The sequence below is a fragment of the Melospiza melodia genome, chromosome 3 (assembly GCF_035770615.1).
Source record: "Melospiza melodia melodia isolate bMelMel2 chromosome 3, bMelMel2.pri, whole genome shotgun sequence".
Classification (NCBI taxonomy): domain Eukaryota; kingdom Metazoa; phylum Chordata; class Aves; order Passeriformes; family Passerellidae; genus Melospiza; species Melospiza melodia.
The window spans coordinates 32,021,854-32,093,942 of NC_086196.1; the positions used below are offsets into that span (position 1 = coordinate 32,021,854).

General features: G+C 39.4%; 1 protein-coding gene across 1 annotated transcript; it reads left to right on the forward strand.

Annotated features, from left to right (window-relative positions):
* The first annotated feature begins 4,414 nt into the window (after positions 1–4,414).
* On the forward strand, positions 4,415–56,388 carry TMEM200A (transmembrane protein 200A). The gene is made up of 2 exons (XM_063151165.1): positions 4,415–4,619; positions 53,218–56,388. The coding sequence occupies exon 2, from the start codon at positions 53,234–53,236 to the stop codon at positions 54,707–54,709; it is 1,476 nt and encodes a 491-aa protein (XP_063007235.1). The 5' UTR covers positions 4,415–4,619; positions 53,218–53,233; the 3' UTR covers positions 54,710–56,388.
* The last annotated feature ends 15,701 nt before the right edge of the window (positions 56,389–72,089 follow it).

The window sequence follows — 72,089 nt, forward strand, 5'->3', positions numbered from 1 at the left end:
TATGACTGAATTTTGGTTACTAGCTTCTATGTCCTGAGTACATGGAGCAGGCTTGATATTTAATACTTAAGAAACTGTTTCAGGCTTTGATTGCTTAAGCATTTTCTCATATACAGATTAAAGAATTTAGATTTTGTACTTTTAGAGGCAGAAATCAGTCATTAAGGCAGAGTTCTCTTTACAGCTGTTTATTATTTATTGACTAACAAATAATTTATTACCACAAATAAATTCTTGACACTCATTCACTGCTTATAAAGACCATATTCTTGTCAATTACACTAAAAAAACTGAGTATGAACAAATCTATTAGAAAAATGATGATTTGAAGATTTCTTTTATGTCTTAATAAGAATTAAAGAGATAACAGATGTAGACTTTCTTTTTGCATATATATGGAAGAAAAGGTATGTAAGATAACAGTATCACAGTACAATCCACAGTAAGTCTTAGCAAAAATAAAATCTTATGGTGTCATTTATTCTCACTATAGTGGTCTGGACATGACCACATCTCCTTACCTCTAGTGGGGATCCTTTCAATCTTCAGTTTCTTTCATGTTCCCAATTCAGGATTCAGGATATTTCACACAGGACAGTTAAGTGTAACAATTTCTTGCAAAATTCGAAAGAGAAATGGATCTGGATCTTAGAAAAATATTTTCTCCCAAGCTGAAAAATGCCAGCTTTCTCTTTAATTGGATTAAATTTATGGAAGACACACAGTTTAATCCACCCACTGCCTTGCTTATTACAGTACATTAATGGGTTTTCATAGCATGAACCAAAAGGTGTAGGTTGGAAGGGAAATTAGTATAATACTGTTGACATCCCAAATTTAAAATAAAAATATTCCATGCCTTTCAAAGGGAGAATCTCACTCATAAAATTACTGATTCTTGCTATAATCCCAGAAGTTACCACTTTCATAATTAATGTACTAAAATGTTTGTTTTACTGACTGCTAGCAATATCAGTGTTGACATTTAATGCCTGAAATATTGGTCTTAACATTGTTTGACTCTCCAGAGATGTGCAGATGACTGAGATGTGGAGAGCCTCGGAGCCTTATTCTCTCCTTTCCTTTCTACTGCAGAACAGGTGCAAATTCCTTAAATCAATAGCTTTAAGGTCAGTATAAAACTGTTGTATTTAGGAGAAGGAGCAGATACTACCCATCTTTAAGAATGCACTGGTAGAATTTTAGAAGGCTCCAGGCAACACAGGCAAGTAGCAAATCTGAACTTCATCCGCTTGCAAAACACATCTTCCAAATGTCTGTCACTAGGGTGGGCAGCTCCTGTACTATAATCCACAGAATCTCCCACAAAATGTGTTGCTCACACTAATATAAATTAATACATTTTTCTACATGTAACTTATGGATCATGTAAAAACCCAACAATTATGTGGTTCACTGACAGTGAGTTTTGCAAATACAGCAAAGGCAAGGGGACGTCTACCCTAGAGATGCTTCTCACCTAGTAACAGTACTGAAGTTAGTCCTCCAACCGATTCCTTCTGTCCCCAAAAACCACATTCTGTCACTTGCACTGTTTGAGACAGTGCCCATCCATAAATTATCTGAGGATTTATGAGGATGGTTTCTTCATTGCAACTAGTTTGAGGCTAGCTGTTGGGAACTGTGCTGTTGATAAAATGGGGATGCATTAATAAGCCAAGCAGTGCTCATCTAAGAGCCAAGGCCTTTTCTGCTTCTCACTCCAATCCACCAGTGGGGAGCTGGGGGGTGCACAAGAAGTTGGGAGGGGACTGGATAGCTGGAGTAGCTGACCCCAACTGATCACATGGATATCCCATAGTGTATGGAATCATGCTCAGCATATAGAGCTGGAGGAAAGAGAAAGAGGGGCATGTTTGGAGTGATGCCATTTGTCTTTCCAAGTCACTGCTATGTGTGATGGAGCCCTGCTCTCCTGGAGATGGCTGAACACCTGCCTGCCCATGGGAAGTGGAGAACGAATTCCTTGTTTAGCTTTGCTTGCATAGGTGGCTTTCGCTTTACCTATTAAATGTCTTTATTTCAGCCCATGAGTTTCCTCACTCTTCCTCTTCTGATTCTCTCTGCCATCCCACCAGGGGAGAACAAGTGAGTGGCTGTGTTGCGTTTAGTTGCCAGCTGGGGTTAAACCACGTCAAGGAGGAAGGTACAGTGATATTCGACCAAGTCCACTATTGCAGGGAAAAGAAAGGTCAGTAGCAAGAACTGAACAATATTTTTGCCTTTTAGATTTAAAAGCTCTGGCCCTTCCAGAGACAGTACAAGAGCAGTGCCGAAACCAGCAGTGGTTCATGTCACATTCCTGGTCAACGTTTCATCATCTACTGACAGCACAGGAGTGTAAAGTTTCCCTGTGTATTCCATATTGACATTTTCCATAAATTCCAAAGAAAACTTCTGGTTTTTTTTACTAGTAGAAATATTACATCTACTTGGGATTTGGTGGACATCCTTTCATCCATTGCCTCTGTGACACACAGCTGGGTCTTTCAAAATTTGACATCTCTGAAATACCCAACTGCCTGCAGACCTGTCCTCTCAGTAGTTGATGTGAAATACACTACATCACACACAAACCAAATTACAGATCCAGCAATAGTTGAATGAACAGAGAGAAATCTGACACTTGAAAGTGATTCTTCACTTGTTGAAACAAAACATGCCAAACAGCTGAAATGCAATGTTTCAAACTTCGGAGGAATAGTACCCGTCTCTTTGCTAGTCTGGAATAGCTGGTGTGTGTGCGTTTCCTTGCTACAATAAGGCGACGATGGAGGATGTACTTAATGCAGAAACCACTGCAGCCACCAGGATTATAATCTTTATAAAGCATACACTGAGAATAAACAACACACTGTACAACCACAAAGCAACTGTAGTCACTTATAATTGGAAGTATTATTTCAGGATGGATGGCAGTTCCTAAGTGTTTTCCTTGAGGAAAACACTTCCTGATAAAAAATTAGATATGATTACACCAAGTTCAGTATTTTCCTTTTTTGGGGAGATGCATTAGGTAGAATTCTGGTAAACTGAATAAAAGGAAACAGCAACACTTAAGTCCAATCAACTTTACAAAATTAAATAAAACCTGCTATCAATGCAAACCAAGTGCAGAGTTGTTTTTACTTTCCCCCCCAAAAGACATGTTTGACTTATAAATGTGGAGCTCCCATGCAGTCTGGAGTCCTTTCTGCTCCCAAGCGCTTCTGCTGCATTACCTCACCCGACTGGAAGGTGCGAGCACCAGGTAGATCACCTTTGCAGTCCCTGGCTGTACACGAGGGTTGGGCGGTCGGCACCAAAAGAAACTCCCCAAAATAAGCATAAAAATGAAAAGCTGAATCACAAAATGTAATTGCACACGAGGTAAAGAGCCCCCACATTGCGGTGAATCACTCTGCGCTCCCACGGTTTCCGTCCGGCTCTCACACGGGGTCAGGGAAGGCGAGCACCCGGCCCCACACACGGAGGGTCCCCGCTGCGCTCTGCACCCTCAGGACAGACGGACCCCGCAGGGAAAGGCCGATTCCCGCCCCAGACGACGCCGTGACCGGCACCCCCGCGCTCTCCTCCCGCGCCGCCGCCCCCGGTGACTCCTCCCTCCTCCCTCACGGCCGCGGCCCCGGAGCCCGGCGGGGCGGAACCGGGCGCGATACAAATCCGCCGCTCCGGCGGGGCTGCGGGCAGAGCAGCGCGGGAGGTCCCGCAGAGGAGGCGCTCCGGCCGGCTGCTCCCGGCAGGAGCGGGGCGCGGCTGCCTGCGCTCCCCCTCGGGGAGCCGGCAAACTTCCCCGGGGGCGGGCGGGAGAGAAGGAGCCGCGTCCCGGTCCAGCAGCTCAGTCCGCCCCTTTCCGCGGCTGCCGTCCTGTCCCGGCGCTGCTTGCGGCCAGACTTGCCTAGCGCCCGCGGGGCTGGTCCGGGCTGCCTCCCGTCGCCGCGACCGGCGAGCGGGCTGCCCGCCTCCGCCTCGTCCCGTGGGGAGCGGAGAGAAACCAGGGGGCCGTTTCCATAGAGATGGGGCCGGAGTGAAACTTTGCTGCGGGCGGCAGGCGAGGGCCGAACCCGGGCGGCGCTGAGCTGGGCGGCTGAGAGCGGGGTCCGTCCCCTTCCACCTCCCCCGCAGCGCCGCCGGGGGCGAGCGCCGCCCGGGCACCCTGCAGAGGAGCCGGGAAAGTTTTGCTCCGCGGAGCCGCCACCCGCCCACGCCCCCCTGGGCGGCTGCTTGGCGGCCGTTCCCCCGCGGCGGCTCCCGCGGAGCGCTGCTATGGCACCCGCCCGTCGCCGCGGGGCGAGCAGGGGGAGGCCGCCTCCGGCTGGCCCTGCGCTGGCGGCGGGGGGGTGCCCAGCCCCCGGGCGGCGGGCGTCCTCCTCCGGCCGGCACTGACCGCCCCGGCCCCGCTCCTGCCTGCTCGCCATGCCTGCCCCCGCCCGCCTCCCGCCGAGCACGGTGCCGGGGAAGGGCGAGGGGAGCCGCCGCCCTGTCACTCCCTGAGCCAGCCACCGCCTCACCGGAGAAGCCCCGTGTCTGACGGGCTCGGCGCAGCTCCGCTGCTCGCTGCGCCGGGAGGGCTGCGGGCACCTCGCACCTCCCCACAGGTAAGCGGCGAGGCGAGGGGGGTGTGAGTCTGGTCGGGGTCTACCCCTCGTCTCCGAACTTCAGCCCGCCCGGAGCCGTCACCTCTCCTCGGGAGTGCAGGGGCTGCGCCCTGCGCCTTCCTGCCGGCGGTGCGGGGGGACGCGCCCCTGCCCTCGGCGGTGAGGGGCAGAGGGAGCGGCGCCGGTGGGTGGTTCGGTGGGTTTTTCCCTGCCAGAAATGGACTTTCTGCCTCCCGAACGGAGCGGGCTGGCGTGCCGGCGGCCGCCGCGCTCCGCGCAGCTGCTACACACCCTCTTTTGTCTGAGCTGGGTCCGAAATACTTTAGTGCTGCCGTCGCCTGCCCCGCCGGTCGGGATCCCGGCTCGGCGCTGCCCCGCCGCGGGCTGCCCCCGGGCTGAGCCCCCGTGCCCCTCCCCACCCGGCGAGTTGCCCCACTGCCTTTATTTTCACGGGAGCTGGGCTTTCCTTAACCTTTGTTTGCGGGGAAAATGGTGGTGTGCTGGTTATCTGAATGGATGAGACAGATGGGGATGACAAGGGGGTTGCCTTATTCCCTTGCGTGCGAATGTAACTCAGTGCTAAATAAAACGCTCACCGGGTAGACATAATCTTACTGGTGAGGCAGACTTTGAAACAAAAGTGCTGCGAACAGCTCGGGTACATGGCAGATATTCCTGATATCCTACTAACATAAACATTAGTTAGTGTTTGCGCTTGAATTCAATACATGAGCAGCTGTTGCGCCGATCTGGAATTGCAGTAGCTGTATCTACTTGACGCTTAATAGTCTTTTGTACGAAGTAGTTATGAAAAATAATACGGGTTTTATTGTTCAAAGGCGAAAGTACCCAGACAAAAGTATTCCTTTAGTGTTGCATTCTGTGTAACGTGAACTACAAAATAACCTGTAGCGATGTAGTGGACTTGCACTTCATAATGCTCTTAGGACATGAGGACTCTATTGCTCAATAAAATTCTGTCAGCAAAGGTTTCTCTGGCTTTTCTTGATGCTAGATCAATACACTAGCAACTACTCTGTTATTTTTCTCTAAGTAGGTGGTGCATACAATACATACAATGGTGTGATGGAGACCCAGTGTCCAGATAGGAAGAAGCAGTGGTTTTTTTTTTTTCCCTCCCTTTCTTATAGTAGTTTTGGTGCTGCCTTGTAGAAAGTGTGAAAAAAACCCCCAACATTTACACTGGAAAAATGTTATTTCCATTGTATGTAACTGAAGTTCCGTAATGATGAAGCTAAAGGGTCATTCAGGTTTGGAATGGTTTAGTGTACTTTTGTTGCCAGGAAATGTACTTCTAGATAAATACTTGTTAGAAGACAATTTTAAGGTAATTTTTGGTAATTCAAAACATGAGTTGCAATTAGGTGTTTTGTCCTGAAAATAGAAAAACACACTCATGGATAAAGATATGAGGTACTTAACTAGTAATTTGGGAAGTAAAATCATATATAATTTATATTTTGTTGGCATAGAAACATTTTATTTGTTGCTCCTTGGTTGGATTGCAACAATGATCCAGATGAAAATTGGACTACTGATGCAGTCGTTCAGCACAGTAGAATTATTTTGTTTGATGTACAAAAATGTTTTGCTCAATATAACCTCACTGGAATTCATTTTTATTGAAGCTTTGTAATCAGATTATAAAAAGTGGGCTGTTGGAATCTAATCCTGTGAAGTACGGACTAAGCAAGCCCTGCTCTGACAAAGCACTGAAAAGTTTGCTCACTCTCAAGCAGGTATGCAGTTCCAGCTTCGTCCCTAATGATCACCCAAGGTCTGAGTTTGTTGCATGTGGCAGCAGGTCCTGGTAGCTTCCGTGAAACTCTTCATTGTCCTAACTGCACTGCTGGACCTTCCCTGGACCAAGCCCTCTCTGCGTGTTCTGCCTCTACTTCCCTGAATGCTGGATCTACAACACAAAATACCGGTGCTGTGTGCAGGTGCTCACCTCAGCCACATCTCATGGGTTGTTTATTCTCTGTTGGCTATCATCTCTCAGGGGCGAAAGGGGAAAATACAAAGTGAAAATTGGTTAAGGAGTGAAGTACATCAATGCAACAGCAGGAGGAGACTGCTACTTCTTGTGTTTTGTTCAGTAGATTTTAGGAGCCAGAAGTCTGAAGTGCTGAAAAATCAGTGAAACTCCCACTAAAATTACTGAAACCAGACAGAGTTATGATATAAAATGTATTAAGCTTGTTGTCATGAATAGTTACTCATTTTTATAAAATTAACGATAGGGTCCTCAGTCTTGTCTGTAATAGTGGTAGAGATTGTAGTAGAAGGGGAACTTTGTGTCCTAGCTAGTGATGATGCTTCAGTTTGATTTGGTGCCACTGCTCTTTATAAACAACAGATCAGTTACTTGTAATCTCTATGTTTGATCTCATGATACTGGAACAAAGAGGCAGTTACAAATTAGAGTTGGAGAGTTATGTAGGAAGATGTGAAACATAAAGACATAGGTGTCTTATGCCAGTTTAGACATCTTAAGGTGTTTCAGACCTCTGTATGAGGCTGGTAAACAGAGTCTAAGGAGAGCACCTCTGGAAAGGCAGCTGACAGCCCTGTAGAATGCTATTATTTGTATTGCAGGTCCATGGTAAAAGCCTTTAAGAAGAGCAATCTATTCTCAGAAATCTTGTAAAAAATTCTGATGCTGCCTTATGATGGATATGGGAAGAAATCCCTTGCTGTCAGGATTTAGGGAGGTCCATTCTCAGGTGCCTATTTATCAGTAGAATCTTTTTATTGCTTCCTGTGCTTCTGTCTGTCTGAGTAACTCAAAGGTGCTAATAAATAGTTGAGGAGTAAAAAATCTTTTTAGAGGAGTTGCATATACTCTCCAAACCTACTAGAAGTAAATGGAAATTGCAAGTAGTGCTTGAGTTTGTGCTGTAGTTTTAGTTAGCACATTAGTTGTACAACAAAAACACTGTAAGGAAAAGTTTCTGGTTTTCTTCTTTAGTGGGTAAAGCATAAGAACCTACTTACCCAGGGATTGTGTGGGTTAAGTGGACTGTTGACTGCATGGAAGGGTGAAATGCTGACAACATAATTGAATTAAACTACTGAGCAGATGTTTTAAACTGCTGTTGCTCTGCCCACTAGTTTTACTAGCTCCTCAGTGTCCACTCTTTGTGGGGTATGAGAATAAGCACTGTTCTAAATTTTCATGCTGAGGCTTCAGTCTAGCTCTAAACCAAGATGTTACTCTATTCCATCATTACCTATTTCCACATCAGACAATTCAGTATGAGGTGAATATATATATATATGTAACTGTTCTTCAAATAGGTGAATCTTGCCAGAGGGAGCCCAAGTGACCTGATGACAGAACTTAGTACTGAAATGCTGATATTATATTGATCTCTTAGTGTAAATGAAATTACATTTTCCTTACTGAACTTTCCTACATGATCAGGGATTTTAAACTACATGATTCATAGATGCCTTTTAAAAATCAAGTTTTTCCTTTTTTTTGCACAGCTAACCAAATGGGATGGATAACCTGTAGTACAGAGCTACTTGAAGCCTTTTATCTGCAGCAGGAGCAGAACATTCTTGTGGTGGTTTTAAAATTATTCTATGTCCTGAAGACCTGAGAAGGAAGGATGTTTATCCTCAGTCATTTCCTATATCCATCAGTGTTTCTAGTTGGGGAAAGTTATTATTCCTTTTTCTGCATGTTTTAGTACCTAAAAAAGTGTGACAGCGAGGTGCAAAGCCACCTAACCAAAACTAGGCATCTGAGGAGCATTGCAAAGAGATGTAATGATACAGCAGAGATTTTCAGGAAAAACAGACTTGTGGAAAATAAAGCAATAAACTACCTTTTTGTGTATAAAGATTCTGAAAGGTCTTATGGGAAATGTAAATGGTTTTCAGTTTACTATCTTGTCTTACTATATCAACATCTTATCATTTATATACTACTGGAATTGTTCCTTCTGTTGGAAGTCTGGCCATTTTCCTCCAATTGAAATAAGTAGAAATGAAGGAGATATTTCTCTAAATTGTCTTCTGATTTTTCCTCATTGAGCTGAATGATGAAGCTCTTACTGAATCAGGAAAAACAAGATTTTGTCACTTTAATGGAGAATGCTTTAGATGCACTCAATAATAATCTCAAGAGATGTAAAATATAGCATAGGTGACTTTTCATAGGAACTAAAGATGAAGAAACAAAGAGGGAGAATCCCTTTTTATATGAGTTTGTTTTTTCTAGTTGGTGTTTCACAGATACAGTTGGGCTGAGCATCCCAGTGTTGTGGTTTTAAAACGCATCGATGAAAAGTGATGAAATTTGAGTCACTTGAAACTACATTCATGCTGACTGTGAAATGGGAAGGACATTTTTGACAAAGCATTGGTACAGTTGGATGCTAATAGCCTACCATTTCTGACAATTGGTTAGTTTCACTAAATTCTTTAAGTAGTAGAGGTTTGGGCTTTGATACCTATAAATCTGTAGCATTAGCTCAGAGAGTGAATGTGATATCAAACCAAGTTTTTTAGAGCTTTTCAATAGTAGTCATACTTCTTTTTTCTAATAAAGGGAAAATTCCAAAAGTAATTTTCTGTTGATTTAAACTACCATAAAAGCACATTAATTAGAAGCCTGTGATAAATGTCACTTAGATTGTTGAATTTGGTGTCATAGTGGTCACAGTAATAAAGAGTTTTTTCACATTCTCCATCTGAATGTGTCTGAATAAATCGCTCTGCTTATCTGTAATCAGTTGCACATTGTTGAAGAATGTGTTTCTATCTAGTTAATTTTACCACTTCCATTTTGTTATGTATTAAATGAGGAAAAAGTGCTATTATATGTCCATCCATCTGGTGTAAAATTGTTGCTCAAAATCCTGACGTTTTCTTTCCTTTGGGTAATTCAAAGTAACAAAGGCATATCACATTTTATGTGACGTACGTGTGAGATGTGCAACTTCATTCCTTCATAAGGAGGGATGGAAGCAGCCTTGTGTGTTGGGACAGCATTTCACTGCAGCAAACAAGCCTTCCCAAGGGCTGTTCCTTGGATCACACAGGCTGTACATAACAGCTGCTCTAGCTGCTGTCTTTTGCATGATCTTGTGCTAGACAGACTTGGTGCCTAAGGTGTGAGGCAGCCCTTTGATTGGAAAAAGGGACACACTCTGCAAGTGTGCTTTCTTGACGTGGATGTCGTGGTGGGATCAACGGAATAAACCTGATACAGCTTGAGATTTGGCAGAGGTCTGCTTCTTGCTATAAATTATTGTGTATTTAACAGTTGGCCTGTTTCACCTGAGGTGTGACTTATTTTTGTAGGAAGAAGTTAGATGACAGAAAACAGACCAAAAAGACCCAAGGAAGAAAGCAGGAGCAGGAGAATGGAAGCGGGAGCAAAGAGCAAAACACAAAATGGAAATATTGAAGATAGGAAAAATATGAAGGAAGACAAAGGATGAGATACAGTAAATTCCTAAAGAGAAATTATGCCACATGCAGTGTTATAAATGGAAAGAAACTCGAATAATGGAGATTAGAATAAAAGTAAGAATAAAATATGTGGTGGTACTTCTTTTTTTAAGCATCTCATGGAAAATCAGACTGGAAAATGGAGAAATTAATTCTTGTCTCACTGAGATGCATTTTAAATGAACTGTCTTTGTTGGGTAGTAGGTAAACTGTTCTGCAGAAATGATGTTAAACACTTCTTCCAGAAGATACGCTGTAAGTAAATCAGTTCAGACATAAGAAAGGAAAGGGAGCTAAGAAGGATAGTTTGCTTACAAAGATAGAAACTGCATTTTAAAATGCTTGAAAGTTAGGTGAACTGTTGTTTTCATTTCCAAGCAGACTAATACTCTAAACTCCAAGTTATCATCATGTTGATCTAGGTAATTTGTCATTATCTCTCAGAAGACCAGTGACCACACTAAGCACATGAGAACATCCTTCAAATGCTGGATAATTAACTGGTATTTATTGTGAATACTTAGCTACCCTACTTGCACAGATTTTTCTTTTTGATATGTTTTGGCTGTATCTGTGTCAAGAAACTAATTAAACCAAGACATGTTTTGAGGTCAGCTACAGTGGTCTGGCTCAGTGTGGGTGTTAAACTGTCTTTCAGATGGTCATGTCCAAATTAACTGTTTAGAAAGAGCTTCTGCACTGAACCAGTGCCTGAGAGTGTGCTGGCTGACCTTGACCACAAATGTCCCTGGCATCCTTGTGGTAGTGTGAAAGAGACATGGTGGGTCCCTGAGCCCATGCCTAGGGACACCAGCCAGCACGAGATCCACTACTTGACAGAATGTTTTTCCATCTCAGCCGGAACTATCTTACTACAATGATCCCAATGTGCACAGATTTTAAATAGAAATAGTGTGCTGAAAGCTATAATTGGAAGACACTGTCTGCTTTAATTATGTTAAAAGAAATCTGATGTCACTTTGCTATCACACTAGTAACTTCAGTAATATGGAGAATGGAATTTGGAGCACTGCTTGGATACGCAGAATTTGTGGACGTAGTGGAACAACATACTGGGACACCAAGAGGGTGGCCACCTTGTGGCAAAGAAGGCCAACAGAATCTTGGGATGCATTAGGAAGAGCACTGCCAGCAGGACAAGGGCGGCCACAAGGGGGAATGAAACTAGGATGATCATGAAGTACGTGAATGAGGCTAGTTGGCCAGTGATGATGAGTAGGTGTTCTAGTGGCTGGCTGCCTGCTCAGGTTAGAACGAGGACGTTAGCAGCTACTCAGCTCTGGTGAGGCCTAGTGGGGAGTTCTGGGCTCCTCAGTACGGGAGAGACATGGAGCCCCTGGAGCATGTCCAGCTGTGAGGATGGCTGGGGGACTGGAGCATCTCTCTTTTGAAAAAAGGCTGAGGTCGCTGGGCCTGTTCAGCCTTGAGAAGAGGTGACTGGGAGGGGTCCTCATCAATGTGTATGAATATCTGAAGGGTGGTGGCAAGAGGATGGAACCAGGCTCTGCTTGGTGCTGCAAACCGCTAGGGTGAGAGGCAGTGGACAGAAACTGATGCACGGGAAATTCCAGCTGAATACGAGAAAGAATTACTTTACTGTGTGCTGGAGTGGATTGCCTGGAGAGGGTGTGGAGTCTCCCTCACTAGAGATACTGAAGAACTGTCTGGACACGATCCTATGCCATGTTCTCCTGCTTGAGAAAGGAGGTTGTACCAGATGACCTACTGTGGTCACTTCCAACTTGATGATACTGTGACCATATTCCCAAATGGATTACAAGAGATTGCCAAACAAGCACAAAACTTACAAAATAAACATCTTGCTGTCAGTTTCTTAATGTCACATTTATTTACCTGGTAATAATAGTCTGTACAAAACTGGCTAGCAGATATTAATAATAAACATCCAGAGGCCTAACATACTCTTCTTGGAAAGTCCTATCTTGCCTATTAATACAGTGTATAGACTTTAGAGCAGTAGAATCACTTTGCATTAATTCAGTGCCAAAGTGCTTTCCCCAAACCCTTCCTATGACCCCTACAAAGTATTTGCTTTGCTCTTTGCCAGGAAGACATTTCTTCTCAAATTACTTTGCAGACACCTATTCTGAATTTATTGCCATTCTTTTGCTAATTCAATATTGTTCTCCTAGGACGTGGCCTCATTAACTGGTGCCCACGGTGGAATATCTGCATACATTGCTGGAACATAGTTCAATAGACTATATTATATTAGAAAGACACGGGTCCAATCCAAGCCTGCAACCAGTATGCATACCAATTAAATTACATGCAGAAGCGTTTACTGATTAAGGACAAGCGGTGCTGTGATTTGCAGAGTGCCAGTTTGTAATGTTTTTATTGTTATACTGGCTGTACAGTTGAAATGGTAATGAAAAGAGGTTATCGCTGAGACCATAGTTCTTTTTTATTTAAGTTCTTAATCTTGTGAACATTTAAATTCAGGTGGATTGTTGGTTGGTTCGTTGATTGGTTGGTTGGTTGGTTTTAACCTGTGAAATTCGGAGATTATGACTAGATGGCATTACATATATTACATAATTTCTATAAAAAATGTACCATTATCAGAGAATCAGATTTAGTCTATGAGAGGCTGGGCCCAGATGAAGTAGAATAGCTTTCTGGTAATGTTTTGTTGTGCAGCTTTTATAGCATGCTGTGTGATTATAGCTTAGTAAAAAATTCTCCACTGAAAGAGTTGTCATGCATTGGAACAGGCTGCCAGGGGAAGTGGTTGAGTCACCATTCCTGGAGGTACTTAAAAAGCATGTTAATGTGTCATGTAGAAACATGGTCTAGTGGTGGACTTGGAAATCAGCGCTAAGGTAATGGTTGGACTCACAATCTCTGCAGTCTTCTCCAGTCTAAATGATTCTATGACTTCATGACATGTGACCATCGTAGCTTTTCCTACTTTCTCCAAAGAATTTTGGGAGTACCTAATCTTTGCTTTTACAACCATTTTTATCAGTGTGCATGTTACCAAGTATTTACCTCATTTTAAGGAAGGCAAACTCCAAAGGAAGAACATGGAGCTGAAAGTAATCTGTGAGCTTTAGTCTCTGCAGTCCTTCCTTCCAGAGTTTAGATCTGGACTCGGGAAAACTCTTTATCTGTTTTATAAAATATTCTAATTGTTACTAGCCAAAGTGTTATTGTGAGTAGGATTTGTCATCTTAGTTTTCAGGTTTGTGCTTACGAGGTAATTTTCAGCTGAGAATATCGGGTGCTTGGGAAATGGTCTAACACATTTCTTAAAACTCCTTAAAAAGCCAAGATCAGTGTCACCCTCAGGTTAAATATGGCTTTGTTAAACCTTGTGACTGAAGAGATGAGCTTCAGAATTCAATTCTGAGCTTTTTTCCTAATGTAGTTATTCTCACAGTTGAAGAAGCATTTACTGGGGAAATGAGGAGGAAAAAGAAGAAGGAAAATACAAAAGGTCTGCTGCAGCAGACTATGAATTCAGATGGGGAAAGTGAGAGAGTCTGGTTAAACCAGCCTGAAATTCAGAAGGCCCCTGGAGAGGGTGCTGATGTTATGGAAATTTGGATTGGAAGACTTTTCTGATGACTCATGTGCTCTGAAATTAGTTGAGAATGTTGCCCTTCCAACAGTAAGGCTGTGCTTGGGAATACCCATATTTCCAAAAGCATATGGCTGAAAGTCTTCTAGAGCTCAGAGGCTTGTGGTTTCTAAGGTTAGACCTAAAGCTTGGATGTCTGAGTAATGTTCATCATGTGGGTTCTTTGATTGCTGTGTATTAGTAGTCTCATTGTTGTGCTTAATCACCTACATTTGATTCACTTACAGGCATTCAGTAGCTGTGTGCTGTAGCAGAAAACTCAAACAAACTGGCACAGTTTATTATACTTTGGTAAAAAATTGTAGGTAAACAACTGTAGGTGAATTTTATTCCTTTACAATTGCAGGACCATGAATATAATGGTACTAGGAAGGCAGAATGTAGATAGATGGATAGGTCAGTAGTACAGCAACAACCACAAACATCAATTATTCTATAGCGACAAGACTATAATTTTTGCAAATAATATACTTAGGTAGTAGGGAGGCTCTTATTTGAGTGACTGGAAGAAGTGGGTCTTATGTAGTGTGGCTAGAAGTATGTGTGGCATTAATATCATAACACTGCTTTCCTTCATGTCTTTCAGTAAATCCACAAGGAATTATGAGGCCAGGTGTTTGCATTTACCAAGACTGGCAATTTAGAAGAGAAAAAACATGGTAGGAATAATGCTTAGGTCTTCAGCAGTGACAGCAGAGGCTTTGTCAGAGCAGAAGGGCCTTAGAAAGGGGTCTGATCTGTTATGCCTGCTGTTCTCCAGAGGTTTGTAGCTTTAGAACTCTTTGCAAACACTCAACTTAAAACTTCTCTTTAACAACTGCATTGCTCTGAAAGATTGTCCTTAGCATGGTCATATATGGTCATATGCATGTTTGTACTGCTTCTTATCTTCCTTTTCACCTTGTTTCTGCCTTTTAGACTGTGAGGTACTGTGGCTGATGTGCTGTGGGTAGTGCATCCTGGGATGTGTTCCAGCCATGCTCCAGCGTACACACGCTGATTCACAGTATGGAAGGTAGACAGAGGGTCTGCAGGATCAGAGCTTGCTAAGACAAGCATGAGGTTTTCAAGATTTTTTATTTAGATCTTGAGGCACTTTGTTTTTTCAAAAGCTGAGATTTTGAGCACGTAATCACGTGGAGGTACTGGCCAGGTTTCTACAATTCCTGTGCCTAAAATTTCATCTTGATAGGAAATCACCTTCTCAGACAGCACCATCAATGAGAGGATGAGACAGAAAATGTCAGCTGATCTTACTGTACACATTTCTTACTGTTTTAGATACTGTGAGGTTTTCCTTAAAAATGGAGGTCAAAACAATAGAAATGGCTGAAAAAGTGTTTAAAATTACTTTCACGTATGTCACATGTAAAACCATGTGGCTGTGATTTAACAAGCTCATTGTGTGCAAAAGCTAGGGGATGACTATTGCTGAGCATAACTTGCTTTAAACAGATTTTTCAGAAGGATTATCAGTCATTATGATCAGACTGTAAAAACAGAAAATATGAGCTGCAGCAGAGATCTGAAAAACAGACAGAAAAATGATCCTGGATTCCATCAAAACCCAAAAGATTATACAACTTCATGTTACAGCTTTGGGAGAATGATAAAATTGAAGTTGATGAATGGCTTCTGTTAATAATTTTGTATTTGGCTTGTGTTTCAGTTTTCAGGATACTTTATTGTCAAACTTTTTTATTGCTCATTCTTGATATGGATTTTGTTTGTTTTTACAGAGACAGACTGCATATTTATAGTGCAGTAACTCTCCACATTCTGTCTGGATAGCTCTTGAAGAAGGAGCATGGAAAAAGCATGGCTGTGTAGACAAGATAGTATTGCATTATTTGAATGATTGTCTGAATCTAATATGGCTCTTCTGGCTGACATGATAGTAATTTCTGTTTTCCTCAAGCAAACCTGCCTTTTCCATGTATGAGTGTGTATGTATGTTTGTGTGTGGGTGTGTGTATATATATCTATCTATATCTACATATCTATCTATATCTGTATCTTGGGAGAAGACTGGGGAATTTCTGCAAGTATTGCTCCTCTCTTCATTAAAAAAAATAAAACCAGGTAGTGGATTTGCTTCATATGGAGCCCTATAGGCCCTACTTTTTTTTGTTTGCTTCAAAGAATAATTGAAGAAGCGCCTTAATGCTGTAGCCCTACTTTATGATGTGAACACAAGCCACTCCTTTATTGTATTGATGTAAACAAGATAACCAGAGTGTGGTAAAACATGTAACAATCTCCTGGACATGGTGTTAGGTGTAAGGTGTGTGAAACAGTACTTTAAATCCTTCAGATTTTTTTGTGTCCATGCAAATCTTTCTCCTCTCTTTGTAGTGTAGGAGATCCATCCTATTTTAATTTGCTTCACTTCTCCTCTTTTGCTTTTTCCTGCTTCAGAGCAGCAAATGCTTCAGGAATCAAATGGTAATTCAGCTTTGCTTATATCTAAGGTGCATAGGGTGCATATATCTAGGAGCTGCATACTGAACTACTGAATTACTCCTTCAAAGCTAAATTTTAGAGTTGTATAAATTAAACAGGTCAGCAAAGATGCAAGAATTTGGATTCCCTGCTATTGGTATATTTTGTATCAGCATAAATCCTCAATTTTAATGAAAGTTTTAATATATATCATAAAACTGGTGGAGAGTTAGATATTACTGATTGAGTATTGGATACTGACAGTCAAAAATGGTCTTTTCCTGCTGTGAGCTGAGGAACACTAAAAAGATTGAATTATTCTTGTTTGGTTACTGTTGCTCTGGTAGTGTCTTGAGATCCTGGCTATGTGAAGTCATAGGCAGATTTCTTATGTATTTCAAAAAGGTTAGGATGTCATTCAATATGTTAGGTAGTCTTGAGTCTAGTGCTGGTTCCTACATGGCCCAAAAATGTCAAAAATATTTTCTGTGAATTATGCCTTTATTACACGAGCGAGCCAAAACAGCTCTCAGCAGCTAGAAGTGTTTTAGTTCAAAGCCATGACAATCAATTTTTGCTAATAAGCTGCCATCCTGGGAAACCCCTAAAGCCTTCCAGAATGTGCTTTCTGCAAAGATGACACTCTTGTTTATCTAAGCCATGATAAGGTGATATTTTTGTGTTGTTATTGTCTTAATGTCCCTGAACAAATGCTTTTATCAGCTGGATTTTAAAATGTCTCTGTTCAAAATTTCTAAATGATACGAGTAACATGCCTGAAGTAGAATGAACTTTGGAAGTTCAGATATGGAAGGAGAGATTTTTTTTTCATCTAGTTTCTTTTATTATAATAGAATATTATGAACCACATGATAGGTTAATTAAGTTAATCAAGATATTAAGAAGATGTGTAGTTTTCTTATTAGTGATATTCAAACTCTTAATGGCAACATAATGGGGAAGATGTCTCTTCTAGTGCAGAAGAAACACTTTCTAGAAAACTTTCAGAAATGTCTTAACACAGGAAAGGAATACTTTCTGTGGCCAGTAAATTTCAGGACATCACATTTTCATTCCTCCCCCCAAAAAAGACCATTCATGAAAACCCATATATCTCATTTCAAAAATAGTAGTAAAATTCAGTAACCTTTACATATCTATGTGCTTTAGCAGTTAAGATTTGCATTATAGGAAGGGTTATACAGATGGGTTGAGAACTTGCTTTCTTCCTTAGGATTCTGCAACCCCATTTCCTGGGGTTGGAAATGCTAATTTTCTGTGATCTCACTTGCTGCTTTGTATGACATAAGGTTGTGGGAGTAAGAGGTCTATGCCTAATAAAGTTCTTCTCAGAATACACTCTGATAGCTATTGGCTGCATTTTGGGGAAAAGCTATTAAGTTCTTTCATCTACTCAGCAGTATTCATTGATCCAGAAAAAAACCCTTCCTCCGAGGTTCACATGTGAAAAGAAGCGACTGAGTGTGCACGCTTCCATTGACACACAGTCACTGGGGACTGAACTGCCAGGCTGAGATCTTCATTTGCTCTGCCACAGGTCAGAGTTCCAGCAGCTGCCAAGGCAAATTTGTGCTTGCTGTGAATATTGGTGTTCGTGATTCATTAGGCTTAAAGTGTCTTGTATGGGAAGGGATAAGAGCAGCCAGTTGCTAAAGTGGTGTAAAAGCTGTTGCATTCCTGTGCTGGACGGTTTGTACTGCTGCTGTAATTGAAATATCAGTATTCAAAATAGTCTGTAGTGTATTTCTGAGCTGTTTCACTCACAGAGTTGTACACCTGAAATTTATGCAACAGTATCTACAAATAATGTATTCAGATTGCAGTTGTGACAGGCAAATCTTGTCAATGAGGGGTTTGTTCCTGGCTTTGCCAGAGTTGGTCTGTGACATTGGACAGCTTGTCTGACCCTGCCTTCCCAGAAATGCACAGGAACCTTGTTCCCATGTTATTTTCATCCCTTTGGAGAATATGATCTTTAATGTGTTTTCCTTCAGTTTGCCTGGCTGCAAAATAGAGATATTTCTGTAGGAAGTATGCCATTCTTACACACCCATGAGGATTTTTTGAGACATTTGAATGACAGGTGCTATGCAATATCAAATCAGTATTACATACCGTGAGTGGAAAGAGCCCTGTGAATGTTGGTACCTGAGCAGAGTCATTAATCCAAAAAGACATCATGCACCAAAATGTATTGGAAATCAAAATATTGAAACTGCAAATAAAATAACAATTGAAATTGGAAACATTTCTAACAGTGAAAAGAATGAATTTAAGTATCTTCTAAGAGCCAAGTTGTGTCTATTAAAATCAAGACTATCTTTCTGAAATAAGTAAATCGTGGAGGAGTTACAGACTTGATACAGAAATCAGAACTGAATATCCTTGCTTATGTATGCAGAAGAAAATGATCTTTTCTGGCCTAAAATATCCATGCATATACATATTTTTTTTTGGCCGAACAGTCAGTCATAAGTTTGTGGCTAAACAGTGCTTTTCTCTAGAGGGATTTAAATTCCATCAAACATATTATTATGAACTGTTTAATGTAAGCTTGTTATATAGACAAACATAATGGCTCAGCTGTTTACTCTAGGCAGCTCTCTCCAACTGTATGGATAAACACATGTTGGAGATACTGCAGTTCTCCAGCATGCACTTCCTATAAAGTTTATTTTGCACACGCTCAACATAGTGAATGAAACAAATGTCTAAGTAGAAGCAAAATTCTGCAGACACTTCATGCCTCTAATGCATTTTTTGTGTTTGGCAGAAGTAGGATTAGTGTTGGTAAGCTTGTCAAACAAAATTCAGTACCTTTGGTGATGCCTAAGCTAATATGGCATGGGACATGATGTCTACTGGATGTATGATTCAGATATTTCCATACAGGATGGGATAATTGACACAAACCTTGTAAGTACAGGGGCAGCTGTCATACCATGAGTTGTAAGGAGCAAGGTTTATTGTACAATTTGACATACAAGCAGTTTGGTAATATTCTTCATCATTTGACTTGAATTGTGTGTCTTACATGACATACATGGCTAAATAATTTCAGCCTTTTCAGAACTCTTCTCAGTTGAAAAAGCAGTCTTTCTTTTGTCTTCCTTTGCAGTTTATAGGAAAATCAATGTGAATTGCATATGTGATCTAACTTTGGAGCTAGTGGTGGAGGTTTTTTCAGCCTACATTATTCCATACTTCTGTGGTTTAAGAATATGTGATTTTGGTTTATATGCATGTAAGAATGAGTCTGAATGCTTGGGGCCAGGTAGTTGGACAGGGATAGATAGATAGATAGATAGATAGATAGATAGATAGATAGATAGATAGATAGATAGATAGATAGATAGATGGATGATGGAGTTTGAGCCATTTTAGATGTGAAGCAGTCTGTAGACACCTTTACTGACTGTGGAGGTGAGGTTCACTGTCTGTCTTAACACTTCTGTGAAGGTTGTGACTTCTGCCCTGTTAAATTCCCTGCCTGAGTTCTTGGTTGTGCATTGGCTCAGCAGTTCATCAGGAAAGCATAAGCCTTACTTCTGGGAATTGAAGGAAAAATAGCTGAAAGTTTGACATTCCTTTTTTTTTTTTGTCTTAAAATATCTTGTTTGTGGAATATAATTTTTTTCATTACTAGTGTTGCCTAATATTGCAGGAAGTTAATCTGGGCTACCTTTCGAATATATTTTTGACAGATGGAACATTATGTGTGACCTTGGTATTAATTCTGTGACCTGGCTTGACTTCTGACTGTCTGGAGACATCTGCCAGTAAGAGGCAATAATTAACTGCTTGTGTTGTTTAGAAAATGGTGCTGGTCAGAAAAACAGTTGGTTGCTAGTGCTGGAGCCGTTGTGTGACTAATTGCCAGACTAACTTAGAATGGAATAAATCTGTGATTAAATATTTAAGGATATATTTTATCATCACAGTATTTAGTGACAGAGCTTTTGGGTGGCAAGGTCCTGTATTTCCATGAGATTCTGGGGACAAGTCTGACATGGGAAGACAGGGAGACCACTCTCTCTGCTATGGGGCTAAATGAGAAGTTTGCCCTGGAGGGGAGGGTGGCACATGCAGGACAGTCAGCAAGGATGCTCTTCCTTTCCCTGGGAATATTGCCCTTTTTGCTGGCTAGCACCTTGGATATCTCCGTTGCTGGAAGGACACCCAGAAGGAAGAAGTGTCACTGTAAAACTGCCTTTTCTCTTTACAGGCAACTCCTGTTGGTTGAGTCTCAGTTACTCTTGTCTACTCTTAAACCTCCAGTGTCAGATTTGGAGATTCTGGCCAAGGAACTGATGAGGCTAGATCATTAGGACATTGTGACATTTGTGTTTTGTTCTTGGTGAGGTGTTGGACTGTGCCCCACTGGTGGACCTGAAAGAAGGAAGGTTGGACATGCCAGTTTTTCCCAAACAGAAATAAAATAGATGACAACACGGTCTAGCTAACTGTGAATGAAATATGATTTTTAAACACACTTAATCCCTCTAGTATGTCATGCAAATGCTATCTCAAATTAACAGTCTAAGGAGAGAATCTATATTTTATAAGCAAAATAATGCTTTGGCTGTTTTAACAAAGAAGGTAAAAATTACCAAACACAGTGTTGGTGAAGAAATTGGTTTAACTTGTTTACAGGATAAATAACAAATTGGAAAAGTTTGCACTAGCACCTACTGAGAATACTGTGGAGAATTACTGTATTGCTTGTGTATTTGCAAGGTTAGACCAAATTGTGGGTAAGATTTCTCACTTTATTCGCATGTTAAAGCAACCCATGATATGGTGGTCTCAAAGAATCATTAAGAGTTTGACTGTTAATTTCAGTGGAACCAGAATTTCATATGCATAATTTAATAACATAAATATCTTGTTTGTTTTAAAATTCTCATTTGCTAGCCAAAACTCTTGAATTTCAACAAATCCTTTGTGTTTGCAGAGTCTAGAACTAGGCTCAAAAGTCTGATTTTCATTATGTAATATGAGTAAACTTTGTTATTGCCCAGATTCTTAGCTTAATATGATTGTGCAGTTCTTCCTGACTTACTATTTTTTACAAGAAAAATAATTTATATGAGAAGGATTGATGGAATATTATGCGAAACATTCAGAATTATCCCCATTCTTAAAAATGGTATCTTGGTTAATAATGGAGGACTGAGGTGTTAATCTGCAAAATCTGTGTTGCATAAAAAAAGGTTTTGTGATATATTTTTCTTTAAATGGTATTTTACAATTTTACACAGAATAGATCATTATTCTGTTTGTGTGTATCCTGTTCTTTCATGTTACTGTAGAGCCTGATCAGATCACAGAACTCATGTCCCAGTTATACCAACAATCAGCCTAGAATTTATATGTATGTAAGAAGTTTCAGATTTTCAAATAAGCAGTTAAAAATATGAATGTCACTGTTGCTGTATATTTTCCCTTAATCTCATTTAGCAGTCAAGCTAAATGCAGTCAGTTTTTGGTGAAGTTTTCACAAAAACATCAGATGCGTTTTCATAAAAGACCTAAGCAAAATTACAAAGAAGAATTTACAAAAAAATAACCAAGTAACTGGGTAATTTGGCATTTCAAATGGACTTTGGAAGAGGAACCTATTTTCTTGCAATGGTGCAGAATACAGTGTATCACCAGAAAGAAGAGAGGCTGGGCCATTTAGAATTCTTGTGGTAGGTGACAGAATCAGCTGGAACTGCTGGACTAGGTTCTGTCAAGCCATTCATTCTTGTATGCAGTTTTATGCATTATAAATTGCAGACTCAGATAATTTTTTTACAGCAAAATATTTGGAAATAATGTCGGTGTACAGCTACCTAGTTAGTTCTAAATTTCATCTTTCCTGCAAACCAAAGGTGTCCGTGCAGAGTGAGGTACAAGGAAAATACTGAAGAAGCTCAGTATCTTTGGTGGATAACCTTGAAAAATTTTAGTAGGGAAAATACAAGAATTACCAAAGAATGACAGATTTTCATAACTGTTTCTTCATTATAATGCTTATGGAAAGAGAGGTGAGTCATACTCTGGATCCATTTTTTTTTTCGGAGAGCAATGGGAGGTTTCATTAGGCTCAGTTTGACTTTTAACTGCAAAAGCCCTTCATCTGGAGTATATCTGACTGCAGTGATCATTAGCAATGATTGCATTTTAAATTGAGATGCTAATGGCAGAGGAAGTGGGAGATTTTACAGAAAGGACATCAAGCAGCCTTAATGTTGAAAGCAGACATGAAAGTTTTTCATTGTGATTTAAGGATTTATATTACAGCACATAATTTAAATATTTTGACAGTTGTATACTCTAGTCCATCATTTGTCTGTTAGTGAATGACAAGTCTTTGCAGTCAGAAATATTTTGACTCCATACACTTCCCCAAAATCTAATGGAAATGATTTGTTGTCAAATCATTACAAAATAGTAAGTGGTCTGCAGTGGACCTTTCATAAAGATCTTCCCCTAGAACTGTGCATCTCGTGTTCCAATTAATCGTGTGTTCATTAGAAATTGGTCTCTGTCAGCTACACACACAAAGTTATGCTAGAAGATAACTCTGGATGAATGTGGAGAAAAAGAAGCACTGGCTCTCAAAATGTGAGGACAGGCATGAGGACTAATTTTCTCTTGTACTTTCTCTAGGATGCAGGATCCTCAGACAAACGACAGTCCTTGGTACCAGTGCCTGGAGGGCAGGGCTGTTGGTTTGCATGAGAGCCCTTCAGCTAATAAGGAGCTGTTCAACACAAAGCTGATTGTATCTGCACATTGCAGTGTCAGAGATATTGTTGGCTGCTTAACCAGCACCATGCCATCTGGGGAAAACAGCACCTCTGCAAAAAGAAATAGAAAAGTGCTGCTGCATCCAAGGCAGCAGAATGTGCTTCTCTGCTTTCACGGCCCAAGCAAGCACCATTGCACGGTGCTTTGTTTTGGATTTTGTTGGCTGTAGCTCAGAGTTCAGTTTACTGCACTTGTTTACATGGTCTTAGTATGCCCAGTAGCTGCAATTCTGGCTGATCATAAAAGGGAAAGACTCTTTATGGTCTGCACAAAAGTTCCTGAGTGTCTTTTCAAAGGCTGGACAACAGAGAATATCCAGTGATTGTTGTAAAAGTGCTGTTAATGTTGTAAAAGCAAATACTTAATAATACGTGCTGAATTTATCTGTAAACGGCTTTGTTTTATCTGAAAGTAATAATTTAGTCACTTTTTATTTGCTGAAGGCTCCGCATGCACTGAACAGGTACAAGTGCACTATCCATTAGTACACGTATACTGAACAATACATTTTATTTCTTTCTACTTCTGTAAAACCTATGCACTGTACATTTACATCATACATTAATGAACTTTAAAAGAAGTTCAGCTTCTAGACCAAAAATCTGTCCAGTGCTGTGCTGAGTAAAGCTCCTATGGCCTTGGAACAAATGAATGACTTAGGAAATAAAAGATGAAGGGAAGTATAGAGGGCTAAGGAAATCAGTGAGAATCTAAAGTAAGTTAGTATTTTCATGCAATCCTTATTCTCCCTGTAATGTAGTCTTGTCTTAGTTGGTTCCATTTTTTTTTTCATGTGGTCTGCTTTATGCTGAACGCACATAGTGGACTTCAGTCCTTGCTGTGTCATAAGGTTGCTTTGGATAAAGCCTTTATTGTCACTCTGGAACAGTTTTTGAAGGAAGATCAGGCAATGGTAGGCATTATCTATAAATGTCAGAATATCATTCTGATAGTCAGCATCTTACAGTGCCTTTGATAAAACATTGAGTTTTCCTGGATCCTCTAGGGAAGTGAGGAAGTAACCACCCCTGTTTCTCTGATGTGAACACATATGGTAACATACTGAAAAGTTATCTACCACTGAGAGAGCAGGCTTTGTTTCAAGAGAACACTGGGAGCAAGCCAAAATAAGCTTTTAGAGTACAGAAGCATATGACAGGCCTAGATTAAAAGATATTCAGAGAAAATATTTTTCTCTGGTCATACCATACTTAACTGCACTCAGCTTGCTGAGCATGAAAATACGCTGCTGAATGCACCTTTCAATTAATTTTAATATGAAAAACTCCTCAGGATAGTTGATGCATCATAATAGAAAATTAAAATCTGGGGGAAATTCAGGGGAGTGAGGGTAATATTGCATTTGCTGGAAGCATATACACAGATGTGCCTGCAGGAAAGGAGAGGCAACATCTGTGTTCTCTACAGTCACCAGTTAGGCGAGGCAAAGGCAATTTTCTAATTGAATTTACTAGGAAAATAAGAAGTATATACAGGCAAGGAAAATCAGTACACTGAAGGTATAACAGGGGCAGGCACTGATCTCTTCTCTCTGGTGTCCAGTGACAGGACCTGAGGGAATGGCCTGAACTTGTGTCAGGGGAGGTATAGGTTGGATATCAGGAAAAGGTTCTTCACCCTGAGGATGATTTGGGATGATAGCGGGCTGCCTGGGGAAGTGGTCACAGCACCAGCCTGACAGAGCTCAAGAAGCACTTGGACAGTGCTCTCAGGCACTCGGTGTGACTGTTGGGGATGGTCCTCTGCAGGGCCAGGAGCTGGACTCAGTGATCCTTGTGGGTGCCTTCCAGCTCAGAGTATTCTGTGATTCTGTGGTTCTCTTTTGAGATGTGGATTACTGTGTTTTATTTTTATAGTCTTTGATACTGGAAGGAGTTCATAGGTGCTGTGTTTGCTGTGTATGTTGCTGCTGCTAAAAGCTTAAGAGCTGAACTATTTTCATAAACTAAAAATGGAAGAAATTTTACACAGCAGGACAACTTATAAAAATAATTTTTCCACTTTTTGGCCACGTGTCTCCTATTAGTTCCTTATGGTTAGTCAAAGTGTCAATCCTACAAATAAACTAAAATATAAGCTTAGAAAATCATACAGCTTGCATGTTTCTTTGATAAGCAAAACCATATGAAATTACACATATTATTAGATCTGCCAGCTTCTGTGGAATGACAATTTTTCCCTAAATGCCAAGCAGCAGAATGAAAAGCTATGGTACTCTGGCCTCACTCTGCAAATTTTTGCCAGTTTAAGCAGCCGTTTGTCACATGAAAAATCACATTGATTTTAATGGACAGAATTCCAAGATTTAGGTGCATTAAAAGCATTTTATTTCTGAACAAATTCTTCATCCAGCTTGTGAGATTATGGTGTTATTTTGCATACAAGATGCAATAACTCTGATGAATTTGCTGTAAAATTGCTGTGATTCTAAAATTAAGAAGAAAGTGCATATAAGCAGATGTTTACAAATCAGGCTGTCTGTAGAAGTTTATGCTAAATTTATAAACATAAAGCATACTTCTATCACTAAAGAAATAACAAATTGAGTTCCCATAATTCCTGTGGGTAAATTAAAATGGAACTTTTACTTTTTAAGGTTATAAAAAGATCATTGTTTTCAAGTTTCACAATAATGATGATCACATTGTTTAATAAGGCAATTTAATGCTGAAGCATGAATGCTTAAGAATAAAAAACAAGATCTGACCTCTTAAGATTTAAGAACACCTCCAAAGACTCCTAAGCATATAAATAATAAACCATAGCAGCAATCATCTTGAAAATCAGCAAGGCACAAATCAAGAATTACTAAGAATAAAACAAAATAGTTCTTACTTCCATATAATATTCTGATCCTGTTTAAACTGATGAGAACCTCCTGTTGCTTGAACTTAAGATTTAACCCTTTGTCTTTTTGTGTGCTTTCAAAGCACATACAGGCATTCAGATGTCTAATTGATAAAACAAATTACTTGAAAATTATGCAGAGCATGGGGAAATGAAGGTGAAGCATAGGCAGAAAACCTGGAGAAGAAAGTTAATGCTAGAATTTTATGGCTTCCATACCTCTTCCTTTCCAACATTTTTTCTCAACTAAAGATTAGTTCATGTAACACTCCTATAATTAGGTAACTAAACAAAGTATGGGCTTATCTTAATTTTTATGGCATGCTTTTACTTATAAAAACTTTACCACTTTATTTACTTTACCACTTTCTGCTAGGAGGGATAAGATGGATTCCTTTTGTATTTTATTTCAAAATTCTCAGCAGTCTTCCAGGAGCAGTGAGCTAAGACTATGAATGTAAATTAAATTTTTGCTTAGTGGGAAGCTGGTAGTATGGGTCATGTAAAGAAGGTCTGTTACTTAAGAAATGTTCATTTGAGTGTAGTATTGCAGGCAATCTACACAGCAGTCTTCAGCAAACAGTTATGGGATGTTATGAGCAGCCATTCCATCCATGACAGTTTTTCCTGGCTGCTGGATCCCAGCCTGAGGCGCCCTAAAACCTAGAGGTCTTCTTCCCAGGTGATGGACATGGCAGCTGCTTTCCTGTTTGGAGGCTTGACCAGTAGGAAGGCTAAACAGGTACCCCAGACACTCACACACACAGACAGAGGACATGGCTGCTCTGGCTGCCAGAGACAGGGTGCTGCCTTCAACAGCATCCACACACAACGCTTTCAGGAATGATGTTACAGCCAAGTTCCCTTCCTCCTCTTCCACTGGTGAGGGGTGGCATTCAGTAGTGAAAGTATACGCCCTTTTGTGCATCCCCCAAGCACTGGTGTGGCCCCTCTGCCCACCCACCCTCCTGCCTGGATCCCCTTACCCACCCCATGGCTCTCTGCTCACCAGCTGGTCCCGCTAGGTGCTTGTTGCAAACAGTCCCACAGGTACTCCACACTTGTGGATCTCCAAAAATAGCAACATGAACTCTGCCCACCTCATACCCCTGCGAGGTCCCAGAGCCACTCAGTGGCTGGTTCAGCTTGGGAATTGTGAGTGAATGCACACCCCACACACCTCATGCACACCCCTCAGTTTCTTAGTGGCACATCAGTTAGCATCTGGAGGTTTTTGGCATTGTCTCTGTTTATCCCTTGTCTAACAGTTTGTGTCCCTGTGCTTTTATTTATCACTTCCCCTCTCAGATTACTATCTCCTTGAAGAGGTCCTTGATTGGATAAAGTTAATGAGGTTGATACTTTCCACATGCCCTACACAGACAGGCTGTGGCATTGGTGACAGTGACAGCTTGAGCTCTGTAATCTGTTTTCAACCTACCCAAAGGCTGGGCAGGCATCTGGCTAGTTAGACAGTGTTCCTGGTCCCTGACCCCAGTTCAGTGGCAGGTTTTGCAGTGGTGGTGTGAGATATTAGTCCTGCAGCTGTCCATCCCTGTGCTTGCCAAAGGCTTCCCTCCATTTCGGAACAGCAGGTGTGACTACGTGACAACACCTTGGTTGCTGTAGGTCATATTTTGGCATATAAACAAATCACTGATTTGAAGATTAACAAAGTGTTTGCATGTTCCATTGCAACTTGCAGTAACTTTGGCCCTGGCACATCTGATTCTGCTGTTCCACAAGGGCACTGCAAGACTGAACTGAGAAGTTTTGGGCTTGGAAGCAGCACGGCAAAATGCACTTCCCTTGGTGGCAGCACTCAGCCCTACTGAGCTGAGACATCTTAATTGATATAAACTCCAGTCACTGTTCTAATAGCTTTGTAAACATAACTTATCTGTGTGTTTCTTAATCTTTATTAGTGTTCTATCTTGCTAAATTTTGGTGAGGTTTTCTTTAATGTTTTTGTTCTGCTTCCTGGATTTTCAGTTGCCTATTGTACAGAGTTCAGTGTGAGAAACATTGCACTAAATTGAAGAGCTGGTTGGTGCCAGCTCCTAGAATTTTTGGCATAACAGATCTCTATCTCAGATCTTACAATCCTTCCAGTAAAACTGAAATCCAGAATTTCTTCCTAAATAGGAAAAAAGTGAGAAAGATTGAGGAAAGTATATGAAGAAAGCATGTAGTGCAGATAAGATGCAGAAGAGCTAGAGGCACAAAGACCCAAGTGAACAGAGTTAGTGGGATTTGGAATAGTGTATGACTTGTTCTCAAACCTCCTCAAGGATTTTATAATCTGCAGTGTACTATGTGTTGGAAATTGCATTTTTAAAGAGATGCTAAGACTCTCTTTCATGTGTACTAACAGTATATAAAATCTTACTCAAATGAGTAGCTCCAGTCTATTCCACTTGAACTGTTTGTAATAGAAGTAATGCATCTTGGCATCTGTAAGTGCCCCAGAACAATTTCTGTGAGCTACTGTAATACTCCTACATTGAACAGACATAGTTCACAGCAGGATTTCTTCTGCAGCGTGGTGATATCCCAGATGAGTCACAGCAACAGCATCTAGTCCAGCCAGCAAAATACTGATTATGGCAAGAATGGCTGCAACTACAGACAGCAAATCTCTGTCCTCAGTTCAAGAACATACCTGCATTTCAGCTCGAGGTTGATGCTATGTCTGTTTTAATTCCCTTATTACAGGGGAAGATTCTTTAACCTGTCTTCCTTTGTTGGGCTGGGGTTCTTTTTCCCCAGCTCAGCCGATATCCTGAGAGAATGTAGACCACAGATCTGTAATGCAGCTGTGAATTTTTATGACAGCACAGCAACAGATGTTCTGTATTTGAATTCATTTTCAGATGCTACTATTTTGATAAACAGCATTCAGGGACTTTTTACTTTGTTGCCTAAGTGTTTTCTAATTTGGCATTATGGAGTGGAATGTTGAATTCTGAGACTAGAGAAAATGATAAGTTATGATTGCTTTATCATCAACACAGATGAATTGAATAAGTGAACAGTATGAACATTTGTGCAAAAGTAACTGTATATTTCAAAAATATAATGAGCACCAGAAAAACAAATATTTTCAGGAACAAACGTCTTGTTAATTTCTAGGTTTTAGGGCTTATCCAAGGTTATTGTATGGATGCTTTCTTCCTATGAGTAAAAGCTTCATACTGGGCTTTTTGTTTCTTCTGATATATTTATTTTTTTCTGATCAGGTATACTTATTGTTGCACTGCAGGGATCTTACTTAATTTCTCATTGCACTTCCACAGTTACATGTGAACGAAACAGCTTCTGATTTGGAACTGCTGAAGGTTTCCTAGCAGGGAGTGTAGGGAGTGAAGGGTTCGGTCAAAGTCAGCGTGAAGGACCTGGACCCATCTATGGAAGATCTGCTTCATAGCTTGAGTGTGCCTACTTAAGACATCTGGCTGTTAACATGGCAGTTAGACATGGAAATTTAAGGAGTTACTTGATGGAGACATAATGGTGATGGGAGAGAGATTTGATCCCTCCCAGTTCTGCCTTCTGGAGTTCACTTGTGGAGTGAGACTTGCCATTGCCTTCTAGCAGCAGTCCATTACGGCCATAAGAGATTTGGACATCTGACCTTACTGTGGGATGAGGACAATTGGATTTGACCTTGAGAAGTTAAGAAGTTTGCTGCAGTGTCTGGACACCACTATGAAATCATTCTGACATGCAGCAAAGAAATTTCAAGTATGCATTTTTTATTTTGGTTTCTTTCCCTGCCCATATTTTTTCCCGCCATAATTTTTCCTCACAAACTCTTCTTCTAAAACTAATTATTTTCAGCTTTAAAAGATGGTTCATTTGGCTGCTGAATTTCTAATTGTGGCTTTTGGCATGTGATCTTTGGAATTCATGGAAAGTTAATGGAGCTGGGTCTGTAAACAACTTCTAAGACACTTATGGAAGATGACGAAAAAGGTTCATATAAAAATTAAAGGAGGTTGCAATGAAAATATTTAGGTGTCTACAAACATCAGAAGTTGTAAAATCCATGATGTGGGATATGAATATTTGACTAGGTGAATTATGGCTGCTAAGGCTTGCCCTCGTCTTTGCTTTTCCTCTTTCCTTGGCATTTTGACTGGAAAATGGAATTTGGTATTTGTCTTTTGGCGGGTGGCATCATGCAGTAATCATGAAGTCTCTTCCCAGGAGACATAAATATTTTATTTTTCATTGTCACTTTTAAGGCTGGCTGTTAGGACAGTGCAAATAGTTCTGAAGTACTTTTAGCTTCAATCTATATTAAAGAGTAGTAAGGGAGACAATGTACAGTAGAAATCAGTGCCTAATATTAGTTTCAAATGCTAGACTTCTGAGTGCTCCCAAATATGTCAACACATTTATCTTATTTTCTATATTGCTGTATAATAAATCTCTTACAAAAAACAGTCTAAATGACCACATTAAAAAGAGAACCTGCTGTACAAAAATATTGGCAGATACACAAAGTTAAGAAAAAATAAAATGTGTCCTTTGGCTAGCTGCTCTCAGTTGTTCCTGAAACAAGTAAAACAAGGAATAGAAAATACTTGAAAGTTTGGTTTTATTTTAATTAGCTATGTTTAAATTCTAAGCATGGATTCAGAGCTTCATCAAGGTGCTGGCCTTGCTGTGAGTTGGAAGACTCATGAGTAGGCCTGAGGATGCAGTGTAACCAACTTCCTCTCCTGATGGTGTATTTGTAACAGTATGTGAGGTGGGGGGACTGAGGGAAACATGGGAGTTGTGGGATCGTGAGTTTAGCCATGGCCTTTCACCTGTGATGAGCAATGGCATCTGTTGCCACCATCTGTTCTGTTTCTCTGCTTATCTTGCCATGTGTGATACCAGGCAGGGAGCCCTAAAAAGGGGAAAAAGGGGTCGCTTAGTGAAAGTAAAATGAATGCTGCTCGTAAGTCCCCAGGCAACACTTGGAAGGATATGTGTGGTCTTTTGCCTGGCAGAGAGCAAGATGCAACAGGATACTAAAAACGTGATTAATATCTTGCAAGGAAGTTTTCCTTGCTGAGCTTCTATCCAGGATAAGTACTATGTTGTCTGACAAATACTGTAGAGGAAAGAAAGCTCAGAAATTCCATCACCTGTAGAGAATATCCATTTGGTGGAGCTTCCTGATTTAAAATAGCTTTGCAGCTACTGTTTAAAAATCCGTTCTTCATAAAACCAGCAAGTAGGAATATGTAAAAGTTTTGGCAAGCAAGAGTAGATTTCAGTGAGAGAACAATGGGATACATTAAGGGAAAATAACTGGTCGCTGCAATAAACATCTTCAGCTTTTCTAATAAATCTGCTTGATTTGGGCAGCAGCTTTTTAGCTCTTGGCAGGCTTGTAGGATGCTCTGTAGCAAAGACAAGAATTTGGAATACCTCCGGGGGCAAGCCTGGCTGCAGTCTGTGACAGCTGGTTATGTATGAATCTAAAAATGGTGTGAGTATTGTTTAAAAGTGTCTTACGAGCAGCATAATTTGTGGAGATCAGAATCACATTTTATAAATAGATTTTTTTTAATCCGATGAATTTCAGTTCTAGATGATGTGTGTCTTTCTTTTGACAGAAGTTGTGTGATTTATGACTCATTCTGTACCTGAAATGTTTTGGTTAAAGAAATCACTTTTGCGTGTGAAACATTTCATTCCGACTCATATTATTGACAGTAATATGAAAGAAGAGTTGCTATAAAGATTCTTTTCATCATGTCTTGGAAATTACAAAGAGGATGGAGCCAAAATACAGGATATACTACATGTATACCAGAACAGCAGTTTTGCTGATACAAACTGTTTGCAGAGGATGCAGTAGAAATTAAAAAACTCACGATCCCTCTATGGGCATCCATACCACATTCAGCAGACAGGTTTGGCTAAAGTAAGAAAAACTGAACAAAAAAGTTAAAACAACCAAAATATTTTTTGAGTGTTTGGAAAGTGAAACTTTTTTTTTCCCCTCACAAAAGTATGTATTTAGTCAAAATTTGCTCTGAAAGGTAACTTTTTAAACTGGTAATGACACACAGGAAAAAAAAGTTATTTGACCCAGAACTAGTTTTGCTTGCTTAAGACTTTGCTAAGAAAGATAAAAGCTGTTTATATTCACATCTAAACAATTTTCCGTATTGTTCCATTTTTGCAATCACTCCTGGGCTACCAGGCCTGGGCAACTAAAAATTCAGAATGCTGAGTTGGTGCATAGGTTGCTGCATATCCTCTAGAAATCATAATATTTTATTTTAGGAAACTAGTACTGTTAGAAAAGATTTTCTTCTTGCATGCTACATTTTCTCATTTTCTATATGGTATTCCTCACATTTGTGTAGCTTCCAAAATATGGTAGTGTGTGTGAAAGGAGTGTGTCAGAATATCTACACAATAATCTTTTAATTGACAAGTGCAAGTCTCTCCTTTTATAAGTCAGTGCAAATTTTGCAATTCATGTCAGTAATTAGGATTTCATGAAGTGCTGTCACAGCCATCTTGACTTTTGTGACTCAGCCATCATACCTGATTTACTGTTTATCAGTCATGTATCAGAATTTGAGATAACATTCCATAACTATGGAATGAAAAAATGTTTTGACAATGATGTGAGAAGGCTTGGAAAGCTGAAACAATTAGAAATTGAATGAAAAGACCTACCTTTGCTCCATACTGAGAGGATACATCTGTAAATTTGTGTTCTCAAAATTCGAGATCTCCTCACCAGTATAGTTATTTGGTATTCATAATACTATTTTTTGGGAGAGGAGCAACTTAAAATCACAGATTCACAAATTAACAGAATATTCTAAGTTGGAAGGGACCCACAAGGATCATTGAGTCAAACTCTTTAATAAGTAAATGGCCCTTATCCTTTAACATAACTTTGTATTCCTTGCACATCTAAAACTTCCACAGAAGCCAATCATAGTTTTATATGCAGTTTAAAAAAGTAGGACCAGAACTATAAATGTAGGTGATTTTTTTTTCTAATTTAGTTTAAATAAATTATGTAAAATAAATGTAATCCCAAAAGATGTTTCCAGAAAGAATTTTACTTGCCTTACAAATGACAACAAAAGTTTTTGTTGAGAATTGGGCACCAATAAGAGTTGCATTTGCTTAGCCATAAGTCTTTGAAAAATCTTCTGATACACAGCAGGTAATTTCAGAGATAAAGAAAAGAGAAGAGAGAAAAATTGTCTCCATTTCTCCACCTTCTATTTGGAGATAATTAAGTTCAGAGGTTCTGAAGGAACATTGACTGTGTTCCAGGATGGCCTCCACACCAGAAAATGAAATTAATCGGTCATTGCCATATTAAGTGAAAATGAATTAGTTGAAGACAAAACACTGTACTTTCATTAGTCATGTCAGGATGCAAATGTGAAGATATATATCTTTGCATAAATGTTCACAGATAAACAACATAATTAAATTCACTGTTGAAACAAACTAATTAAATTCACTGCTGTTATGCAACAGATATTCTCTTAAGCAAATGATATTTGGTTTACAAGAGTAAGCAGTAGGTTCTGTATCTCTGTTTTGTCTTTGATGATAGGAGAATTTAATTTTTGTTAATCTGGGGTGCCTGGATTCAGGCAGTGACTCAGGAAGACATCTGTGTTTATGCTTAGCACAAACAGTCCATCTAAATCTCACTGGCTGCAAGTTTTTCTTTTGTTTTAATAATGTTTCCCTGAGGAGTATGGTATGCAATCTGATCTCACAGTTTTAGAACTGTCCCTCGAGATGGTTCCAATAAGACCACTTTTGTCCAATGGCTAGAAGTGAAACAAAAAGTTTTGCTTTACATATTTTCATGGAATTTTACAAATTAGTGTCAAAGCAACCTTCACTGAGCATTTCTTTTAATTTCTGAAATGTATCTGGTAACAGAAAACACTTAAAAATCACCTGTTAACTAAAAATTATTCAGAATTGAGAATATTTGAATGGAGAGAATGCAAAGTAGGTGAGTGGCAGTGATGCACACAACCTGTTGGGCAAGACTTGTGGACTCTGCACAGCTTGGAAAAGAACAGCGGATCACAGCGTGTCTGCCCCACAGAAAGCACAGTCTAACGTATACATCTTCAGATTTCCTTCAGTCATGGAATTGTTTAGGTTCAAAAACACCTTTAAGATCATCAAGCCAAGAGTCCAGAGTTAATCTGGGTCTGCCAAGTGCACCATTAAACCATGTCCTTAACTGCCATGTCTTCACGTATTTTAAATACCTCCAGAGTTGGTGACTCAGCCACTTCCCTGAGTAGTCTTGTTCTAATGTCTGACAACCCTCTTGGTGAAGAAGTTTTTCCTAATATCCAATGTAAACCTTTCCTGTGCAGCTTGAGGCCTCTCCCTCTCACTCTGCCACTTGTTACATGGCAGAAGTGGCCGACCCCCAGCCCCCTACATCCTCCTTTCAGGCAGTTGTAGAGAATGATGAGGTCACCCTGAGATTCCTTTTCTCCAGGCTAAAATCCCCAACTCCCTAAGCTGCTCCACGTAGGACTGACTTGTGCTCTTTAGGACTCCGTTTATGCTGTTTCACAGCAGCTGGGAGTAGAAGGCTCTGAGAAACAGGATTTAGAATGGCAGTAAGAGAATTTCATAAGAATGGGAATAATCCCTAGATTTTATATTTGCTTTAAGAACAGCTTTAAAGAGAGAATATTTTAAAAATAATCAAAGAAACATTTTCACTCAGTTGGGGAAGCCTTATGAGGAGTGGCTGAGGTCACTTTGTTTGTTCAGCCTGGAGGAGACTGAAGGGAGATCTCATTGTAAGCTTCAAAATCCTCATATGAGGGGAAGCAGAGGGACAGGCACCAAACTTCTCACTCTCATGACCAGTGACAGGACCTGAGGGAATGGCCTGAAGTTGTGCCAGAGGGGGTTTAGGTTGGATATTAGGAAAAGGTTCTTCACCCAGAGGGTGGTTGGGCACTGGAACAGGCTGCCCAGGAAAGTGGTCACAGCACCAGCCTGACAGAGTTCACAAAGAGCTTGGACAATGCTCTCAGGCACAGGGTATGACTCTTGGGGAGTCCTGTGCAGGGCCAAGAATTGGATTCAGTGATTCTTGGGTCTCTTCCAAATCAAGATGTGCTATGATTCTCTATTTGTAGAAGTTATACTGAATATTGACATTATTCAAAACAAAGGTTTCTTTTAAATTTTGTATAAAGAACAAAATGCTTTCTGAGCAGTTGAATGTGAAATGTAACATGTGAAGTGATTCCTATGAAGAGGACTGTGTCGAGGGGCCAGCCTCAGTGTTTCAATATGGCAGACTGTTTAGGCAAAAAAAATCTTATATAATTTGTTTACACTATTAATATGTTTATTTTCTGTTTGTATAAGCAAATCAGTCTTGAATGCATGGTTATGTTCAGTAATGTGGTACTTGTGTAATCACTTGATGATCATTTGATGCTAAGTCCACAAATTACATAGACTGCTGACAAGAGAGAGCTTTTGAATAAACTATTGCTGCTGCCTATATATGATGGCAGTGCATTGTAATAAATACTGTTTTCTGTGTACATTTATAATATATTATTATTTTTCCCCCTCCACTGTAATTTTCTACAGGAAACTTCTTCAGAAGTTCACAGGTGGGCTGTGAACTACAAGGAAGCATTTTTTCAAAGAGCAAAATTGAAAGACTTTGATCCTTTCAGCAAATCTGGTAAATCTTTGGTGGTAATTTTGTTAACACCTTATGTATTAATATGCTTGTTTTTTATACACACAAACACACCTCCCTGCTGTATAAAGCCTACTGTAATTTAAAGGGGGAGCTACTGAATTTATGCGTCATTTAACATATTTTAAATCTGCTTTTTATGTATAACTCAAGAACTCAAGCAGACATGGACTGCTGAAATAAAGAGGGAAAAAAAGCAAAGATTTTGTCCCAAAATAATGACAGGATGATTCCTATAAACACATTAGGGAAGTGAATAGTATGACCTCTGTAGTCTGGTTTGATACAGCTTTTCTTCTTTTTGCATTGACAAAGACTGTTAGGCAGTAAAGCCCCATTGATCTACAGACAGGAAAGGTGGGAATTCATCAGTTAAAAGCTTGTCTGAAAATCTAAAATCCAAGTCTTTATAAGGCTAACATATGGGGAGAATAAGGCAGAAACAAGGTAGGAACAGCTGGCCTAGGGAAACAGTTATAACTTAATTTCTTGGTGATTAGTAAATAGGAATTTGAAGACTGTGTTGTAGGATCAGAGAAGAAGAGCCATGGCCCAGGTAACAGATTGAATCTAGGAAGATCTAATGCTCAGATGCTTAAAGAGGAACCTTTTATAATTGTAGGTTCAGACCCTAAAGGTAAAACTCTCAAAACCTCATAAGTAATTTGGGAACTCAGTTTCTATTTTGAATGAAGATTCTCAGGTAATTTCTGAAAAAGGTTCTGAATCACTTGTCAAAATTTTGCCCTCAGCTTTTTAGGCATTAATTGCTCCATAAAGAGGAAATGATTGTTCAGCTTAAGAAGTGGTTAAATTCTACTGGTGATAATCTGATGAGGGTGTCATTTTTATAGCTATATTCCTGAACATGACTTTGTTGTGATATTGACTAAGAGTAGGTTTTGGTATGATGGGATTTGGTTATGATTTTAAAGTAAGAGGCATGAGTCAGTACTTTTTAGCTCAGAATAGCATCTCTTTCTTACCCCTTCCATGAGCCAGTAGAGTTGGCACTGAATGGATTAAATCTACTTACTTCATCCATGAAATAAAGTTCTTAACCATTGAGCTGTAATACAACCACATGTGCTGTCAAGAGAAAAGGATAAGAATAAAAATGTTGTGAAGAATATATTCCTTTTGCAGCCCATACAAATCTTAATTTGTAAATCCTTACTCAAAAACACAGGTTGCCCTCCCTTTGCCTTGTTCTTACTGCCCCTGTTCCTTTTACAGCAACAGGTTTCTGTGATAACAGTTTCAGTGACGTACTCAAAGCTGATGTGGGGCATATGGTTAATCAGTGGTAAATCAGGGATGCAAATTGTGAGCAGCACTCATTGTGAAGGAATGGGAATGGATAAACATATCCTGAGCTGCAGAAAATCAGAACAGGATTGGATTAATCAGCACAGCATGTATTAGGAGGAGGCCAGGGCAAGCCCTATTCATTTGAATTTCAGCTTGTCACAGCTCTCCAAGCCAGAGTGTCTGTAATTAAATCAAAAAATCAATGTTAATGCTCAGCTGGGTCACATAGCTCAAATCAGAAGATAATCAGGAAGTGCTGGAAAATTGAAGGTTTCATACAAATATTCTGTGGGCTGTGCTGCACTTCACTAATGTTCTTCAGTACTGTTTTTTCAGAACAAGTGTTAGGTGGTGGTGTGATGCAATTAGAGCTGTTTGACGCTTAGCAAGGACAAGTGTCACTATGCTTATTTGTGAGTGTAACAACAGTAGAATAGAGAGGAGAGAGGAGAGGAGAGAAGAGGAGCTGTAGCATGCATGAATTGTTGCATCATGCATGGATTAAACATTTTCAAGCTAGAAAAAAAGGCACATTGGCATCTCAATTTCTGGCCAACTCTGAGAGCTTGCAGGACTTATGGCTTTTAGAGTGACATGGATGTCCCAGCAACTCACATAAACTGCTTTCTGCTCCCAGAAAGCAGTGTATGTGACACCATGGTCCTGCTTTAGGAGTTGCATGACCTGCAACATACCTCAGATGGAAAGAAAATTGGAATCTCCTTACAGATACTGATCCTCTGTGAGCAGGATCACATGGGGTATTTACGGCACCAGGGGATGATGATGATGTCATTAACATCTGTTAATGATTAATGACTTGTTGAAATGAGTCCAGAGGAGGCTGCAAAGATGGTCAGAGGGTTGAAGCACCCCTCCAATAAATGCAGGCCGAGAGAAGAGAAGGCTCTGGGGAGACCTTACAGCACCTTCAGTACCTAAACAGAGCCTACAGGAGAGCAGGAGAAGGACTTTACATGTAAAGGCATAGGGCAAGGGGAAATCGCTTTAAATTGAAAGAGGATGGGTTTAAATTAGATATAAGGAAGAAATAATTTACTATGAGCATGGTGAGGCTCTGGAACTCATTATTCAGAGAAGTTGTAGATTCGCCCTCCCTGGAAGTGTTCAAAGTTGGGTTGGATGAAGCTTTGAGCACCATAATTACTGGAAGATGTCCCTGTCCATACCAGGGTGGTTGGAACTAGAAGATCTTGAAGGTCACTTCAACCCAAACTGTTCTGTCAATCTTTGATGATTACAAAAATGCTCTTTACTCACATTTCTATAATGATTTCAATAAAAGTGAGAATATTTTATCAGGAAAGGGTTTTCATGCAAGGGAGTCCTCTTTGGGAAGACCTATGAGCTGGAGAAGCAGTAATTTCTTCCAGGCTAGTTTAGAGATCTGTCTCACTAGTCCCAAAGCAGGCAGACACATCTGGGTTTGTCTTCTAAGGTCCTGCCTCCATATAATGTGCACACACAAACTTCCTCCAAAGTGGGTACATTATTTTTCTGCTCAGATGGGGATTTTTCAGGCTAGATTTTTGGATCTACATGTTAATTATGAACTGAAAAGTTAGGAAGAGTGCACAGCAGTTGGTTTTGTGTTTGGATATTTAAGTCAGCTTAAATAAAGCAGTTCCTAGTATTGTCTCCCTCCTTTCAGCACGTCTGGCAGTGATGAGCTGAGTGTTGTGCTCCTGTTATGGCAAAGGCATGTAGTAACAGCCCTTGGGCAACCATCAGGGTCAGTATTGTCACTGTCTGTTCCTAGGATGGGGAAGGCTCCTTCTGTCTGAGTGGCACAAGGCTGCCACGTGTTATCAGTAAGCATGTAATAGAGGTCTACTATACAAGCATCTTTCTGTAGCTTGGAAGCTATATGGAGGTGGACTGTCCATGTGAAAAATCTAGACACAACTTGTAACCAATCTGAGGTGCTCAGGGTGTTTGTTCATGGTTGCAGTTTGCAGCAGGATCCTTCAAAGATCCTGAATAAAACATTGCAACAAATAGACATTTGCCAATATTAACAACAAAAATACCAAATTGTCTATCCTGTTTTCTGACAGTACAGAAACTATATTTCAAATTATGTAGTAGGCAACTTCTGAATTTAGCTTTCAGTGGCTACAGCAGAAATGTTGAGTGCCCTCTGTTCTGACCCATTCTTTCACCCACTCATCAACTCAGCTGTGAAAAATTGCCAAAGGCTTGTGTTGAACCTTTTCTCAAATTCACAGTTATTTGAAAGGCAGAAGCATCAGAGTTTGCAGGAACCTGGAATGCTCTCAGTTGGGATGTACCTCTCTTAGAACCACACCCGGGCATGTCAAGGCAGCCTGAGAAGCCACATGAGTGTGTTTCAGGGCAGCCCGGTGGTGTAAAGTGTCTGAGGCTGGGGGGTTATGATCCACTCTGTCTGATGGTGGCTGTGCTAGCTGGCTATACTGAGCAAGTATAGAGCAGTCCATGTCTTCTGAGAGGACTGCAGCAAGCCTTCTTGCTTCTTGCTGGTGTCCCTAGGATAAGGAAAATGAAAGAGTAAATGAGAAGCCTAAATTAGAAGTCTAAATAAAGCACCACTGAAGTGATTATTTTGGCCTCTGGGCAGGTGATGGTAGATCCTTTCTATAGAGAAAGAAAAGTGAAGTGATGTGAAAGGAAAAGGAGAATCTTGTTCTGTAAAATCTTGTCCTCCAGCTGAACCTGGAGGATGTGATCAGCTGCCAAATCTGCCAGAAGCTACAAGTGTATCTGACTAGTTAACTCCCACAGACCTTACATATTTCCTACAAATCAAAGAGTTCTCTAACCAGATGCTTTTTTTACTTTCCCTTTTGATTTTATTATCATCTGTCATGTTTTTTCATTGCTTGCATAGGTATCTTTGTTGGTTTGATTTTTTTCCTTGCTTTCTAGCATGTTTGCATTTGTTACCTTAATTTTTTTGGCATTTGCCTTGGTTAAATTACATTCTATCTCTGACATTCCAGGCTGTTTGTGCATAGTTGCATGATCTGGTTCATCTTTCTGCATGCTCCTCTATCTCTTTATTCACTTTGTGTGGTCCTCAATGTTTGCAGCTCTATCAGCCACAATTTCAAATGTCAAGCTCAGTGCATGAGCTCAGTTTTACAGAACTTTTTTCTTTTGATATTTACTCTGCTAATTCTTGGGCACAGTTTTAGGAAAAAACAGTCAGATGAAAGTCGTCCTTTTACTTTATCAGGTATCTGGTTTAATGTACTGCTACTGCACTTCTTTCATTGCTGTTAAAGTAGTAATTACTTTATTCACATTTTAGTCATATAATGAACTTGAACTCTTGTATAAATAAATAGATATGCACACTAATCTATCTCTCTAACCCATTTACTTTACCCATGTTTTTCTAGGAAGGGCCTTTTCTGCAGACTCAAGCTCTTGAGGTTTTCATAAGGAAGTGAAAGAGCTCAGTGCCTGTGTTCAGAATCAGCACATTATGACAATATCTCACAAAATTGGAGATGGGTTGCACTTCGGGCATGCTCTGGTTGGAATAATCTGGACAGTCCCAACTGTTCCATAATGTCTGCTATATTTTAAAGCTGCCTCTTACTCCATACTTACATTAGCACTGCCGCCGTATTTCCTCTAGGAGGAACATGTGTTGAATTGTGACCTTTTAACAGAATTGTGAGAAAAGAGGAATCATAAATAAAGATTTGTTTAAAAGTGTTCTGTCTATTTTCTGTGAGTTTTAGTGAATGCCTTCAAATCTGCATAGATAATTTTAGTGTTGCTTTTACTTGTTGCTTTAACTGCTTAAATAAATCTATTTGAAGTAATTTGGCAATGTGTTGCTAGCCTTCTCCTGAAAAAGTAATTAACTGGTGTCATTGTATTTCACTCTTTCCCCTACACTCTGAACTGAAAACTTTATGGTGAGCTGCTGACAGCTTCCTGTAGCTACACTTCCAGCTTAATCTTCTCCCAATTTCTTCATCCTATTTTTTTACACAGAGTTGGCAGTTTTGCAGTAGTTTCCTAAAAGAAAAAAGAGTAACCCATACTGTATCTGTTAACATTCAGTAGTCTGCTAAGTTTTACTGACCCTGCTTTCTTTTCTCTTCAGCAATGTGTTCAGAAATTTGACTAAATGTTTAGACATACCAGACTGACTGATAGCTACAAATACTCTGTGATTATCTGAGAAGATCCTAAAGCCAGAAATTTAAATTTTACACTAACTGGAAAACCTGACTATATTTTCTGTCTTTTGGACTTCTAACTTCTTGTTGGAATCATCTCTTAATTGTTTATGCTGTCTATATTTGTATCACAGATCAACAGTTTTTAGCGGTGCCTCAAACAATCATGGTTATGCATTCACTTTAGTTTAAGTGTGCCTAATTTCTAAGTGCTTGATTCTGAACATTATACTGGCTTTGTGTAAGTCAGGAGAACATTAAGTTAAACTGATATTTATCTCTTTAATTAACAATGACTATATCCAGGCTAAAGCAAAGTAAGTAAAATATTAATGGCATGAGGTGATGTAACAATAAAGTAAATGAGGTCCTCAAAGAGTGAAAAATTACTACAAGTCTTTGTGAAGAAATTGCAGCCTATAATACATGCTAATAATAGTTTGCATCTCCTCCTAAATTAAAATGTTAGCTAGCATCAGTCAATGTTGACATCTGTCATGATCACACGAGTCAACTACAGCAATTACAGGGTAGGTCAAATATGTTAAAACACAGATATATAGACTTTACAAATGGAGGACACTGAAAATGCACAACACACCAGATAAGCCAGCATGTTATCAGCAATGCATCCATTAATAGGTCCTTAACTAGGGCACCATGCCTTAGCTAGCATTGCTGTTGATCAGTCCTCATGTGCTAGAATTATTCTAATTTTCCGAAGGCCTGGCAGTCTGCTGTTCCACAGGCTCTCTATTAGGAACTCAGTCTTACTGGAAAACTGAAGGGAGGTGGTTTTCTGCAAAATATCAGGACAGTAATATGCTGATGTATAGAGATAAAATGAAAAGCAATTTAGCCGTATATCAGAGGACTCGGTCCCATGGATGAGCTGTGTATGTTTAAAATGTAGGGCAGCAGTATGGAGTGTAGGTGTCTGAGGTGAGGGAGGCAGACCTTTTAGGGTTCACAAGTTATGTGCTTTATGTCAAGTCCCCTGTGCTTACAACACTCAGACATTCTGGAAGCAAGTAGAAGTGAGGAGGTAGCAGTTATTCTGTTCTGTTTAGCTGACCTTTCTTCATGTACTACCAAGGAATTGTTTGGCTTTAACTCCCAATAATGTTCACAGATTTTTGATGGTAAAAAAAAAGAGGGAGTTGTTATGCAAGTTATGTATCCTGTGTAAGTGAATTCTGCTACCAAAGCTTAAGATTCAGTTCATAAATTTGGCCCACAGTGTTTCAGCATGTCTTTCTCTTAGTGTCTCACTGCCCACAGGTTACTTTGGTCCCAGTGGGTTCCTTCTGTTCATAGTACCTTTAGTTTTGGGTTCTACAAAGAGAGTGGTTATTATAATACTAGTGACAATGGAGCTGTTTACAATTATGGAAGAAATTGTTTGTGATGGATAATTTGCATAGCAGAAGTGGCTTCATATTTCAACATTTCTATTGTTTTGCACATGTAAAATAGTAACCTGTGTCTTGAAACTGCTGCTGTTGTGTGTACTTTGTAACTTGTGTTTACCCATCAATATGCTACGTAGTAGTGTGGATGCTTACAGGTTCTACTGATGCCCCCATGTGGATGTCTGGCAGGATCATTCTAGTCTGCAGTTGAAGACATAATTGAGGTTTACTGTTAAGTTACTAATAGTTTATTTCTCTGTCATCCATAAATGGACAAAAATGTTTGACTGTGTCGTATACCAGAATTATTTTTGAACTATGCTTTCCATTCTCTGTGAAATAGTGTGACTATCTGTTTTTGTATCTGGTATTTGAAACTATTGTTGACATACTGGAAATAGCATCATGCTGACCAGTTTGCTTATTTTTGTGGGATTCTTGAGACCCAAGAAAATTTTCACTCTATTATTAATGTTCTAATAATAGCTGTGATATAATGATAGCCTAATTGATTTGCTAACATAGGATAACCTAAACCTCATACACTGATTTTTCTGCCCCTGTGAGCTAATACAATGGCATTGTAATTGAGAGCCCACCTGTACCTCTGAATCACCAAAAATTAGTGTTGAGATGCTGGAACTGTCTTTAGATGTGACAGCTCAGGTACTGTGACCTTGTTAGTGATAACAACAGAGACCTTAGGAGGAGCTGATCTGTGTTGCTACCTGGCAGAGCAGATTAACGTGCATAAAGGCCTGCAGTGTAAGGAACATCCTAACCCATGTTTTCAGAAGAGATTTCAGAAGGAAATGACAGACAAGGTGAGTGTAATGATAGCTTAGGGCCACAGTTGTGCCTTGGCAAATGTTTCTCTTGGCCATACAAGCGCTCACACCTTGTGGCTGGTGTGGCTCAGGGATCCCAAATTCCAGTTCTTCTAAAGACTCCTTGCATGGACTTTACTAATGATGTAGGAAGAAGTTCCCTGCTGGTGGAAGGGCCTGGCACTCGGGACACCGCAATTCCCAGACAAGTATCTCAGCCACTTATTTAAAATTACATTGCCAGGGTTAATGGACAAATAAGGCTAGGTCTGTGGCTTTCCCAGTTACTTTTTGGTCCTAGATCTTTAAGTTCTGTTGAGCACTTAAAATAATTTTTGTACCTCTGTTACTCACTGAGATCTTCTAATACAACTGCGCAGTATAGATAACTAAATATTCTTCAGAATTAGAGTCTTGCATTATTTATGTTTAAAAATTGGTGCTATGTCTTTGAGAGTAAACACAGCATGCTTACTCCTGCTCCTTTGCGTTTGTGTGTTTTAGAGAACAGGAAGTATTTTCTAGGTCAAGGTGAAAGTGCTGCTCAGACATCTTAGTTGTGGAGCAAATAGATTTGATTTCATATCTAATATGGGTATTACTTAAGCCTTCTGTGAAATACCTACTCCATTTTGTTCCTGGTACTGTTTGATCTTAGAGTCATTGGACATGTATGCAGTGGGAAATTACTGTTGTTAGAACCTGTGAATTAACTTGATTAACTGAGCATGTAGTGCAGATAAGGACATTTGTTTGGTGTTTGGTCTTGAGAACTGCTTGCTGACACGTGTTAGGTGTGTGTCCAGGCTGGAGATTTTGTCTCTGACTAAATCAAGTAACATATTGCTTAAGTTAAGCTGGATGATATGTGAGTGTAAAACGGTAGCCAGAGCACCCCAACATAGCTGCGCTTTTACCTCCACACCAAGTGTCAGTCAGTGTCTTACTCAAAATTTTTTGTATAAGAATTGAAGAACCAGCAATTCTAGGGCTTGAAAATTAAGGTATTTCCTAACATTTCCAATCTAGTTTCATGTTTTGTTTTTTTTTTTTTTTAATTAGGAAACTGAACCTTTCTGGAGTGCTGAACCCTGGAGTGTTGAGTCATGCTTTTCCTTTGCAGTAGATGACAGAGAACAAATCCTTTACTCTGCTTTTTACACATTCAGTCTTTCAGAAACATCTAGAGACCATTATAAAATTTATTTCATGACTTGTGGTTGATAACTGGTCTCTGATCTGCATTGTGTGAACTTGCTTCACGATTTAGATTAGTTCTGTGCATTTTGGATTTCTGTTTTGGGGTTGATAGGCTATAGTATTACCTCAAAATTTTCACTTTCTTCTAAAATGAGCTCCTTTTTTTCTTGGTGATGTCTAAAAGATAAAAACTAAAAAAACTTCAAATTAAAACAAATACATAAATATCCGTCTGCTTCTTTAACACATTTTAAATTAGTTTGTGCTTATACAGTGATTATGTTTGATAAAATGCTTTACTTTCTCTTGATACTGAAAGCAACAGATTGCATGGCATAAAAGATTTAAAATAGTTTACTTCTCTCACCTGTAGACCTATATAAACCAGGATTTCTATGTACTGAATATGAACACTAATAATTTGAATGGATGAAAGTATCTAAAATAATTATGAATATTTGGCTAAATAGCCAATATCTGCTTCCATTTGATTTTCACTAGAAAATGGTTTTACACAAACTAAAGTGCTAAAATAGCTTGGAAACAGATTTTGTCACTTCAGTCATTAAGGGCAGTTGTCACCTTGTTCAGTTTAGGCTAAAAAAATCCTAGCTGTTTTTTAGTAGAAAAACTCTGACAAACTGGATAATGAAAGAAAATAAAAGCAACAGTGAAACCTTGTTATCCAGTTTTTATTTTTCTGTGTGCATATTCTGAGGATATTTTTTTTCTTCCAGGAAGAAAATTTAAAAACTTTATTAATCAATTGCATTTTAAACAACTTTTCTTCAAATAGTATAAAGCTACTTGCCATTTTTGTTTCCTCAGACTTTTTTTAGCTCCTTGCTTTTTGCTGTTGGTCTGTAATAGATTTTGGTACAAGATGTGATGTATATGTGCATAGGAAGTGGAAATTTTTATGCATAAGTAAAGAAGTTTTAGGTGCACACTTCCTAAAACAAGTTACAGCTCTGAATTTACTGATAATTTAATACAGTGGATACAGAGGTTATGTAAGCATTCCACAAATAGGTACATGCAGTGCCTGAGATCTTGTTTATCATCTAGGACTTTAAAATGTTACAGCTAGAGAGAGACGGACAGCTGGGAATTCAGGACATCACACATGACAGTGGTGGGACAGGTGGGTGTATGCTGTGTGAGACAGGTGTTTTGTGACCTGAGAACATGTTTGGTTCACTGTGTAATGACTGCAAAGCTGTTCTAGACATAGGAGACCTTGGCAGCCACCTCGTTTTTCTTGAGTTTTACCTTGGTAAAATCCATGACTTCTCTAGACTCACACCTGCTCTACTGCAGTGTGCCAGTAGACATAGTTGTGGATGGAACAAATTTTAAAATGAGTTCAACTGGGCCAGGCAAAAGCTGGCAGACCAAATCTAGGCCAAGTCATAGAGCAGCGTCTTGAAAACAAAATATAGAAACTCAGGTTCCTTCTTTCCCTCTTTGATGTGTGTTCTGTGCTTTTGTGAGTAGCTAACGAGCTCTGTGTAATGCTGCCAGTATTGAATGTTGCTGATTTTGCACAGAATTACAGTATATGACCCACTGAAAGGATCAGGCTGAGGGAGAAATAATAGCAAAGAGGATAAGCAGCTCAGGCATTCATCTTTATGCAGTACTGCTGGCTGTTCACCTTACATTTGACCTTGGCATAATAGTTGGAATAATTAATGTATATGACAGATACTGTAAGTGATGAAGTAATTCAAAAGGGATTTTTTTTTGCTGTGATTTAAAGTATGGAATCACTGCACTCCCCAAATCTGAGTAACAGGCACTCTCTCTTACCCTACAATTGTATTTATCAGTATTTCTAAGTTTGCAAATTTTAGTTCAAATTCCCTAGTTATTACTTTATTATTATTTCATGTTAGTAGTTTAGAGCCAAATACAAGCCCAGGTGGTTTCAAGAAAAGGAGTTTCATATTAATAAAGTGTGAAGAAAGATGTTTGCAGACTGCAGCAAGTTCAGCATGGAGCTCCAGGGAGGCCAGGACCCAAAGCTGTCTTTGGAGAACAGACTGAGCTGGGAGGCTGAATCCTTCTTCAGGGATTCAGCCCTGAGGAAGAGGAGGCTCTAGGAGGACCAACCCCCAGTACCTACAGAGGGGTGATCAAGAAGCCAGAACCAAGCAGATGGTTTTAGGACATGAGACAATGACACACAGAAGAGGTGCAAACTGGATAAAGGAAGGAGCTTTCTCCCTCTGAAGGAGAGAAAAAGATTTCTAAAGGAAATAGTGGGTTGTCTTACTGCCAACAGAAATGGAATCCTTGTGATGACTTGAATATTGATCAGCTGTGTCTCTGTAAGAAAGGTCTGGTCCCTGTCCAGTTGAGAGAATTACTTAATATTAATTAAGTATAACCTTGTTAGACTAGTTTGGTGCTTTGGTATGAGTTTCATTTTCCCCTCCTCCAAATAACAGTGAAGGGCCAAGGCTTTCTTATCATAATTGCTGGGGTTTTCTGTAATTTTATACCCTCTCCACTGAGTTGTAATGCAGACACTTATTGTAAGAGCTTGAGGAAAGCTAGGTTAGGAAGTTAGGTTACTCACAGGCACACCTGTACTTTCCTTGCTGTGCTTTAGTACAAGGCAGTGGACTGTATAAATGATCACAATTAAGAGTGCCATGGTCCAGGTTTAATAATGAAATAGAATGAATTTGAGTGCAAATAGGTATTTGATATATCCACTGTGGATTCAGTTTGTCTCCTTCGAATACCTGCCACAACTGAAATTTGCATCCAAGGTGCTTTGATAGAAAGGAACTCTGACCCTGTGTACAATGCAAAGGTACCCTTTGTGTGTGCTTCAAAATGACACAGTATAGTTATAAAAATATGTATAAAAATGAGATCTTGTAACTCTCATTAAAGCCTGAACTTGTTTTTTAAAAATTCATTTTCCCTTCATTGTTTGAGTTCCCAAATTTGTATAGTAGGACAATGAAAAAGTTCTGATGTGCCATGGCTAGTTGTCTTTCACAGATTCTGCAGAGGTAACTGCTGGGCCCCTGTGGTCTTGCTTCAACCAGTACAGTGCAGATTTGAAAACCACTGCCAGATACAGATTTTAAAAATAACTGCATCAGATTTCAGATTTCCCAACAGATGTGTCCTTAATAGCAAACTTTTATTCTTCAGTTATGATTGCAAAGATTTGACTGTTTAACACGGTACTATTATAAAGCAGATACAAACTGTTGGATACAGCTGCATGGTCTACGGAACCTTCTCTTTCAATGTCTGCTTACTGCTGCCACTTGGACACCCTGGTGCTCTTGCCTTGCCTGGCCTGTGGGCAGCTTGCCTTTCCTTCTTTGTGCTGTGAAACTGCTTGCACAATTTGGCCTGCTTCCACAGGCAAATTGGCAACCGGGACGTTAAAAGGGTGTGATTGGTCCCTAAGCTTGTTCCTTTACAGCCTAGAAGAGACACCATTAAAGGGAATTTGAATCCAAATGGGTTGGATTCACCTGGAGATTTCAAAGCTTTAATGTTTTAAATGTCACATCCTTGACTTTTGCTCCATGACTTTGAAATATCAGCTGAAGTTATGAAGATTTTCATTGCCACATTCCACATGCTTTCTTCTCAGCTATCATCAATTAAAGTGAAATTAAAATACCCCATAATCATGAATGCAAAAGACAGTTTTTGCATGCTTTCTTTGTTTTTTAATCTGTTCAGCCAGACCATGTTTTGATTAATGGATAGGAGAAGGGGGAATCATTGTAAGGTGGTCCTGTTGGTGTGGTGGGCTGTTGGAGGAGCTACTTGTTAAGCTCTGCTAAATAAAAAATTGCTGCTAAATAAAATTGTAATTTGAGATGGTTTTCTCTGCTTCTTGTGGAACTACTCTCTGTTTGGCTATTGCAGTATAGTCTCTACCAGAATGATTAATCCCTTTGGGCCTATAAAGATGGATATTTTTACCCTTGGAATAGAACAGATTGTACCAGATGACAACTTCTGTGCAGAGATAGCATATTGTTTTGTATACATTGTTCATCAGTAGAAACTATAGATGTGTTAAATACAGCTTAATATTTATTTGTTTACTCAGTTGCCTCTTCTCTTATGATTTTGTCATTTGCATTCTTGATTATGAGAAACATATTATGATTTAACAGTCTGTCACCTCCATAATTTCTGGGATTCTAGGTTTATCAAATGTGAAAGAAACTTTCACTGATATTAAAATTTGTGTTCTTGTTAAAATTCAAAATTTAGTAAAATTATAACAAATCAAATACTGTTGGGAAATAAATTTCCTAATAAGCTGAAATAGTCAGATAGGAAATGCTGTAGTAATAGAAATCAGGTTCTGATTTCACACGGTACTTCTTACTGCAGTAATGTTTGATTTTTTTGCTAACACACAAGAATTGAACTTTTCAGAAAACTTTACATCAAGTTAAACTACAAGGAAATGTACAGTTCTGATAATTTCACATAATTCTCAGTCATTTTTTAAAGAATAAATGAGAGAAAAAAAAGTTTGCTTCCCATCTTTGCTGGGAAGAATTTAAAATTAAGTGAAAGATCTCTGTCTAATTCCAATTATTTTGCATGTATTCAAAAGACTAAGTTGTAGGTAGAAGTAAGAACTTACATAATACCAAAATAGTTGAACAAATTAGATAAGGCATTAGTTTTCAGGCATTTAAAGTAGAAGCCTCAAGCTTTAAAGCTTACTGCAAGTTGAGAGTTGGTAATAGTTACTGAGAGAAAAATTAGATTTTTAATAGTTAGGCCATCTCTGAAAAACAATTACTTGGAAGCAGTACAGTTGTGGTCATTAGGCAGGAAAGATGGGTATTAAGGTGGTGGTCTCTTAGGTCAAAGAGAGAAATAAATAGCAGTGGAATGAGAAGTTGGTTGGAGCTACTAGAACATCCTGTGCAACCCATTCCTTCCAGTTGCTTTTGCTCTGCAGCCACCAAAGGGACTGAGCAGAACGCCACCTGTGCTCCTACCCTATCAACCACTTGATGCAGTGCCCTAAAGTCCCTTTCAATTGCCCTGACACTCCTTTTTTCACTCCCATCACTGCCAGCCTGGAGTATCAGCAGTGGGCAATAACCAGAGGGCTGAGTCAGCCCAGGCAGTCTCTCAGTGGGATGAGGGGCCCATATGTCAGGGCCCCTGTGGGATGGGTCCAGTCGACATATGGGGCCCTCTGTTCCCTCAGAAGGGAATCACCCACTAGGATTACCCTTCTTTTCTTCTTGATGTTAGAGGTGCTGATCCTTCTGACAGATGAAGCATAATTGGGAGGCTCCCTGGGCAGATCATTTTCTTCTACGTCCTCTGGCTGACCCTCTAGATCCAGGGTCTCATACCTGTTCTGAAGTGGCACCTAGGTAGTGATGGGGGTCTGGAGGAATTTTTATTACCTCCTCAAATAGGGACCCCTTTCCACTTCCCTTCATCCACCAGCTGTCCTATTGCCTGACAGTGGGAGGCATGGGAGTCCTGAGTCCTGGTGGGCCTCCCTCAAGGGTGGAAAGGTGGAACTGCACCAATCTATTTCTATTTTAAGCAGCATTTAATGAGCAGCACTCATATTGTGCCTCATATGTGACAAAACTAAACAGATTTGCAGAATAAATTATATGTATCTTCAACATCTATTATAAATACAGTATTTTCTAAAATACGGTTTTCTTATTAATATGCACTTCATTGTAATTGGTTTGGTAAAGCTTCTAGGATGAAGTGAAACAGTCTCGTACCAATATGTATTTTAACACTATTGATTTTATTAGATGCGGGAAATATCAAAATTGGCTTATTGCAAATTATTATTTACAAACCTGATTGTGATTTTTTCTGTGAAAGAAAGTACAATAACATTGATGTAAACTCAAGAAATAGGAGACTCTTTCTATGTACAAAATAAGCTTGTGTCTTTTGGCAGCCAGGCTTTTTTCTCCCCTGAGCCCAATTTCTGATGCAGTAAAAAGGAAGAGAGGAATATGTTCCCCTGAAATCACAGAATCATAGAATAGTTTGGAACCCAGCTGTGTGCCTTGAGAGATCTTGCTTTCTTTCTCACTTTCAGAAATCTCAATTTCTGTCCTTCAAGTAATAGATAATAATGAATTTGAGATATGGCTTCCCAGTTTCTGCAAAACTTGCAAATAAGAACTTTCTACAGAAAGATACCCCCAGATGTAATTCTTAAGCATGTTTTTATTGCCTCTGCTTTTTGGAGTTAGAGAGGACATTTTGCTAGAGGTATGTTTAAAATATTTAGCAAGCAGATGTAAGCTTATTCTGTTCACCCTTGGTGCAATTCAGGTAGCTGTGATGAGCAGAGAACAGTACATAAAATAACAAACCCTGCCAACAGGCACAGTGTGAATTTAGCACTAAACTGCTGTGCCTGTGCCCTTTCTTGGCAGCCCTGAGAAGGAGCAGAGTGGGTTCGTGTGTGCCTGTAAAATACCACATGAATATGGAAACTCCTTGTTCACACAAAGGTCTGGCAATTGTAAAAGATTAATGGAACAAACTAGATTAGAGCTAAACGATTTTACATTTCAGTAAAGATGTGCTGTAATTATCTTAAGTTATTTAATAGAGAAAACAAATTATATTTAATTGAGTAATAACAAAATATAACATCTTTTGTAATGACTAAGTCCTGTTTATTTCTGTCCAGACATTCAAAACATTGTTTTACAGAATAAGGAACTTTTGCTTTGGCTGAAACCCATAAACATGTAAGCACACGAGAAAGTTTGAAAGATTATCAAGGTCAAATAACTTTCTTTGGGGTATTTAAACATCTTTATCTTAAAAAAAAAAATTAACAAAGCATTCAAGACATTAACTTGCACTGAAATATGGAAATTGTCAAGGGAGCATCAAAAAGGAAATTAATTACAAAGTCTGAAAATTCCCAGAGAGATTATGAACATGAAACCTGAGAGTACAAGTGAAATTTCTGAGATTTTTGTAATAATGTTATGATTTCTCTTGCAAAAATTCAGAAAATGCAGTATACTTATCAGCCTAGACTTTTTCAAGTCTTTTCTTCGTATAGGAAAGGTTTCCCAGAAAGAGAGGAAGCCCTCTGTCCTCTAATAGTGAGGGTGAAAGGAGGGAGTTCAGGGTTGTTAGTCTTTCTGTCATCTGAATTGCTGTTTTCAATTTCCTCCCACTTAGTCACCTTTTTCAAATGCCTTATTAATTTCCTAATCCAGTTCATATTTGGTGGGTTGGGCCGATTGCTGCTTGTAGATGTGCTTATGTGGCACCTGTTTGCAGGGCTGGAAATCTGTGACAGCGTCATATCATAACAGTCTGTCTGCTTCTCCTAACACAAGAGATCCAATGTTTTTTGGGTTTTCGTACCAGAGGTGCACTGCTAAAATTTAAAACAAAATTACAAGCTTGGGGGATCTGATGAAAATCACTGCCTGTAAATTGGAAGCAGTCACCGTTTTGCTTTACCTCTGCTTTTCAGCACCTCTCTTTGTTCACTCAGTTCCACTTTGGTTTTGCTTTTTAAGCCACCCCCAGGTTTAACACAGAGCCTTTTCCTCTGCAACAGGCTGTCAGCCTTTCTTTATCTCTGAGCATAATAACACTGCCAAAGAGGACATAATTTTTTCATTCCTAACTTATAGTATCTTAATTTTACTCTATAATGTCATCTCTCATTAATTCTAATACTAGTTAATTAAGCACAGAAATGATTTTTGAGTCAAAATGCCTTGTAAAATAGAATGATCCTGAACTGTGTTGTTTCATTTGTTACTTTTGCTCATAAAAAACGATCAAATATGACTTTCTCTTTTAAACCCTTGCTGGTTAATATTTCTCATGTAACAGGCAACCAGGTACCAAAGTAAGGCTAAAATGAAATAAAATCTCCTCATAAAACTAAGAAAATTTGGAATTATTAATTTGAAATTTATGAAAATTTCTTGTTTGTAAAAACTTAATGGAGGTTTTTGACCAATAGTCCAAGAGGAACAAACAAAGGGGGAAAATATCTATATATGTGAGGATCAACATTATTAAGAAAGGCAGAAATGATTCTTCAGCTGAGACTCAGGAAATCTGAATAGACTTGATAAGAACTTATTTAAAGGCTGTAATAAATATGTGTGATTATATGCTGAAATCTATCAGGAAAGATCTCTTGAAGGGGAAATGTAGAATGAACTGTAGTCACAGACATTGTGTCTCAGAAGTTTTAAAAATAACTAGTAGCTAAAGTGCTGAAATTATCAATAAGATAATAATATATTATTGACTTTGCTGCAGACCAGTTGAGAGATAAATTACCTGGTAAGACTTCTGGCTATTTTATCTTTATTCCTGATATATCACCACTAAGAGCACTAGCCTTACTGTCTGTATCACTGATGGAAGCTTTATTATCGATATTTACAGTGAAAAAGGACTTTGGGAAAATAATTTTTCTAGGATACCATGTGACTCTCGAAACTGCAACTATGTCACAACTGGAGCTATAGTAGTAGCTTTTTTATAGTCAGGAGTGTTTTAATTATCAAGAAATATTTTCATATTAACAAAAAACTATCTAGTTTTGTAGAGACAGCCTTTGCTTGCCTCAACATTTTTGCTTCTTTTTTTTTCTCCAGGGCACAATATAGAGCTATGATAGCAACCGGAGGAGTCATAACAGGACTGGCTGCCTTAAAAAGGCAAGACTCTGCCAGATCTCAGCAGCATGTAAATCTAGCTGGAGTACCAGTTCCTGAGGAGAAGAAACCAGTTCGACGGCGGCCCAGGACAGATGTAGTAATTGTCAGGGGCAAAATCCGTCTCTATTCTCCATCGGGATTCTTTCTTGTCTTGGGAGTGCTTATCGCATTCTTTGGAATTGCAATGGCCATCCTTGGATACTGGCCCCAGAAGGAACAGCTGTTAGGCTCTGAAGGTAATCCATCTGTAAATGAAACCCGGACCCCAAGAAGCCAAGGAAGCATTTTGCTTCGCTTCTTTGAACAGCACATGCACTCGGATAAGATGAAAATGCTGGGACCTTTCACAATGGGCATTGGAATCTTCATTTTTATTTGTGCAAATGCCATTCTCCATGAAAACCGTGACAAGGAAACAAAAATAATACACATGAGAGACATATACTCCACTGTAATAGACATCCACACCCTGAGGATCAGGGAACAGAAGCAGCTGAGTGGTGCCTTCACTGGCTTGTTGGGGGAAGCAGAACTCCGGCACAGCGGGAGCTCCTGTGCATCACGGCTGGCTGCAAACACAGTTGCGCCTTTCTCTGGCTTCAAGAGCAATCTTAGAATGGATAGTTCTGCTGAAGAAGATGAGATTACCCTAAATGAAGATAGGACCACTAGTAGTCTCCTGCCACCTCTGCTGGCTGAGCAATCTGGTTCAGTGTTTGGACTTTATCCTCACTCCAGCAAGGCTTCAGATGACAAAAACACTAACTCCATAAAGTGTGAAACAAAATCCATTGTGTCTTCTTCCATTAGTGCTTTCACACTGCCAGTAATTAAACTGAATAACTGTGTTATTGATGAACCCAGTATAGACAACATAACTGAGGACTCAGAGATCTCCAGGAGTCAGTCTAGAAATCTGTCAATGGATTCTCTTGCAATTCCACTAACTGATACCAATGAATCCTACAGACCAGCTGCTTCCATGCTGCCACGACACAATTCATTTGTGGACACTCCATCTGATCCCTTCAAGTCTTCTATGACCCTTGGACCAAGCACAGGAAAGCTTTTATCTCCTGGTGCTGCCAGGAAGCAGTTTGGTTCCAACACATCTTTGCATCTTCTGTCTTCACATTCCAAGTCCTTGGATTTGGACAGGGGTCCGTCTACGCTCACTGTCCAAGCTGAACAAAGGAAACACCCCAGCTGGCCCAGGCTGGATCGGAGCAACAGTAAAGGCTATATGAAACTAGAAAACAAGGAGGACCCCATGGATAGGTTACTTGTGCCACAAGCAGCAGTCAAGAAAGACTTCACTAATAAGGAAAAGCTTCTTATGATATCAAGATCTCATAATAATTTGAGTTTTGAACATGATGAGTTTTTGAGTAACAACCTGAAGCGAGGAACTTCTGAAACAAGATTTTAATATTTAAATTGCAATTTAGAAGATATCATATGGTATTTTTTAAAAGCATTTTGACAAGTGTTTCCTTTTCAGTGAGACTGTACAAGCCTGTTCTTAACCAAATTCTTAATAGCCCATTAAAATTGGCTTGTGCGAACAGAGATCTTCATCATTGTAAAACCAAGGGTTTCTTGTCTTAGTAACATTCAGCTGCAATACTGTACATTGTCATTGCTTGGACAGTTTTGTTACGACTGATTCCAATTATTCCCAAGTCACTATCTCTTTTGTTCTATATACGCATGTTACTTTTCACCAAAAGAGACTGCAGTAGGGAAAAAAGCTCAATTTGCCTGTAAGTTCTCTTGATTTAAAGACTGCAAGAGACTGAAAGCAGTGGTCTTGTGGTCTAGAATGGGAAGTGAACAGGAGCACATACTGGAATTGTGAAATTCAGAGCTTTATTCCTAGGTGTTGTCTTTCACTTGCAATACATCTCAGAAGCTGCAGTCCTGCCATTGTCATAGTGAGAAACTTGTTTACATACTGGGGTGGGTGGATAGAAAAGAGTGGATATAATAAAACCATTTTTGTGAATTCACTGTAATTGATCAAGTGAATACCAGTGTTGTGAATTATTAACTATGCTTTGTATAATAATCTTTCTACATCCATTGTAATTTAATCCTGTAATTTTGGAAGAGCATACATAAAGTAAGAAATCTGAATTTTTTTTCTGGGATTAAGTCTCTAAACCACTTTGCTTGGCAGCACTTTTAAAATCAAAATAGAAAGATTCAATTAAAATCTTAGGAAAATGATGAATGCCAACAGGATTTTAGAAACATGGTGTATAATAAGGTGATATTGCAACTTGCATCTGAAGGCAATAATGGAGAATGAATATATTGTCTCTCATTACAATAACAAGATGCTAAGTAACTAGATCTCTGTGTTCAAAATACTTCTACAAAGCATGCAATTCAATACCTATACTAACATAGTATGAAAGCCCCTTGCCTAAATTTTAATTTATATATTTCACGTAATTATTGGTATGATGGTTTACCGAAGGCTTAGCTGTGTCAATTTGCATTACAAGATTTTGCAGAAGGAATTGACATTCAAAACAATGTTTTTCTCAGCAAAGCAAGCTTCACAGTTGACAGTTGTAGGCTATTGCTAAAGAAAAGGAGAATTGGAATGTGTGTATCAGAGGGTTTTCATGTATTTCATTGCTGTTTAGGCCATGATTCTGCCATTACAGCCACGTTAGAGAATGTCCCTTCAAAGCTGCAAGGCTCACCCAACAGGGTGTTGGTCTTAATTGGTTGGATTTGATATATTCACTTACCCTAAGTACTCAGGAATTATTTTTAATGGCTTTTCCCAAAAAGAATCAAGCTTGTTAAAATGTTGTAATTTCTCAACTAATTAGATTATGAAAGATCAAGGATAAAATACCTTCTCTTTTTTTTTAAATTTAATGAAATATTCAGCTCCGTATTTCAACTGCGCAATGTTTATGTATCAGGAGCGTTACTTGCTCGGTGAGTTGAGGCATAGTGTTAACTGTTAGAACCTCAAGCCTATATATTGTAACAGAGTTGGCTAAATATTTTGCTATGAAGCTTTTAATAACTCACTGGTTAGTGTTCTTAAGACATTTGCTATTTTTTGCAATAAAATGTCTCTCTACACATGTGCATTGTAAGACTTGGTTTTTCCTCCATGATCTCTAATCTTGCATACCAAAGTATAATTGGGTATTATGACACTGTATGCAACATTGTGCCTAAATCACTAGCCTGCCACAAGATATTTCTTCCAGAGTAATCAATTTCAGTGACATGTTTACCCATGGAAAGGCTGAATGCTTTTTTTACCGATGAAATGTGAAATGTATTCAAAGTGGTTTTGCTATGAGAAACTTTGTATAAAAAGAACATCATGCTCTTTTTAGTTTGGCAGTAAGTATTATTTTAAAAATGGGAAACACCATTAAAGATTTGAATGATGTAAGCTTTTTATTTCCTTAACAGCTGCATTAAATCACAGCTTAAAAGACTTTTCACGTACTATCATATGTGGGAATGGTAGTTCCTTTGTAAGTATAGTAGGGGATGAACTTTTAATTTTAACACAGGTAGTAGGTACTGAAAAATGTACTCACTTGGGAAAAATTTACCAAGGTAAAGCTATCAAAATAGAACCATATAAAGAAGCTTCATGCCTGACAGACCTACTACAAAAACATTCCCATATTAACATAAGATGAAGTATTTAATTCAGATAATCACAGGACTGTTGGGGTTGAAAGTGACTTGTGGAGGTCATCTTGTCCACCCCCTTTCCTGCTCAGGCAGGGCTGTCTCACAGTGTAGAGCTGGTTGCCCAAAACTGTGTCAAAGTGGTTTTTGCATAACCTCAAGGAAAGTGGCCTCACAACATCCCTTTGTGACCTGTGCCAGTGCTTGGTCACCCTCATAGTAAAAGAGATTATCTAATGGTCATAGGCACCCTCCTGTGTTTCATTTTGTGCCCATTGTCCCTTGTCCTGACTCTTTCCAGAGCCTGGCTCCTTCTTTTTTGTACCTCCTTTAGGTATTTGTACAAGATCCTCCTGAGCCCTCTCTAGGCTGAGCAGTCACAGCTGGTTCAGCCATTCCCTGTAGGTCTCTTCATCATCTTTGTGGCCTGTCACACAATCAGCTCCAGTATGTCCATCGTTTCTTGTTCTGAGGAGACCACAACTGGACCCCACACTCCAGACGTGGCCTCACCAGTGCTGTTTTCAGGGGAAGGCTCACCTTCCTTCAGGGTTCATGGAGGACACTGCATAGTTTCATATTCCTTGGGTAGTTCCAACTCAAGCTCAGGTTGGGAAAACTTGTAAAAGTTCAAGAGGCCTGAACACAGACATCAGAAACTGCAGTAGGGCAAAGATATCTGGACCCTTTGCAATACACAGGGGTATACAGGAACCTTACAGTGGCCAAAAGGGGAGCCATGTGCTGTTGGCAGGTAAGGAACTGATAAAGACAAAAGCATGTCTTAAATTGTATCTTTAGTCTATAAATACCCTATTCAGTTTCTGATGCTGTTCACAGAATTTTAAAATTTGATTTCCATTATTGATGTGTAGCCCCACAAGGAGTTTCTCAGATACACTGCAAGGTGAAAAAGAAGCCAAAGTCAGGACAGTTTTGTCATCAGAGGAAATAATTGTGGAGCTACACCACCAACTTTTTCCTAGAATAAGCTAAATCTTACATCTATATATACTTTCTACTTCTTAGGTAAGCTTTTTAATCACTGCCTGTGGATCGGACTGATGGTTACATCTGCCCCTCCTGAACAAAGCACATTTTTTGGGCAAGTTTCATCAGGAAATAAAGAGCAGCACTCTACAATGATAGGTTTACAATGCTGGGTTACAATCTCTTCCAGAATTGCTTCTGTATTTTACATGAAGTGGTTGCTGGATAAAATCCTTGAAACAGGGCTTGGGTTCTTGACAGGTTGATAGTTTAACTACTCCCTGGTGATTCCAATTTACTCGCGCGGGGAGGCAACGAACCAAACCCTTCTTGCAGAGCAGTGCCGAGTTCAGCAGGAGGGATTGACAAATGCTTTCAGCTGCTCAATTGTACATGGCTTAATGGATGGGAAGGCATGAGTTTTCTCAACAGCAGAAGGGCTTTGGCACAGTGTTACTCGTCCTGATGGCTGCCCTAAGGCTGGAGCTGTGTAAGGGATGGAAAGGTGATCTGGCACCCTCAGTATGGTTTTGGAAGTGGAATTTTATGTTATTAACTGAGCAGAATTGTTGAGGTTGCCAGGTTTGGAGGTAGACATCTACAACTGTCCTGCCTCTTACATTACCTAAATAATCTTTTTTGCAACTGTATCAAATTGCTTTTCTCAGATCCTAAGTTGGTTTTGCTCATTCGTAAAATGCAGCATTGTTGGTTCTATGGTTTCTCCTAAGAGAAATTTGAGAAATAGGTTCAACCTGCTGCAGCAGCTTCTCTCTGAAAAGACTTACATTCTGCTTATGGAGTTCCTGAATTGCTTTAGTCTTATACTCTTAAATTATTTCTTTAGATGAGTTTTTTTCTAATCCTTTCCAGGAAATTCTGCCTTCATCTTTCCAGCACTTTTTTTTTTTTTGGTTAATTTTTCCTACCAAATATGGTATTGTGATGAGCAAGTATAAATCTTCTAGCAAGACTGTGCATGTGTATGCGAGAGTGCAAATGGAATAAATAGCCTATTACAATGTAGGAGTGCTTCAGTTAATATGATTTAGCTACTCAAGGGCAAGCCCTTTGTCTAAATCTTTTCAAATTAAACTCGGGAGCAAATTGATTGCAGTTATCACAGCTATTCTGTTTAACTTTCAAGTGCCGCTTATTAATTCCTCCATCCATATTCTATGTATGGCCATATTGGTTTGTATTTCAGGATTCAGTATCTGAAATAAACCTCAAGTATTTTACACATTCAGTAAAGCCCATTTCTTAACAGTATTACTTTTCTGAGTAACAGTTGGCAGAATTACAACTCTAAGTCTCGCTAGGAATGGAAATGGGATAGTTAGAATACTTTTATTTTAGAATAGCCAGCAAGTCAAGGGAGGGGACTCTGTCCCTCTGCTCTGCTCTGGTGAAGCCACACCTTCAGTGCTGCATCCAGCTATGAGGTCCCAGCACAGGAAGGGCATGGACCTCTTGGAGTGATTCCAGAGGAGGTCATCAGGTTGATCAGAGGGCTGGAGCACCTTTCCTATGAGGAAAGGCTGAGAGAATTGGGGTGGTTCAGCCTGGAAAAAAGAAGGCTTCAGGATGACCTAATTGTGGCTTTCCAGTACCCGAAGGGAGCATAATAGACAGATGGGGCAAGACTATTTACAAGAGCACACAGTGACAGGACAAGGGGACATGTGTTCAAATTGAAAGTGAGTAGGCTTAAATTAAATATTAGGAAAAAATGTTTACTGTGAGGGTTGTGAGGCACTGGCATGGATTGCCAGGAGAGGTTGTGGATGCCTTATTCCTGGAGGTGTTCAAGGCCTGGTTAATTGGGACTCTGAGCAAGCTGGTGAGTTGAAGGTGTCCCTGCCCACGGCAGAGGGTTTGGAACTAGATGATCTTCAAGATTCCCCTCTGAGCCAAATGAAAAAAGAAAAAAATTAATTGTAAGTGAAAAAAAAAGCGCATCTCACTGTATTAAATAAAAATCTGTATGTCTAATCTGTTGTGTTGGTTCTAATTCAGGTAGATAATGCTTTAGCATTAGTCGTCTACAACCTCTGTGAATTGTCCATAGGAAGAAACATAAAGCCATGGATTCCCCTTATCAGTTTTAATTCCAGCTAGTGTAATTATTCAGGGTAGTATGCACAGAAACATCGAATCCATTTCTGAATCCCACTAAGCCTTTCAGTTCACTGGTATAATTTTGAAAACTACTGCAGATTAATTATGAGTTGCCAGTAAATATATATCCCTTATCAGCTGGCAATTCTTATCACCACAGTAATTTCATTGCAACAGCCAACGGCTCCAGTATTAAAAAAAATTGTTCCAGGAATAACCTCATATCCCATGTAAATATATTGATATTTCTGGGGGTTTGTTTTTCATATTTTAAAAGAAATTAATCACTTAATTGGTCAGAGCTATCCTGTGATTCACATACAATTTTTTTAGCTCTAGGAACTTTTTGTTCTCGGAAGAGGTTCCTACTTTGTAGGCAATACTATATCTGGTTTTGGCCTCTAAATTACATGTTTTTTTCACTTTTATTATTTTATTCCATTTCATTCCAGCCCATTGGACAATTCAGTTTTCCTTCTGATCTCTGTTATATTGATGACACTTCAGTGCAGCCCAACGGGAGTAGATGTGTGCTTACTGCCAAGGGCTCACTGTCCAGCCTGGCTGCATTTTAGAGACTTTACTTGACTAGGTCACACTTGGGCTGGTTAGACTGAACATCCTTTGATGATTGGAATATGTTATGGGCTTCTGGAGCACAGCTCCTCATTTATTTGTCTCTGTAGGGAGTCCAGTGTGAGCTGTGAGATTTCTCTTTGGGATGAACTGAAGTCTGGTACGCGAGGCAAACTTGATGATTTATTTCAAAGGAACACTACCAACCTCAAAAAAACATTTTTCTCAGCTACACCCTCAGTGACTTCTGAGAATTACATCAGTAAAAATGTACATTTTCCATAGATCTGATAATAAATGCCATCTGGTAAGATCAGTTTCATGTCATCCTTTAAAAACCTCATTATTATCTCCCTGAAGCCTTATACACCCCCTACCAGCCCAATCTGCCACCTCCCATTTGATACTCAGCATATTTTCCCTCCAAATTCTCTTCTCCATTTTGGATAATGATTTCACATGTGCTACTGTATGAAATGCTTTGCCTAATTCAGAGCAGATGAGTTCTACTATGTGTTTTGTCCAGAAAATTATTATTTCGAAAAGAGATACTAGTTCAGTGTAGCACGTCTACTCTGCATGTTACCCTGCTTCCTATTTTCATTCTAGTCTTTAGTGCCTTGATTTTTGTTTTTCTGAAGCCTTCTGTATGACCTGTTTCTGACAGGTCTGCAAGTGGACAGATAACTCCTCCTTCTATCTGCAGTTTCATAAATAAATAAATTTAAAGGATTGCTACTTTTAGCATACATTGCCTTATCTCTGTCAGGTCAGTTGACTTACTGAAATCCCTTGCTACAATCTGTTTCACATGACTATTTCTTCTGTCTACAGTAGGGGAGATTATCTGCCCTCACACTACGAGAGCATCCAGGGCTTGAATTCAGCTTTCTTATAGGTGAAGAGTTTCATAGCTTCCATTTTCACCGTTTCTTTCTTCCATTTTCCATATTTTCCTATCTCCCATTTCCAGATTTTTTTTTCCTATTGGTGACCTCTTCTTTGCCATTTCTAATACATATTCCTGTGCTTCTCCCTACCTAATCTTCATTGTCTGGAGGTTTACAGTACTTGTCCAATGTAATTCTGAAAACAGTGAACAAACTGTTCTCCAGGCCGAGAGTACAATGTTACTATGGGGACTCAATGGAATATAATATTTTCAGTAATAACCTGTATAGTTTCCATAGTATAGTCACAGAAGTTAATTTTTGAGTCTGTTAAACATATATTTTCATTGTTATGCTTTCATAAATACTATTTTGATATCACCATACAGAAGCACTTCACCTAACTCCTTTCAGGGTGCAAGTTTTTAGCATTTTTCAGAAATAATTATATTTAGTCATGTTTTATTCCACCTTAAAGGAATGTTGCTCCAATTATTGTTGTGATTACTGTCTGACTGCAATTACTAGTATTTCAATATTCCTCATTGATTCAAATAAAAATATGTGAATGAAATATATGAATATCACCATCTATCACACAGAGGGTACAATACAGTTAAACTCATCTGGCACCCGTAGAGAATTCATTATCATTTTAACATCAGGAAGCATTCTCATATGTGATGTGAGCATATTGTGTTACCTCCAGCAAACAAGTGTTCTTTATTATCTCTTTATAAGGACTAGGAAGAGAATTAGATTTATAACTTTATTACATGGCAGAACCCTTTGATTCTTGCATAGAGGAGTCAGATGAATACAATAGATTAGGAGGGATTAGGAATTAATAAAATGGACATTAGATTCTCATTAAACTATACTTTGTAATTCCATATGCCTTATAACTAACATGGAAATGGAGGGCTCTTGCTTATTGTCACATAAAACAGTCCTGATTATTCTACTAAGGAAGAAACTCCACCTGTTTCTTTTCCACTGAATTTTTGAATGAATGCTTTTATTCAAATGACATTTTTACCTATCTCACTGTTATATAAGACTGACGCGTTTTTGCAAGGCTTTTCATGCTTTATCTTAGCACCTCAATTTACTGTGCACTTTCCCTTGGCAGGCAGGACAGGTTAGGGCTTTTCTGGAAGTCATTGACAAGTTCCTGATATTTGCAGTTTCACCTATATCCCAGACTACCAGGGGACAGATGGGCCTCAGCTGATTGTGCAACTCACCCTCTCTTCATAATATCACAGGGACTCAGATGAATTGTGATTTTGGACAACACTGATAGTCTAATGGTTTTTGGAAACATAACAGGCTGCAGCTTCTAATAACCATTCTGGTAATGAAGCCCTGTGAATGCCTCTCTGTGATTTTCTGTCCGTATTTACTCTTGTCATCTTTCAAGCATCCCGTGTCTTGGTGATCGTCTGTGAATGATCACACCGTTTGCAGAAATCAAAATCTCGTCCTGAAAAGAAAAGAGAGCAGAAAGTTTTCTTGATATGCATTATTGGTAAGATATTTATTCAGCTTCTATTCTGTTGCTAAAGGTAGGCTTGGGCGCTTTTCAATGACTTTGTGTTTATAATAGTCAGTTACTTTCCCCTCAGAGATCTGCAGATCTTAATTAGTTCATGTTATAAGCAGCTTTCCAGACCTAAGGCAGATGGAAAAAAATGTATCCCTGAGCCCTTTCATGTCTTACTGACTTCCAGAACACATTGAAAGATATTTTTTTTGTAAATTAAATTATGTAATTTAAATCATATGCTAGATCATATATGCATATGAATTTACAGACATAGTCGTGTATGTGTATACACACAATGTTTGTTATTAGATCTGAAAGCTGATCTACTTCAGAATATTCTGCTTTTGCTGCTCATCAGAGAAAACAGCAGGGTGCAGAGGGAGTGGGGAGAGGAAGAAACATGTGTCCAAAATGATGGGCTGCCTTTATTTGTTCCTGCCTCGGTGGAAGTAAGCACAATATAAATCATTAAAGTGAAACTCATAAAGTGTGAAATTTATTAATGAGATTAAAGAACTGTAAAAGGAGTCTAGCATCCTAATTCTGAGTCTGGGACTGTGAAGCTAAAATATTACCAGAGTCATGAAGAATTCAGGCTACTATGTTATTAAATTCTCTGACTTTTAAAAACAAGGTGACCTCTCTGATTTTGTAATTTTTTGAGAACCCCAGAAAAATTTAAAGGTTAATGTGCTGAATCAGAAAGAGATCTGTTGCTGACAAAAGACTTGGAAAGTTCATTGCAAACATATTTCTGTTCTTATCACACACTGTTGCAGATGGAGTGAAGCCCTTTCCTCATCTGGGGGCATATGTAAGTAAGAGGGAATGGGTAAGTAGCAATATGTTTATTGATATAAACCAGTGATTTAATGAAATTTGAATAGTAAAGGTAACTGTAGTTTAAAAAAAATTAGACAGTGATGTACATTTGCTTATTTACTTCAAAGACAGAGTGAGGCAAAACTGTCAGGGGGTCCATTCTGATGAGTTCAAGAAGGGCCTCTTTGTGTTCTAAACTCCTTCTCAGAGGGGAATTTAGGTATAGCTAGATCCAGAATTGATCTACCTCTCTCCTTCCTACATACAGTTTATGATTAAAGGATTATATGTACACAACCAGTCCTTTTGTATCACCTTAGCTAATATTTCAAAGAAGATTGTCATCTCTTACCAAGAATCTGTTGTGGTAAAGAATCTCTCAACCTCAAGAAGTAGCCTGGGGAGGCATCCCTACTCACAGGGAGATCTTGGTGTGCAGGAGAACTCAACAGGCCCTGGGATGTCCTCTGTTTATGGAGTAAGATGATTGACTTCCAGTTGTATTTGCATGCCGGCAAGATACCTAGGTCACTATTCCAGAAACAGTCCCTGTGTGCCGTGTTGCCATCCATCCCTGAAGTCTGGAGTAAGCTGGATGAAAACATCACAGCCCTCACTGGTGGTTATGGCATGAGCAGGGGAGCAGCAAAACATCACACACATAATTAACAAAAAGCAAAAAACCCCTATGAAGACATGATCTCCTTAATAAGTGGTATAAAACATCATTAAGATACATGTTTCCAAATTCTCCATGCAGCAAGAAATCACTCTTTCCTTTTGACATCCTGGAACTCACACCTGTGTACTGGCTGGAAAGGGGAATGGTCACCGGACTTCCCAAGACAGTTTTGCAGCCCCTTTGAGTCAGATCTCTGAGAAGATCAGTGCCTGAGACTCCTTACAGAGTGAATATTTATCAAAATAAGCAGTAAATTCCATGCAATCACACTAGTTTCCATTCTTCCCTTCCTTGACATCAGGAATGCATATCACGGTAAAGACACACTGTAACTTTTCAGATGTGTTGATACCAGTCTTTGCAAGCATGTGTGGGTGTTGGCAGCTTCTTGAAAGGCATTTAAATGCATTGTAAGAAAACAATGCTTTGCAGAATAAAAACTGGAATTTATTTAAAAGATAACCACATCAGCTTCAGGCATAGTCCTTACTTTTCCAATGCAGATGCAAATGATCTCACAGGGATAAGGCGTAAGCTTTGCCAGAGACAGGACAGGTATGAGGCTTGCAAAGCTTCCTGACAGGGGTACACTTGCCTGGATCATAGTTATAAACTTGGTTTGGGAAAAAGAAGACTGCTTTTCACTGAACCGAACAACTAATTAATTAGCCACAGATAACCTTATTTGCAAGGATATTTTTCACATCTGCTTTTGATGATATCAACACTTAAAAGTACTTTCATCCAGGTGCCAGGATAAGCAACGTGGGAGTACTCCTAGCAAACACATACAGGGATCATGTAGTCCAGCTAATATTAATTTTCTGGTTAGTACCTACAGAAAAGAAAATCTGCCTTGCATTCAGGTTAGAGTTCTTTATGTTATTTATCTAAGAAAAGCTTTTGTATTTAATAAAATATAGATTCAGAATAGAGAAGCATGCAATGGGAGACAGAAAGGATTTGTGTTACTTAAAACCTGAGCACAGTGAGATATGAAGAGAACACTGGCTTTCTTGAAGTGGAAAATTCAATTTGCTGAAGCTGACAGATTCTCTGTAGCTACTTATATCATCCAGGCTGAGTACTATGGCAAAGAAGATGGATCATTTCTAGGTGTTCAGAAAGCTCAGCCATAACCTGCAAAAATGTTTACCTGAATGTCCTCCTAAGGAGCCCAGGGCCTGGTTTAGTGAAGTGCTTTGCTTTTATTGCCTACAGATTACTTTCTTTCTGAATGACTGTGTGCTCGGATAAAGATGTAAGTTATAAGTCACTTGAAAGCTGCAGACATTTGGAGGACAAACATGGCCATGCTGTAATTGCCTTCCTTAATTTTCCCCTTAAGATATTGTAGTCTTTTGTCTTACATTTTCAAGGTTGTAGAAGCAAACAATACCACAGAGGAGTAAAAGTTTTTTAACTTTTTAAAACTGGCTTCTCTGTGATAAAACTCTGCCACAGAACTTGCAGAAATTGAATGAAAATGATTTTGAAAGACTTATGCTTCTTGCCAAAAACCACACTTTTGAATGAATTCTGAATAAGTTGGGTATAGTGGAAAGACAAAAATATCACCATCTGACAGAACTAACTACATGCCATTTTGGAGAATGGATAAATTATATGGACAAGAGTTTTTCTCATTTTTCTATTGACAGAAACGAACCTGTTGCAGAAATGTGTTCTGACCCCCTCTTTCCTGCATACAACTGCTTGAAACATGCCTCTGTTCAAAATTTTTGAGCTGGCCAGAAGAGTTAAAATGGCAGTATCTCCTCATAAAGGTGTTGACTTCTCCATATCTCTTCATCATTTGGCATCTGCTCTATTTAAAAGAAAGTATCCCCAGAATACAAATCCAGCTGAAGCAATCTACTTGTTTTAATGCCTCTCTAATATTAGGAAAAAACCTTAATAACCAAAGTTAGTGGTGATGTGAGTGTGATAAGCAAGAGTCTAAAAAAGGTTGAAGACCCTTTAGTTATTTCATATATACTGCTAAATTTTAAGGGGTATTGTTTTATTATCTTAGGAACATCAGGTACATAGGGAACTTTACAAAGGTGACAGAAACTTCAATATCCGTGTTTTACAATAGTGTTTACATCAGTATTGGGTACACGTCTTCATGTAGTCAGCTGTATCTCCTGCAAATCCAGTAGCTGATACTACAACTGGTTCATCTATCTTAAAATGACATTTCCTTTCCAGTAGAATTGCAGAAAATATCACTTTCTGGACTTCTGCCTAATAACATGGGAAAAGCTGAACAGTATCAGAAATGCCAACAGGACTAGCAGGATGCAGACCCTGAAATTATAGTTTCCATTTAATCTTGTCTGTCTGAATCAGCATAGTTCAATTTACAATAAATTCCTTCAGGATTCTTTTGTTGTTCAAGGCAGTGGGTATCATCCTAAAGCTCAGAATGTAGTACATGCCTTTTTCAGTGTGAAGGAACCATCTGTTTTTTCTCCTACTCAAGTAATACTGACAAAGGACATATATAACTGCTGAAATGTTATCTCAAAGGAAAACAACATTTGCTTTCTCCAAGCAACATAAATAACATATTGAAAAGTATATGAACATCCACAGTATATATGTGGTTGGGTATAGCAGAATTTATTTAGTTAACAAAATTTCAGTGATTTATTGGTCAGAATTGAGGCTTATATTTCTTTTTCTCTTTGCCTTTCTCTGTCACCTTTCTGTGTTTCCCATCACAGTGAAAGGTTGGCTTTAACAGATAAGAAAACGAGAGGGAAACATTTGCCCAGGAGATTGTCTAAATCCTTCCTGTTTCAGACACTTGCCATTCCAATTTTTGTGTTTAAATTAACTGTCTTCTCCTTCTGACTCTGTCCATCATTTTCAAACTGTGGATGTTTTCAGTAGGAACAGCATCACCCTTAGTTGCTCATGGGGAAGGAAGGATTTAACAGGTACTTGAGGCAATATGACAATATCAGGGGCATGGCATAAAACTCAGAGCAGTGTCTCTGGCACACTCCTTCTTGCAGTAAAGCCTTTCCATTGCAAGAATGGCTGAATTCATTTATTTTCCATGTCATTCTATCTCTGTTCCAGAATCTCTGCTTATCCTTCATAGCCTGCAACTTACAATATTGATACCACAAGCCTCAGGCTACAGATATCCTTGTAAAGGTGCCACTAAATACAATGCATGCTTGAAAACATACTAGTTCCTGTTCAGGGTCTCTTTGTAGAATCCCAAATATAAGTTCTGTTTGCTTTTGGAGGAATGAGCATAGGAAGAAATTTGTCTTTGTAGCACTTCTAGAAAGTTAAAATGTTTTTGTAGGGCTCATAGAATTGTACTTTTATGACAACTCATAAACTTAAGAGCTGATGCTATTGGCAATATTTCTAAAGCAATGACCAAAAAAGCCTCCAAACATCTTATGTGTAAACAACAGGGCATTGCTCACATTTCATATTAAAGGCACAGAAGTCCCTTTAGTAAATTTTCCCCTGTTTTGCTTTGTTTAAATGTTGTATGTGGGACGGAAAATTATCTGCTTAGTGTTTAGGTCCCTCACAGATCCTTCCTGGCACTGTCTGATTTCCTGAAAGAAAAACCCAACTCACAAGTTGACCATAGTTATAAGGAAGGTGTCTGCAGAACAGTTTCTCTTCTCCAGGGAAAACCTTGGCAGTGCAGGGTAGGATCTGGAATCTGACTTCAATTTCATTATCAAGCCTTAATTATAAATGTAAAAGAGATTGAACAGAAAAAAACCAACCCCAAACTACAGGATTGTTTGGAGTGCAACTACAGTAGTGGATATACATCAGGATGCAGAAGGAGGCTGGTCCCTCCAGTAGTGGCTTTCCTATTTGGTGGAATCATCCTTGCTTCCTCCTAATAAACATGCAATACATTTATTCTCCTTTTCTCTTTTGATGACAATAGGACAATAGTAAAATATTGAGTAAGAGAAATAAGCGATAAAATATCAAAATGGAGTAACTGGAAAGTAGAAGTTTTTGTGAGATTCTTGTTTTGAAAGATAAAAGAATGGAGGTGAATTTCTGGTTTTGGTTCCATGCAAAGCTATTAAATAAAGGAATATTTAGCATTTTTTTTTGCTTTTCTTTCCTTTTTTGCCTGAGCACAGAAGCTGCACTCCTCTGGTCTCTCACATCCTCTTCATTCAGCCAGGTTCAATACACATTTTTCTACAAATGCCACGGCAGGTCACAAATGGAGCTGGACATGAAGTTCTGCAGCAGCCAGCCAAGGATTGAGACACTTGTTGTGTGGGGAGACTGCCAGGGAAAATGGATGGAAAAATTGCCAGACAGGATCAGAAATATGAAATCAGAAAAATGAACAAACAGACCAATTGCAGAAAATGTCCATTTTTTTTTTCCCCTCAAAGTTAAGCAGCATTCCTCAAGAGGGAAACCAGACAACTGAGACAAAATGAAGGTAGGATATTTCTCCTCCCAGTTCTTGTAACCCAGAAGAACTTTGTGACAAACATCAGGGGTAACTACTCTGTGAAAAACTACATCTCTCCTATCCAGTAAGCCTGGGGAATCAGCAAAGATGCCACAGAGTACTGCAGAAGCTGAGCCTGAAAAAAATCAGCATCAGGAGGAGATGATTTAAAGTCTAGAGATAGCAGAAGTGCCTGAGGTCTCGGCTGCCCTAGATTATGAACCAGGTGGGAGTCTGGTGACAAGAACTGGGCAGGTTGCTGAGCAAGCAAGAAAGCTGTCAGAGGAGTGACTCTCCACAGGAGGGGTACAAGCTGCCCCAGAACAGAGCTAAGGGGGCTCTGTCAAAGACAGTGACCCAGTAGAGAGCTGGAAATTGTGTATTTTGGGAAGTGGGGGGTTGAGGACTGCTGGAAAGAGTCCTGGAAAGCAGTAGGTGCCAAAGAGCTGTCTGCTGTAAACATATTGCCAATTGTCATGGTTTGATTGTAAGTCTTGCACTGTTTGGAGACTAATTTTCTTTCTCTTTGTGGGAATAGATGTTCTTACTGGAGGGGAAAACAAACCCAAGAAAATCCCTTCGTTCTTTACCCTCTATTCCCCCAAAACTCCTGAAATTGTTGTTTGAGCACATTATGCATATTCACAAGAGAGAAAATTATGGAAAAAAGCTTAAATTTTTAAATTTAATAAGTTATTTGTAAAATATGTGATTTTTTTTGAAGGAAGACTCTTGATTATTGACTTTTGACTCTTTTTTGAACTTTATTTTGATGATCTGGGCCCAGAGAGAATTGAGGTATCTATAAAAGCTCACTGAGGTTAGCTCCTTGTGGAAACAGGGAGATCCTTGCAGAGCCATGTGCACCCAAAGGAAGTATACATGTTTATCTAATGTGAAACAGGTTATAGGTATCCCAGCAGTGAATCTGAATCTGTCATGTGGCTGCATATGGAGCTGGCAAATGGGTGAATGAATTTATACCACTTTAATTAACCACATGATTGTAGGAGTATCTGGATAGATTCCTACTATAATAATTTTTTTGTGCTGTTTTCCTTCAGTGTTCTTACAAGGTAAGATAAATCACAAAGCAGAAAAGAAGATAAATTTAATTTCAAAAGTGTAATTTCTGTAGTTTTTTTGTACAGAGATGGGGAGAAAAAAGTGATGTTTATTTCAGAACTGAATTTCACAATGATCTGCTTCCTTCCTCAGAAGTGACTGATGGCAGGATTTGGCAGGAATGGAGACGTGTATAAGAACATTTAATTCAGTGGGTGTCAGATCAAAACACAGAGCAGAAGAACAGAAGAGGGTAAAAGAAGAACACTTCCTAGATGTGTAAGGTATTCTCATTCTCTTTCTTTGTCCTCCTAATCACTTTTATGTTAAATCTTTTTGCAACAAAGCAATGTTGAAAGCAAATATTTGACTTGTGAGATAGAAAAGGGAAAATCATTTTGCTCCCAGGTGTAAGGATTGTTTACATAACTCCAATGATCAGCAGAAATATTTAAGTAGCTACAGACCCTTCAGTCACCAGGGTTTCAAATAAGGTGTGACAATATTTGATTTAACACTGCCTGGTATGCAGGAACCTGCAGGAACCCTATGGACTCATATTCCAATGACATTTTATGGGATATATTCTGCCTGGACCAGCTGTGGGACCCGTGGAGGCTGCCGTGATGCATTCTTGATGTGCACACCAGCTGTGTGCAAGCACACCAGCCTGCAAAGGGCCCCACTTGGGGAAACAAGAGGCTCTGCTTGTCTCCGTCCTAGCTCACAAGTGAAATGACTGCATTAGCTGGTGCAGGAGGCTGGAGGCTGAGGAAAATGAAGTAAGAACTCCTAAACAGATGCATTCACTGGTGTTTTTGTCTACACTGCCCTGAAATCTGGCTGTCCTTTACACTTGAGGTTTAGGAAGGCTCCTAAGCGCCTGCTGCTTGATGGCTAAATATACATTTTTACCCACAAAGATTGCCATCCCCCCTTGCAGGCTGGAGCAGAGCCTTTAAACACCCCATGGACAGAGAAAACAACACCACACAGAGGCATCAGATTATAGAAATAGTAGAGAGACCCTAGGACAGAAAGGATAATGTACATGCTGGCTCTTGGGACAACCATCACTGGAAAGAATGGTTCTTGTGGAAGAAGATACAGGATAAATACACTTGTATTTTGATGATTTTCCCTGCCAATATTAAGCACAAGAAAACACCACTTACAGAAGGGGTCTACTGTCATCATCTGGGGAGTGCAACATCAAACACAGCCCAAAGTGGGGCACAGAATGGGGTCTGCTTTCCTCTGTGGCAGACCCCTGTGGGGCTCACGGGCTCTTGCAGGACCCAGAGACACCACCTCCACCTCAGGGTGGTGTTCCCTGCAGTCACCTGCTTGAGGCTGATTCTCCTGCAGGTTGCAGAACAAAATTAATAAGAAGGACAGCAAAACCTAATTATTATTAGTAAATGAATGGAAGATAGAAAGATGAGAAGGAAGACTGCTTTCACCAGTTAAAAAGGACAGTTGTTTTCTGCTAAGCATATGCATACCTTTGACATCTTGTCCTCATGACCAAGGCAAGTGAGCAATTCTGGTAAGATACTAAAATCCTCAGGGGAGAAACCAGCTCCAGCCTGTCAGTTGAGGCAGAATTCTGTTTAAAAGGCCATGTTAGTGATCTGGGTGAGGAACAATACAAATAGGTGACTTGACAGCGTACTCATCAGCCTTTCCCGTGGCAAATTGCCCTGTCTTTTAGGAATGGAGCCACTGGGTTCCTTTCTCAAAGACTCCCTCCCACTGCTCTTCTTCAGTGTTTGTATGGACTTCTCAAGCAGTGATCTTATAGTTTAACTGGATGTACACACTGATCTGCTGTCTAATTGCTGGCCCTCTTTGCCAATTTTCCTAACTCTGACTAGGAGACATCCATAGCATCCCTACTGCTGATCTCAAGCAAGAAGAAAAAATGTTTTATTCCTCTATTGTTCTGGGCTTTCTCAAACAAAT

Coding starts and splice junctions, on each gene's coding strand:
- TMEM200A (XM_063151165.1), top strand. CDS start 53,234: ATGATAGCAACCGGAGGAGTCATAACAGGACTGGCTGCCTTAAAAAGG.